Below are 72,089 nucleotides of genomic sequence, written 5' to 3' on the forward strand. Positions count from 1 at the left end.
AAATCTGATTTCCTGTTTCTAAGTCTAAAAGATTACAATAAGGTCACTGGAGGTTCCTGGAATAATACATAGATCTTCTAAAACAGCAACTGGATGAGGTAAGTGTGGTTGACTTGAAAGTACAGATTAATTTCTTCCACACTACTCATGTGTTTCAAAATTAAGAGGGAAAATTTCCAAGAGTGAGACATATTTGGGGTTTTATTGAATCCAAAATATTTTTAAGTACTGCAATAGTTTGAAAATTTTTTTGAAGGTTTTCCACTGCTAAGACAGCTATCTAGTTTCCCTGGAGTAAATTTATGTATGAATCTAGTGTTGAGATCCTCTAAACGGTGGTACATAAATGCATAGCAGCTTTTACAACTTGTGAAAGATAAGTAGGCTGGCATTGGCTGCAAGAGGCTGAACACCCTTTCCTCTCTCCATTTGCCTTACTCAGTCCTTTCTACTTTCTCATCAAACCTAAACTCCTGTCTTATTTCCTGAAGGTCCTTGGACAGAGCTAATTGCTCTTTCCCACTTCTCATAGTACTCCAAGTCTACGTGGTATAGAACTTAACACCATGCCATAATCATAGACTTTCTCATTTTCCACTACTTCTATAAGGTCTTTGAGGGCAGAAGTTACGTCTTCTCGGTGTCCCATTTATTCAACAAATGTTTATTGAGCTTCCACTATAAACCGGGGACTGTAATTACAACGATGGCTAGGGCAGCTTTCAAGTTGCTCACAGTTTTGCAAAGGAGACAAAAGAGTAGACAGTTATATCTGAGTATACATCAGAGGGATATTTAACTTAGGTCTTCCTGGAGGAGATGTCATCTAGAGAAAGTCTTGAAAGATAATTAGCCATCACCCAGCTGAGGAGAAGAGCGTGGTTGGGTGGAGTGGGGCAGAAGAAGATGTAAGCAGAGGAAGCAGTAAATGTGAAGGTACATAGAAGAGAGAGCATATTACATACAAGGAATTCATAACAATTCAGGGTGACTGGAGCAGAGCCTATCTGTTGGAGAGTGACAAGGGATGAGGTTAGAAAGGCAACAGGAGCTAGATTATGAAAGGCCTTGGATGTCATACTAAAAAGTTTAGGCTTTATTCTTAAAGAATAACGGAGTCATTGAAGTATTTTAGCCAGGAGAGTCACTAGCATATTTGCTGTTTACACAGATCATTTTTGCTGTAGTATGAAAATCTACAAGGCTACTGCAGCAAAATAGGCAAGAAATGACAAGACACAGAAACAATTCAGAGGTGGAGGTGGGGGAGGAAGTTGCATCAAGAATTTATTGGCCATGAGGAGTGAATGAGAAGGAGAAGTCTGAGATTAGATTTCCAGATTTCTAAACGGTAGCATTAAGAAGTGGTTCCTTTCCCCAAGATAAGGATATGGTTAGGGTTGGATGTGGTGCTGAGTGCAGGAGATGAGTCATTCTGGGTTGGACGTGTTGAGTTTGAAGTACCTTGGATAGTCTAGAGATCACCTAATTAGATGTTTCTAGCAAGGACGTTGGTATACAAAAGATAAATTGTGCATGTGGTCAGGAAATCCCGTAAAGCTGGCTAACAAAATCCTGGCATATGGGAAGGTTATAGACGAATCTCATAGAACCCAACAGCAGGGGGTAGAGTTGGACCTCCCACATACTGGAAATTTGTCTGTAGTTACTTTCCATTTTTCACTGAGGCAGTATGATTGTTCTGCTTAATTTCTGTTTCATTCTCTAAGTTTCTCTAGCAGGTTTAGTTACTGCTTCACCAGAACATGGATTACATAGATTTAAGGTTGTCAAGAGGGTGACCTTGGCTCAACTCCATATGACTTATATCTCTGCCTACTTGTTTCTACCTCTAAGTCTCCAAGTCTCGGTCACAAATTCCAGGGAGAGAGAATCTGATTGGCTCAGTTTGGGTTAGGTTACCACTCGTGGATGGAGAATGGGCTTATGTGAGTTCTAGGGCTCTCCCTTCTAGGCTGTGGGTTGGGGAGTTCTCTAAGAATGGAACGTGAGCAGAGAGGAAATGATGGGCAGAGAAAACAGGCACCTGGAGTACAGTAAGAAGAGTATTCAGGATATAGATCTGAGCTGGAGATAAGATGGGGGGAAGTAGTTAAAAATAAGGTATTGGTTGATATTACCTGGGGAGAGTGTAGACTCTAAGAAAAGGTCAAGGCTGAAATAAGAACCTTGCGGAACAGCGGTGTTTAAGAAGCAACAAGGGGAAGACAAATCAGTGAAAGAGACAAAGACAAGATGGAAAGAAGGTTAGTGTTGCAAAAACCAAGAAAGAGGGAGAGACCAACAGGGTCAAACCCTACAGAGACTGGGTAAGATGAGAACTGAAGGATGACAAGGAAACTAGTAGTGAGGAAGTATTCAGTGAGAGGTGGAGACAGAAGCTAGATTACAGTGGGGGGACATGATAGTAGAAGAGCAAATAAATGAGAGGTAAAGGAGTAGAGACAACTCTTTTTTAAAAGTTTGGCTTTGAATGGAAGGGGGAGAATAGAACTGAAGATGGATTTATGGTCCAGGAAACATTTATATACTAATCAAAGATTCTGGGGTGGGAGATATCGAGTATAGATCCAAGACAGTCAGTATTTGATGAAGGCAAGTTCAGGAGGGGGTTGAACAAGATGGATCAGAGCTCCAGAGATTGGGACAACTTTTCCACTGAAGTGAGAGGGAGATATGGCATATAAGGGGTATTCAATAACTATTTTTGAATAATAAATGAATAGACTCATGGAGTGATAGTTAAGCCAGTTTGCAGAACTTAGGTTTCCATTTCTCTGGGGTCTCACTTTAAGGCAAGGGGATTGGGTGGTGAGGGAAGGCTGAGGCAGGACTAGGCTTGCCAGCATAAATGCAGAGTAAGACAAGCACAGTGGAAAGGCCTTTCTTCTGCTGTTCTTCTAGATATCCCTATGACAACCCCCTCAGTTACCTCACTTCTTAGGGAAGCCAGAACTTAGGAGAGCAAGGGTGGTGAGGAGTGGGGAATGTGGCTGTGAAAAACAACCTTGGCTCAGGAGTCAGGAAACTTGGATTCTAGTCACTTTCTGAAATTTACTAACCCCATGGTCTTAGACAAATTGTGTAACTATGTATCCAGTTTCTGTATTTGTAACAAGTATGTGATGTGACCTTCTCTGCCTATTTTACAGATCACAGATTTTACAAAATGCTTTTAAATATACATATATATGTATGTGCTGTAAATATTGTAAAGCACAGTCCAGCTGTAAGGCCCCATTAATTTATACTCCAGATATTCTGAGAATGTGGCTTGCCTGCGCAGTGTCCCCTGTGGAGCTAATTCTAACTATACGCACGCATGGCATGGCCCTGGAGGGCTGTGTGCCAGGTTCCTTCTTGGCTACTACACGTGTTGAGAGCTTGGCCTGACTGATAGTGTAGAGCATTCCTGCTGGCACAGAAAGTGCCTGGAGGGAGAAGCATATTAAAATCACAAGCTCATTATTTTCTCAAGACTAAGATATATAAAGTTCAAACAGCTTTATAAACTGCCTCCAGAAATTATAAGGCAAAATTTAACTCTGCCTCCAAATTTTACATCCACATCATAAATGCCACTTCCCTCTCTCTCCTAATTATTTCCGTCGCCATCACCACAAATCAAAGACAACAGAAACACTTGCCTCTGCAGACTTCCCCAGATTTTCTATAGAAATGAATGAAAACTAAAGACATTGGTATATTTATCATCATTTAGCTCAGCTTCCAGATTCCTGTTAGGCCTTCTGACTAATTCCCATCATTGCTTGTAGATTCAGGTCATGTGGAAATAACTGTTTGTTTTCCTGGCTGGCATAATGTGTATAAAGTAAACTAGTAATACCTGACATCTACTTCTCACTGACATTGTAAAGGTTCATGAGATAGTGCCTGAGAATCAATTTGTGTTCCTCATCTTCATCTAAAAGCATTTATCATGCCAACTTGAACCAAACATGGGTGAGGACTGTGCCACCCATACACACATTTCCTTATCAATTGTGTGTTTTGAAATCAGATTTCTGGGTTCTCTGTTTTGTTCCTTCTCTGCAGCTTCATTTCCAAAACAATGACTTCACTGACCTTAAATTGTAAAAGCCAGTAGTGTCACCAGAGGGTTTAGTTCTTCATTTGGCCTTTTCTCCTCTACCATGACTCAAATTGCCAGGTATCATTTAGAGTGAACAAAGAAGGATTAATGGAACTTATAAAGAAATGATAAATGGACCTAAGGGAGAGAAAGGCTCAATATTGATAAAGGTTATAATACAAAAGAGAGTACAGGAAAATGAACTGAGGATTATGTGGTCCCTAACCCATAGGAGATGTACAGCAATAATTATATATAAATTTGTTTCTGTCGAAGTCCAACAGAAATGTGAAAATTCTCTTGGATGGAGGCATGGTTCAAAGAGGATAGCTGTAATCCATTGGAAACCACCTGCATCTCTTAATTCACCCTGTAAATGTTTACAAAAGACTTTAAGATTTGGTTCCTTAAAATGAAATACTTACAAATTATGGCTCATGGAGTCCACAACTAAAGCTGCATGGCCAGAAAGCTTAAAAACATCTATTTCTTATATCAACTGGAGACTCAGAAAAATACGTTTTGTTTTTTTCTCTAATAGCTAATTACTACATGTGTAAGGCAGCCTAATCTGCACTTTTTTTTTTTTTTAAGACAAAGTAAAATTCCAGATGGAAACAAGAGGGCCTCTGTTTTGGTGATGTAGCATTTGTTGACATTCCAAAAACACAAACACATTTGAGTAACTAGCCGCTATTAGGAAAAAGATTTAGGATCAACACTGCTAAGTACAAGATAAGAACAATGGGTATGTAAAGGTTGCTGCATAGAAATTATAGTCTGTCATGGTACACAAAATATTGGACTTACATAGATGATACATATGGAAAACAAAATGTTCTTATTTAACACTTGACTGTTCTGGATCTAAATAATGAGAATCCTAACTTACAAGCTCAGGAATATATATATATCACCCACTAGACTCTAAGTTCTCTGAGAGCAGGGTCACCTTCGTATTTACCTTCACATCCCTCACAGTGGTTTTTTTTTTTTTTTTTTTTTTTGGCAGTATGCGGGCCTCTCACCGTTGTGGCCTCTCCCCTTGCGGAGCACAGGCTCCGGACGCGCAGGCTCAGCGGCCATGGCTCACGGGCCTAGCCGCTCCTCAGCATGTGGGATCTTCCCGGACCGGGGCATGAACCCGTGTCCCCTGCATCGGCAGGCGGACTCTCAACCACTGCGCCACCAGGGAAGCCTGCTCACAGTGTTTTGAACAGAGCAGTTTACACAATTGATGCTCAATACATATTTTTGGATGAAATGATGTACATTTGCTTTCTCACCATTTTCTCGTATAATTGATAGTATGAAGGCACAGACTTATTACATAACATATTTTTTCTTCCTTGAGACTTTCCTGGGCCCTCAACAGTGTACAGTTGAATAAACGAAACCTAGGCAATGCTGGCATCCAAAAGACTTGCTAAGTGTAATGCACAGAAGTTTCACTATAGTCATGTGAGAGGACACAAAACAGTCTGCAGAACTGTCCAAATGTAGCTGACACTTGAGCTGTTGACAATAGCTCAGCTTTGGTGTTTTCTCTTTTACAAAGCAAACAAACAAAGAAAGAGAAGGAAAGGAAGGAAGAGAGAGAGGGAGGGAGGGAAGGAGGGAGGAAGAAAGGAAGGAAGGGAGGGAGGAAGAAGGATTTGGAGCTAATTATTAATATGAGTAACAGGATTTTTTTTTTTGGTATTTTTATTGAATTCTGCACATAACATTTGCAATGAAAACACTTTAAGTCCAATGACAAATTTATAAAAGGAATCAGAGGAAAATATCACATAATCAACTCACAGGTATTTACTGCTGTTTACTTAACAGAAGGCCCAAAATTATCATGTCAAGAACATTACAGAACATGGCATAAGAGCTTATTTTAACTCTACATTAATATGTGATAAATTAACATAATTCAATGTCAAAGGAAGACAAATATAGAAAAATACAAAATATGGTTTGATTTTACACTTTATTCAGAGTTCCATTATTTATTATGTCATTGTTTAAGAATGATTATTATTTCATTCCATACAAAATAACACTTGTTTGACTTATCTGATGAAGAGAACTACATTTAAGGATACAAAATTTTAAATTCTGATATCCTATAGCTTATGTTCGATTTAATTGTTTACAGTAACACTGTGTTGCTAGTCAGTAAAAGTACAGAATGTATCACAGACTATTGATTCACAAGGGAAAGCAATTACAGTGTCTCTCTGTTGTTTGAGAAAAGAATTAAAATGTAGTATTATGTCATGGATTAACACATGAATGTTCTCCATATTCAAACTGAGCGGTCATCAGATTTTAATTTTATCCAGGAAATTACTCAAGTGGATTTTTAAATATGTGCATCAACTTTACCACATATTTGAACTATGGCTAAATGCTAATAATCCTGTTATCTAATACTTGATACCAATTCTTTTTGAATAGTTACAGGAAATAATGAGTTTTCTTAAAATAAAAGCAGTTTTTCTACCCACTCCCCATTCCCTGTCCTCCCCTAATCACAGAACACATGTGATGAAAAACAATAGGCTGAAAAATGGCTAATATGGTGGGTCTCACAGTATGTTTTCTTTGAATGAGAATGTTTGTGGTTTCTTGGGTTGATTATTGCTTCTTTCAACTGTTCAGAAATCAGTCATTGTGATGGACTTTTTTAAAAGGAAATTAGAAAGGAGACCAGTGGAGAAGATAATCTTTCAGTCTAGATTTTTGACATCATACTGATTTAATGCCTATGGTCAGAGTGAGGGGACTTAGTATGTTTTAGATGGAAAATGTTTGGCTCTCTACCTGAGGGAGGACTATATTTTGGAAGTATCTAAAAAGGTCTGACAATAACAGCAACCATGCCTTGTAGCTTAGACCTGAAATTTCCCAACGTATCATTTAGAATTAAATTTTAGTCAAAGTTTTAAAGATCATGGCAGTGGTAGAAAAAAAAAATAACTTGACAGAGAATGAAAAGTGTAAAGAACATGAGATTTAAAGTCATTTGCTGCCATATGATCTTGGGCAAGTCATAATCTTTCTAAATCTTGGTTGTTTAATCTCTAAACTTCAGATAGTATTATTACTTCATAAGGATATTTTAAGATTAAATAAGATATGTTAATGATCTTTGAAAAGTATGAGATAATAAACAAATGCAAGACATCTCTGAAAAAACTGAAGTGTTGTAGTTGTATTTGTTTTTCTGATATGTGCATACTTTCTATCTGCATAAGATTTCAAAAATGGATTCTAAAACATTTAGCATATTACATAGAAATACTACACACACTGCTTGCTTTCCCTCATATGTGTAGAAACTTTTTAACAGAAATTATATCATTTCAAAAATGGTCTATACAGTGTCCTTAATAGGATATTCCTATTTTGTTTATAATCATACACTTTCATGGCATTTAGGAAAAACAGTTTGACAGTTAGTTTTACGTAAACTAAATACTTAATCTCCCCACCCCAAACCTGGTATTAAGAGATCACACCATGGAAACAATTTACCGGAAGAGATACTACTATGTTTTGTTTTCATATGGTCAGTTCACAAATTGTTGTAAGATACACTATTAACACAATATGCTAGAATCACCATTTAGCAAATTTCATCAACTTTAAAAAAAATAGTTAAATTACTTCTTACAAAGATCACTAACACTAATACATTAAGAGACTTAATTACACCTAAAGTGGAAATTCAGATTCACATTACCAAAATTACCAGATTAAATGTTTTAATGAATTGCTCCACTAGTCAAAACATACATTTCCTATTATGATAGAGGTTTTTAAAAACTGCCCCCTTTTCTGAATGGAAGGATATAAGACTATACTTCTGGACAGATAATCTCAGTATGACAAAATATTTCTGTATTATTCAAATGGACTATCATTTTAACAATTTCTCTAGTGTCCATATTTTAGCATCTTTCTATACTAATCTCTTTCTACCATAAACCAGCAACCAGAATATACTCTTCTTTTACAATGGGTATAATTGCCTATGGGCATCTTACCTATGTTGTACAAAACCTATAACCTTTCGTCTTCCCAACTGTCCACTAAAGCCAAACAGAAGTGTTTGGGTTATCCCTGAATTTTGTTTCTCACTCCTGAGCAAAATTAATTACAGTGTGGCTCTATCAAGCCTCTTTTTTATTCACAAAAATTTACAAAATTCTGTGAATATTATTTTAATTCATAGCCATTGTTTCTGGGGCCAAAAAGGTATTAACTTCTAAATGTGACAAAAATGCACCTTACAATCAGCTACAGTTCACTGGGAAACATAATATACTTAATTTTGATTTGCTAAGTGTTTATTCAACTACAACATTTTTAAAAAAGGTTCACTTGAGCAGACGTTTCATTTAGACAATTAACAACATTCAAAGATGAAATGATAAATCATAATTAAACCGTGGTCAAAATAAAAATATTTCCATGTTTTACATCTTGCTGAAGTCAATTAGCAAACATTGGAAACATGAATGTTTGGATTTGCAGTCTGTTCAGTCACGTGAGTAGAGATGTGGCATCTAAGTGACTGGAGGGGAGCAACATGGACATGAACATGTATATTACAACCATCTGAAAACAATACAGAATTTTCAAAGATGTAAAGAAGCATACAGACTACTAAAAGGAATTGGGGCTCAGTGACGTTAAAGGGACTTTCCTAGGGCACATGAGAGTTATTGGTAAAGCCAGCATGAAAGCACAGAGACACCTGCTCTACCAAACTGCGGCTTATGCGGAAATAATCAAGAGATCATAAGGCAAACACTCCTATCCCTCTAACCTCTTCCTACCTTCTCCTACTCCCAGGATTATAATGTTGAGTATGATAAAGCTCTGCTATAGCTTTAGCATTTCATATATGATTTCAGATCACCTTAACATCAAATTAAATTAAAAAAACTAACCTCCCCTCCTTTTCAGGTAATACATTAATCTGTTTCCATTCCGGAGAGTGATTTTTTCTACTTTTTCATGATCCCATTTATAGACCAGTGACAATTCTCAGAGGAGAAAAAAATCCCATATTCTCTCTCACAAGCAATTTGAAGAATGATATATTTATGACACTTTCAAGACTTAAATCTTATTTCAATTTATTCATTCCTTCAGAAATTCATAAAAAATCTGAGTACTTAAGTATGCTTCAAAGCCTTTTCAAATGCATATAATGAGAATTTGGGGGCTGGAAAGGGCTTTGGAGAGTAACCCAGAACATTCATTTTGCCATTAGGAAACTGAAGCCTAGCAGTGGTAAGTGACTTATCTAGGGTCCCACAGGCAGAAAGTAGGTAAGAATTCTGGTTTCCTGATATCTAGAATAATACTATTTTTACTACCCATTTGGTGAACCATACTTGATATGACAAGTTTCTTCATCTGGTACCATACTGTGTTTTATTGCAAAGTCCAGATTTTGTCTTTTTTTTTTTTTGTGGTACGCGGGCCTCTCATCGTCCCTTGCATCGGCAGGCGGACTCTCAACCACTGCGCCACCAGGGAAGCCCCAGATTTTGTCTTTATTTGAAACTGTAGCCTATAATAATAATGTGGATATGATATTAAACATACTATAATGCTTAAGGTTGTGTCATTGGTATTTTATAAAGGTAGCTCTTGTGTCTATTTTGGTAACACCTACTGATCCTTACTAAAACATCTGCATGTTCTAAGACCTCCTATTAGGACAGTTGTTTGGTTTGTTTCAATCATCCCGATAGCTGATGTGACCAGGCTGTGATCATCAGTTATGAGTATTAAGGTGGCTGGAAATGGACTATTCTCTGGGCCAGTGTCTCTACTACACAGGCTAACACAGAGCAAAAACACCGTGGTGGCTATATTTTCACTTTAATCACAAATTATCCAGATTGGAGGTTCACATAGCTCAAATCTGAGACAGCTGTCATTTTTTTTTTACTTCCTTTTTTCCTAGAGTGATCTGGTCTCAAAGTTTTGACCAGAGAAATTACCAGCAGATTGTGCAAAATCCATTGTAGACGTTGCCTCAAAGAAAGCTACCTGGATTGTATCTCCTGTCTGTTTCGCTGCTAGTAGGTATAAGATTGTTTCAGTTACTGATTCTTATATGTTAACAGTGAAATTCATCACCTGCATTTCCTTCTACAGGACATCAAAAAGTGTTATAATTTTGGCTTTCCTACAACAATATTTTGATAGTAATTGAAATTCTACAAGTACTCGTATTATAACTCAGCATTGTTATGCATTTAAATAGCAGGAGGTTGGAGTTTTACACATTTGTTCAGGTATATTTTGAAAATGAAATATGGAAATGAAAAGTCTTCTTTATATTAAATGTTCACAGTTTAACTTTCCATAAGGCTTATTAAATAATATGCAAATAGCTACCATTCTGCTGAAATGTCACAGTAAATACATTAATAATGGCACAGAAGTGAAATGTCCCCAAATGGGAAACCATTTTCATGATCTCCTAAATCTCTTTTACAAATAAAACTTTGCTTTTCTTTTTAACTGAAAAAAGTTCCATTTCTAAAAGAATATAAAAATAGAAAATGCGTCAAGAAAACTTTTACAGATACAATTCTTAAAGAAATTCTTAAAACATTAGATGAAATATTGTATATATCTTTAAGAATGTGCTTTGTCTCACCACACCAAACATCATATGAAAACTAAATTAAATTAGTATATTATATATGAACTGTTGAAAGGTATAACTAAATGTTAAAATTTTAGTTACGATAGACAACTTAAACATATAGTAGGTACTACTATATTTTTTAAAGTTAAGCTCTGCTAAAACCTACCTACAAGACTAATTTGCAAATCTATCATTTTGAATCAAAAAATAAAAGAATGTTTAATCAAGCAAGGCACATTTCTTTTAGGCAAGTCTGTCTTTAATACCATTCATCTGGGCACAGTGTAGACTTCGCTTATTTACATATAAACGGGCTAATTTATGTATGAGAGGCTTTGGTACAAAACACACGTTCACAAATAAAGTTGCACATAACTCAGAACAGAGAAGATAACATTAATATACATCATGATTAAACGTAGTCCAGTAATTAAATGAAAGAAGAAAACAGTGTAATAAGTTGCCTTGTTAGAAACAAACATTTAGGTTTTCTTTATTAGCAGTAGTGATTAGTTTTTGGATGATTAAATATCATCAAAATGTCAAAAGGTTGAAATGATACTTTATTATTTTTAATGTTCTTCTTTATTTCTTGGTCAATATCTTTTATATTGCACACAATTTGAAGAGAATCCTCCAGGTTCAGAGCTGTTTCTTGTATATGAAGCATTTCTTACAGACATGTTATTTAATGTCAACTGAAACAAAAGTATGTGCTGGCAGACAGATCACTGTCCATCAGCAATATAACCAACACTGTATTCTTGATCTAAGCAATTTAAAAAGAGCATCCTACTGGTCAGTGCAGCTCTACAGTTCTTTACGTAGGGCTCTTCAGGTATCTGTTGGACAGAGTAAACACAATAATTTACTGTATATTTAGTTTTTAAAAAATTGTAGACGTTAGGTCAATATTAAATATTCTACTCATTACACTTTTAAAAACTTTATTTTTTTTTTACTGTTACCTTGAGAAGTTTGAGCAACTTAATTTTCTAAATGCATTAACCACATATTGAGGGCTTTTAATTGATAAGTCAGAAACAGTTTCAGAGTATGCTGAAATTATGAACCTTTTTCCCCTTCTTAATAATGAACTCCAAATGTAGTCTAAACCAATGTGATTGTTTTTGGAATAGGAAAATTTATCTTCATCTTTAGAACCATCTGAAAGGTACAGTCTATTGATTTTTAGAAAAATACATGTATCAATTTTCTCAATGTATTTTCAAGGTGTTGTTTCTTTTCTGGCTGTGCATCCCACTGTGGTAATCTAAGAAGAGAACTCCTTTGAAGTGAATAGATAAGTGTTATGGAGAGGAAAAAAAAGGAGAGAGAGAAACAGTCTCAAAATGAGTATTTTGACAACCATGTTCTAGGTACTACAAATGTAGTACCTAGAACTACAGATAATCTGTAATGACAGATTACCCTGTCATTACAAATAACTTTCAAATCTATTGATCCTTTAAAATATGAACTCTGTACAGTTATATACCACTTTAGGGAATAAAAAATTAAGATAACAATAGCCACTTAACCAAGGCCTGTGGAGAACCAAGAAATAAGAGTTCAAGTGTATTGCTTTCCTCTCCCCAACTACAAAAAAATCATCTGGAAATAAGGATAATAAAGTGTTTCTTAAAAATAGCATAAGGCAGCACAACTCTCTTGTTCACTGCTACATTCGGAATATAGAATGGTGTCTGGCACACAGTAGACACTTTATATGCTCAGTGAATGAATAAATCACTATTACTTTGTACAGTGTCTACACATAGGAGCTATGCAGTAAACATACGTTGAATGAATGAATGGATATATAAAAATTAGGTTTATGTACTCTAGAGATTTACTAATTGTGATACTTATACATACAAAAACAGAAAATCCTACACCCAGCTTCAGATTTCAATATGTGAATATAATCCATCATAATACATAGAGAAGACTGTTTCTCATAAATACTCCTGGTCTTAGCAGGTGTCTCAAAACCAGTTGTAAATGCCTAATCATGGCCACCTGGAATTTGACTGTGCTTTTCATGCAAGACTCATTCACTCACTAAACTACATGGTGTATACCTACTATTCTGGGAAATTATCTAGTGAAAAGTCTTCCTTTTTGGTCTGGATTATACTTGCTCATCCTTCATGAAGGAAGTAACTTCTTCTTAACCCTGGTCTTCAGTCAAAAAGCAAGAGTACATTCTTGCATCACAGTACACTTAATGTTCATTATGAAAGTTTTAAAATTACAGTGGTCTACTAGCTATTGATGACAACTAATTATAAGAAATCACAAGTAACATGAATGATATGATAATCTTTTTATTTCCTCAGTGCCTAGCTTCTGCTCAATGCTACTGCAGCTTTGATTACCTTGAGATGGTTCTATTAAGCTATTCTTTTCTTGATGCACCCTTTTTATATAAGGGGCTGGGGCTTTCTTTAACTTCATGTGTCAATACCTGCTTCAAGACTCTTGGGATTATTAAGTCTGGTACAGCTTGGCATCCTAATAGACCGTAGGTGCGGAAGGAGTTGCAATTCAACAGAAACAAAACAAAAAATAAAAGTGATTTTAGATGGTAATCGTATTGTTTCTATTAGTGGCTAAGAAATGGGTTGAAGGGCTTAGAAAAATGAACATTGACTTAAGTATCAAAATTACAGAAGAGAGAAAGAAAGTATAATGGTGACTTATAATTGAAGATATCAATATTTGACCAAATAAATATTCTAACATATAAAGCAAGAAAAAAGGAAAAGAATAGTCAAATTTCAATAGCTATCAAGTCTGTGAAAAAGTAACTGATACCTCTACTCAGGCCTAAATGAAAGAGGTGCAGATATCCAGGTTACCTGTTAGCCTCACTAACTCGTGTCTGATGAGGAAAAAGCTGAAATCATTCTGTGACGCGGTGTTATGGGAACTTTGTCCTCGTGTGTCTATACTTTGACATCTACTAAATAACTTGCAGTTGGCTGCACATCAACAACTTCTACAAATTCTACCAGCTAAATGGTCATGAATTAGCCCCAAGGACTAGAAAGAGTTCTTGCTAAGTTATGTATAATTCTCTGATTGTCCTCTTGGAAATTATGCACTCTTGGGGAGCAGAAAAAGTTTAAACTCACGCAGTAATTAAAACTGGTAATGTGCCAAGATGTGAGCTTTGTCAAAAATCTGAAAGTCATGCGAAAATGAGCTGTGAGGTATAAGCAATACTACTTTAAGCAGTATTTAGGTCTACTAAAAATAAATCTCCTCAATTCACATAGTAATATATTTATAGTAATATAATTTATAGCAATATAAATTGACCTTTCAAAATGAGTTAAAATGTTTGCAGGTAAAAAGTTTACAGAATCTAGGTATAAAGCAACTCAGACACAGTTCTTACTTGGAGAAATTATTTCTCTCTATGGATTTTAGTCGCTTACTACATTTTTAAATCTCACATATAGTCACTCTTGTTTAACTGATTTTAATTACAATTTCTTATAAAAGTAATAGATTAGTGAATTCCTCAAATACACATTGCTCTTCCTCAAATACACCAGGTATTTTGTTTTGTCCTGTAGTCTTACCTGAGGTAAATATAAAATGTAATGGCATGTGAGGCTGCCTCTTAAATATCTAATACCTTGGCTATACCAGGTTACAACAGAATATCTGGAAAAACCCATATTGAGTTAAATAATAAAAATAAACAATGTTACAATTCCTCACCCAAAACCAGAAAAAAAAAAAGAAATGAAAATTATGCATTTTCAATTCTCTAGTCTGTGTCATTTCTTTAAAAAGTCCTAACAATGGGTCCTCAGAAGAGAGAAATGATCTCTGTCGTATGTGGTCTTAATTGTACAAAGTGATAGAAGATGAAAGAGTTTCTAAGTTCCACTGGTCTACAGATGTAACCTCAAGCATATGCAGACATGCATTAGCTTTGATTAATTTGGTGACGTATCTGGTAAGGAAATTGTGCCACTGCATGTGCAGAGGCAACACCCAGGTGAATCTCTGGTCTGGTCTGCCTGAGAAATCCAGGGAAAGGAGAAAATTCAGAAGTGGTGTGGGGAAAGTTCCTTGCTATTCACATCAGGAGAATCCCCATTTCCTACAGAAGAAAGTGCATTTGTTATCATATTGCCTAAAATCATGGCAATATCTGCAGTACTCATTTATATCAATGTTTTAATTAGTTTCAGTAATTCCATACTACACTTTGGCTTTTCGAGGCTGCTAGGAATCTCCCAATACCAACATATGCTACTGGATTGCCTCTCACCTTCCATCTTATTTTATTTAGAAGCAGCTTAAGTTTTGCCATTATAACTGTCATTCTAAGAATCCACCCTTATTTCTCATGGATGGATCTTCTTTCATACATGAACAAATCACTTTTAAAAATAGCCGATTTTTGTGATCCTACCACATAACTTGACAACTACATGAAAAATTAGGTTATGTTGTAAAAGCAATAATTTTATCCAGTAAGGCCTTATGTACAGTAATATAATTCTTTAACGTGATTCATTGATGAGATCTCTAATAATTTATTCAATCAGTTTCCATAGTCCTGAAGCCCCCATGGGTGTTTAAGGACTCACTATTAACTGAAACCAAGACTGAACTTACAGGGAAGTTTCTTGGAATGTCTGCTAGATAGGTAAGTTCCTGGATATATTACTTGCTTGTTCTGATTTTTGCTGTCTGTACTACTTGGGTCAACCAGTCAACAAGTATATACTGAATATCATTTATAAAGAGCATTCTATTAGCTATTAGGTAGGAAACACCGTCTCTGTGAGGCATTCTGACTTCCAGATACCCTTGGCGATTAGGAGCGACATCACATATAATGTTATATTTAACACGCCCCTGCTGGAGCATGTTTTGCCAAATGGAAGGCTTCTCCAGTGAACCAATGACGAGGAATTTCATCCAAAAGAGCATGGTGAGGAGTACAAGCCTCACGGTGATAAAATGAAGCATAGATACACAACACGAACACTTTGTTTGTAGTTTAAAAACGCTCAAACTGGAATGCTATTCCCTTCGCTCCCTCAAATAAATACTCATTAAGCACTAACCTTATTCCAGGTAATATTCTAGGCCTTGGAGGATACAGTCCCAAAGGACAGACAAAAATCTTTGTTCTCATGGAAGTGAAGGGAAGACAGCAATAAACAAAGTAAGTGAAATGTCTAATACTTTAGAGGATAAAACAGATCAGAGGAAGGTATAGGGAGTCCTGTGGAGGTGGCAATTTTAAACAGAGCAGCCAGGAGAGGCTCCACCGAGACAGTGACACCGAAGGAGGTGAAAGAACGAGCCGTGCAGAGAGCAGACGCTACAGCCTTCCAGGCAGGGGAATAGGAAGTACAGAGACCTGAATAGAGCATGCCAGATATATTTGAGGAAAAGCAAGGAGGCCAGTGCAGCTGCAGTTAAGGATGAATCTGAAGAGGAATCAGAAATAAGATCAGAAGGGTAACGGGGGCTAGATGAGGTAGGGCCTTGTAGGCCACTGTAAGGTCTTTAGTTTATACTCTGTGTGAAACGGGGAGCCAAGTGGGGGTTTTGCCGCAAAGAAGTAACATGATCTGACAAGTGTTTTAAAAGGAACACTCTGGCCGTTATGTTGAGAATAGACCCAGGCAGGGGAAAGGATAGGAGGCAGGGGGCCAGTCAGGAAGGTCGAAAATCATCTGTAAAAACCAGATGAGAGATAACGATGGCTTGGATGGTAGCAGAAGTGGTAAGACTCTGGAAACATTTAAAAAGTGGAGCCAATAGGATTTGCAGACAGATTGGATAAGGGGTGTAAGAGAAAGAGAGAAGGACGATTCGAAGGATTTTAGCTTGAGCAACTGGAAAATTGAAGTTGCCAGTAACTGAGATGGGGAAGAAGTCAGGAGGCATAGGCTTGATGGCGGGGGTGGGGGAGGAGAAGGAAGCTCAGTTTTGGATATATTAAGTTGGAGATAGACATTAGCTGTGCAAGTGGAGATGTCAAGTAGACAATCGGAAATTCAATCCAGAGTTCGGGAGAGGGGTCCAAGTGGGAGATATAAATTTACGTATAGATCACCTAAAGCTATGAGAATAAGACTGAATTCAGAAAGAAAAGAGGTCTAAGGACTAAGCCATGGAGCGTGGGTTTCTCCAACATGAAGACCCGGGAGAGGTGAGGAAGAACCAGTAAAAGAGTTTGAGTAGGAAAGGTCAGAGAGGTAGGAAGAAAATCCAGAGTGTGGTATCCTGAAAGTTAAATGAAAAATTTCTTCCCAGAAGTGGGAATGTATTCTACAGTGCCAAATGCTTCTGATAGGTCAAATGAAATGATTACTGAGAAATGGCCCTGGGTATAGCTATAGGAGGTCACCACTGACCCTGAAAAGTACACTTTTGGTGAAGTGGTAGGGGTGAAAGCCTGAACAGATTCCAGAGAGAATGAGAAGGGATTCAACGGTGAACAAAGAGAGATACAGTCCCCTCTCTCACAGAGGAAATAGACGTTAATTATACAACACAAATTAATGTAAAATTACAGCTATGTCAAGATAACATACTATATTCAACTCATTCTAAGATATACTGTTTTAGATTTGAGCAGCTATGAAATTAGGATGTACCTTAAAATCACTGGTACTTTCCCATATAATTGGCAGATTTTCTTTGTTTTTAAAGGCATATAAAATAATGGTGGTTCTAATAATCAAAAGCATTTAAATTTGATGAAATATACCATAATAGAGGAATTGATTAAACCAGTCATGAGCGATATCTTGGAGGAAGTACTGAAGTAAAAATAGAAGTGAATGAGATGAGGAGGGAAGGAAGGGGCCAGTAGTGGGAACATTTGCAAAGATCCCCATTCTTCAAAAGGGAGCTTATTCTGTAATTGGAAGAAGATCAGGGTTGCTGGAGTACAGCAGAATGAGGGAAGGAGCACAGGTATAGGATAAGGCTAGACATGAGGGCTGAGCCAGATCCTATGGGGCCATGAAGGCTATGTTAGGCCTTTGGGTCTCTATACTAATAGACCCAAAGAACAGGAAAAGACCTTGAGAGAATTTTAAGCAGAGGCAGGTGATATAATCAGATTGAGTCTCGAAAAGATCATTCTGGCTAGCAGGTGGAGAAAGGGTCAGGTTGGCCACAGGAAATGTGGGAAGGCCAGTTAAGAGACCTTCACACTTATCCAGCATAGAGGTGATAGGAGTGTAGACTCTGGTAGTGGTAGCGATCTAGAAAAGTGGATTCTTTATAGAGATATTTAGGAGGCGAAATGACAAAACTCAGTTATAGACTGAATGTATTTACTACTTTTTGAATCTAATACATATTACTACATTAATAGATACAATAAAACTGCTTTTTAAGCAAGGTTTTAAAAAATAAAAATGATTTGTAAATGTTTATGCTGCAATATGAATGAAAGCAAATATTTTGGAAATATTCTAATTTTCAGAAAAAGAATTAGAATGTTTAGATCTACAGACAACAAGTAAATACATCTTAGGATAGGAAATAACCTATGAAGAGGTGAAGTGTGTGTGCATGCGTGCGTGTGTGTGTGTGTGTGTGTGTGTGTGTGTGTGTGGGCGTGTGTGTAATAAATTAACCCCACTGGTTTCTCTTCCAAATTAAATTAAAGGCTTTAATTTAAGGAACATGTTTAAATGCAAAAAAATAAGAACCTTAGGATTCTTAAAGAAAAAGAGTTTAAAATAAACTTAGTGGAAAACAAGTGAAACAGCAGTGCTGATTGGCCCATAACACGTAGGCAACAATGCTGATTTTCATTCTAAGGAGTTGGTGGGGATCTCCATAGAGATTCCCCAGAGCCTTTGTGCTCTCAAGGGAGGGGTGAGGGTGAGGTTGGGGGCTCATCAGTAGAGAAAAAGCTCCTCTCCATTCCCTATCACCATGCTGGGGGTTATGATCCCTGGATCTGCAAAGTCAGAGCCCTGCATGCACAGGTTTATTCCTAACATTTTTCAGATAGGAGGAAACATGATTTTTTGTTCATTTAAATGTTATCTTACTAACAATCAGAATCCCAGGATTTACTTTTCAAGCGAGAGTTCCTATTCTGCACTATTTAGATTGCAACAATAATAAAATGGCTCCCAAGAAAATGATGAAGCCTCTTTTCCAGATCTCCTCTTTAATGCATTTGATGGTTTAATGGTGCAAACTCTGAAATGTAAGAAAAAACACATCCAGTACCAAAAAAAAGAAAAAAAAGAGAGAGAAAAAACATGAAAACTTTTTTTGTAAAATGTTTTTTTCTTTACAATGTCAAAGGCAAAATTAGTTCATAGCATCACTGAAAACAAAGACAAATATTTGAAAATTTTCTAACCTGTCTGAATAATTTAAAGAATACTATTATCATGTATACTCTGTGGCAATGGCCATTTTCTGGCAGGAGGTTGGGGGCTGAGTAACAGTGGTAAGGTTTGGGTTCTGCATGGCTTCCCTTCTTCCTGTCTTCTCTGATTTGCCTTCTCTCAAAGATTATCAACCACTTTCAGCAGGTTATAAAAAACAAGTGGTTTCATTTATGTATAAAATTACTACACAAAATGTAGGAAATTAGTAGTATAAAAGCAATAGTCTTATTCTCCTTAGTTTAAAAGGCCAAATACAAAACAGTAAGAAAAAACCCCACCCTAAAATGCAATCCCTCAATATCCTCTTCCCCATTTACCTCTATCTCACAGTGTTTCTGTAAGTCTTCAGACTCAGGGGCACATGTGCTTCTCTGCATTTCTTAGTGGGAGGGGCTATCACTTCTATTCACAGTTGAGAGGTAGAAAGAACTCGTAACTACTGTAGAAAATGTTGACATTTTAAATGTATTGAGAAGTCAGTAAATTACAGTTACGGTTCTCAAAGGAATAGATTATTGGCATATATTATATATATTGGATTTATATATGACCAGCAAAGCAATTACTTGAGTATGTTATATACCAAAGAGGTAAACAATAAGCTTTATGTATATGAACCATAGCTTTGAATTTCTTCATACTGTGTATTTAAAATTTCAATCCCCAAATTTTATTTCAAAGTTGAGAAATAACTGATATAACACTCCTCTTATGTGTAGCCATTTGTGATTATGTCACCTTAGTTGGTGGGTATTTAAATTTGTTATAATATCAGTTTAAAACAATACATAAGAAATAAAACAATAACAATGTTATTGTTTTTATCTCCGGATTCACCAGCTATAGGGTATATACATTTTCCCAGGGTTTTGACAGATGTGTGTTGATCCAATCACACCTCCTCCCATGAATCTCTTGTACACACAGACATACGTATACCTTTCAACATTCAAAACAAGCAATTGAGCTCAGTGAAGTCTGTGGTTTGACAAAGCTAAGTAGCATGTGTAAACTCAGACTCATTAGCATTCTGCTCTAAGCCCAATTCACTACCCATTTTCATTTTCTAAATACCTTAGGACCTCAGGGAAGGGGCTACAACTATCATGTGGGTCACTATTATATTCTAATTGTTTTTTTAAGCACAGTTGCTCTTAAAGATTCATGGTGTGGTTAGGTTAGGCAATAATGTCACAAATTTCAATGAAATGGCAACCTCCTTCTGCTTTCCATGCTATTGTTCTAAGTAATTTCCCCCTTCTTAATAAGGGACAGTCAAAATGTTTATACTATTTTCTGGCATGGTTCTTCAGTAACCTAAGCAAAGTATGAGAAGATGGAAAAATAATAATCTGCATAATAGCAATACTATCATCTCTTGTAGATTAAAACACATGAAAATAGGAAATTAATCTTAAAACTGAAAAAATATCCATTGTCCTAGCAGGTATCACCACCAAGACTAATTATACTTTCTGAGTACTATAATATTAAATCCAGATAAATCAATCGTGTAAGAAAATAATCTTTTGTTACTAGAAAAGTCAGTCTCTTCATCTGATTTAAATACCGTATTTGGTCCCTATGGTTAAATATATCTGACGGTTAAAAAAGGGTTAATTTTTCGGTACGCTGAATGAATTACGTTTCTGGAAATATGTTCTTCACATGAATTCATTAATTAGTAACATGGGCTGAAGTCAAACCTAAAAGCTAAGAAATTTATTTTCTCAATCTCTTTCAAGTCACTCAATAAAGGGAACATGGGTTTTGGGGCCACAATGACCTAGCTTTAAATCACGCTGGATTTCTTGCTAGCTGTGAAGTCTTAGGGAAATCACTTAGCTTTAACCATCTGTTTTTTACCCTCCTAAGATAGGGTTAATACCACTTACCTTGCAGAGTTGAGAAGTGTCCTGGACATGATTGACCCTTAACAAATCGTAATTATTATTGTTATTATAGAAAGTAAATAGGAAGACACTGATAATTGATGTATTTCATGCCATTCACAAGGCTTGATATTAATTATACAGTGCCTGTAATGATCACAATCATAATGTAATCCCTTAGCAAATAATGTAATGTAATCTCTTGGCAAAATCTCTGATGCAATATACCTGCATTAACATTTACCCTATGAGGGTAACACAACAACCCTATGAGGTACTATTTATTATCCTCATTTTACAAATAAGGAAACTGAAGCACAGAGAGATTAAGTAATTTGCTCAAGGTCATACAGTATTCAAACCCTGGCAATATGACTGCAGAACTTTTGCTTTAAATCACTTCATTAAAAGCCTGAAAATAACACTAATGTAAGATAATAGCCATTCACTCATCAAATGTATTGAATACAAACAAGGTGCTACATTTGGTGCTGGGCACTAGAATCCAAAACTTTGTCAAGACCTGTACAGAACCTATAACCTTCAAGGAGCTTACAATATGGCGACCAGAAGGAATAATACTGCCTCAAAGTTATGACTCAAAAGTCATATTTTTCTGGGTTAAAAAAGTCTCCTTTGTATTACTGTTATTTTAAAACCATACAATTCCAAAAATTATGGCACAACCATAATTTACTTATAGAACTAATCAGGGTTTCTACATCTTCTGAATAACTGTGAATAAAACTGTTACTGCACTTTGTTCATCTTTATGCTAACATCTTTTAAGAACAGATACAAAAATTATTCTTATGTAATTACTAGAGTGTATCTACATATCACCACTAAAATGGGTCCTAAAAACAACTTCTGGTCATTAAGAATACCAAAAGTTTGGTCAAAAGGTGGATCAATGTTAAAGGCTCAAACAAGTAGCAAAGGGAACTAGATAAAGGAGTTCTATTTCGAAGACCATATATAAGAACAATGACTCTATGACCAGGTACACAGATTTCTTGCTTCTGTTTGTTTTTTGTTTTTGTTTTTTCTCCTCTTCCCCCTTATATAGTTGTAATCATTATTTTTCACTGTCTCAAATGCACAAATAATAAAGTAAGTAGGCTTCTGACTACCTGAAAATATTTTATGAGCTTTAAAAATAGTGTTACTCTCATTTACTCTAGGATAAAATAGTTAAACCTATCAAACCAAAAAGCAATTGTGGATAGTGTATAATTTATACTTTATATAATGTATATTCAATAAATGGAATATGCTAAAATAAAATGTTACCCTTATTGCAATTTTAACCATCTTTGTTTTGAAGAATTGTACAATTGCACACTACTAAATAATTATGTAAATGAAATCAGACCAATAATCTAACAGCAGGTCTGCCTTTTATCCTTTTTTCAGGGGAAACACGTTGTTCAGAAGCCAAGGAGGTTAGTAAAAGGAATGGAATCATTTTCAGCTCAGTTTGGGTGAAGGTTATTCTGAAGAGAAATGACCCTTTTCCCACTTTTTTTGCAATAAACAATGGAAACCAAAGAATAGTTGGCAACCTGGACATCAAACAGAAAAGGTGTTATAAATGATCTTTAAAAGGCACCTAGCATATAATGAATATAAAACTATTGATTTTGCAAGTTAGCACAAATCTAGATATGAATGGTACCCCCCTGGTTCCCTGTACAAAAAGAGAGTGTTCTCAGTAGCTCCCACAGTGCTCACCTGATGCTGTCTTCTGGCCATCCCTGGCACATGGCTGAAACTTGCAAGTACTTCCCCAAGGTTTGGTTACTTCCTGTTCCTCCTTCTTATTGATTGTCTGCAATTCCCTCAGTTAAAAGTGTGCATCCTTTATATTTTTCAAGTATATTTAGTTTTTCAAGGGCTGTGATGGTGACACTGTTGTTGTGGGATCTGGATAATGTTTTTAAAGAGGAAGTCTGAAGGTCCCTTGTAGTAAGGTTTCAGGTATATTGACTGAATCTTTCACTTGCTTATGTGCAGAACACTTTGACATTTGCTTTTTAACTTCATTTTTTGGCTTCTTGGGAAAAGAAAACAGTAGAGAAGCATCTTTTAAAATGATTGCCTAATTACTGGCATTTCATTCAAATCATGGCTTACTGTAGTGTATATTTAACATTCCAATGACGATATTTTCCTTTTCAATTCAGTCAATATGGGATGACATCAGTGATTTTCTGTAGTAAAAATATGCATTTTGTGATTCATTTCACCACTTTGGATTCTCAGACTTTACTTGTGCGGTTTATTCAAACAGTGGTTTTCCTTGTGAAATCATGTAAGTAGGAACCATCTGGAAAGGTTACTGTGGAAACAGCAGGGGCTAGGGGGTGGGGCTAGAGAGCAAGAGATGCCATGACAACCTTTTCGGGTTTCCCGGGAAACATGGGTTGCTATGGGAACTGCATCAGTCAGGTCCGAATTAGTAACTTCTGCTGGAAGGAGTGTCTGCCACTTTAATCTTCTTGTGATACTGCAGAAGCTTATCTCTCAGATGCATTAGGAAATTTTTTTGTTTCTCTCAGCAGCACTGAAAACATCTGTTTCTAGACTTTGATAGATGTTAGCTAGAATGAATACAGAATTTCATAGGAATCTCTTAGTCTAATACTTTCGAAATGCTTAACAAGCCCCAAAGAGTTAAACTAATTAGTCAGATCGGGACATCTTGGGCATTTCCCTTAGTTCAAAGTTGTAGAGATCCTTAAAATTCCGGGAGGGGGGCTTCCAAATAGAAATTCCAGTTGAAAACAAATAAACTTACGGTGGGTTTACAAGTCATTGTTCTAAATAGACTTTTCATCCACCTATCCACAGTGTTGGCAATTGAACTAAATATTCAATAATGTTGATGGGTCCATCAAACCGAAGCATCCTTTAAGTATGTGCCTGCTTTACTTAGTAAAGAAACAGCTGCCTTTGGATTCTGAGGTTAGACAGTTACTCTGTTCTTTAGTTTCATTTCCTTCCAGGATGTAGTTTTTTTTGTTTGGTTTTCTTTTTTTGTCTTTTTTTTTTTTTTTTTTTTTTTACAGAGCATGTGCTAAAAATCAAGTTTAAGTAAGTTTGTTGTTCGAAATATTAAGAGAGGGAGAGAGAGAAAAAAAGGAGAGCTGAGAGAATGCAGCCCACTTGCAAAACAGACACCTGTTTCAGTATGAAGCAGTAGGGAGAGAGAGAATGAAGTGTGCTTTCCACTTCTCCATGTCCTTTCCTTGATGAATGGTCTGGAAATGTATAAAACAAGGGCATACACAGACCAAGGGGGCACGTTCCACACAATACTGGGCACAGCATGTCACTTGTTTCATATATTAAACATCGGTAAATATCTTTTTGATGTTGACACAGGAGTTGGGATTATTGTTCGTGGTGCAGGTGGCCGTGGAATTGCCCGTTTTGAAGGGGGTCTGGGGGAAAGTGCTATGGTTCATATCCCCCTCTTCGATCACCATATACTCCGACTTACTTAGAGTCGAGTTACTCCTCGCTTTCCGGAGCTCCTCGGCTGAAGGGGAGAGGTGCTGGCAACTTCCCACGTGCAGGTACTGGGCTTGCTCTTCCCCTTCTGTCTCCCGGTGGTAGAAGTAATTGAAGTTGGAAACAATCACAGGGACTGGCAAAGCAATGGTCAAGACACCAGCGATGGCACAGAGTGACCCCACAATCTTGCCCCCTATGGTCACTGGGTGCATGTCACCGTAACCTACGGTCGTCATGGTTACCACAGCCCACCAGAAGGCATCAGGGATACTGCTAAAACCTGAAGTGGGGTCGTCTGCCTCCGCAAAATAAACCGCGCTGGAGAAAAGGATGACCCCAATAAAAAGGAAAAAAATGAGCAGCCCCAGCTCCCGCATGGAAGCCTTCAGCGTCTGCCCCAGGATCTGCAGCCCCTTGGAGTGGCGGGAGAGCTTGAAGATGCGGAAGACCCTCACCAGGCGGATGACTCTCAGGATGGCCAGGGACATGGCTTGCTGTCCATTGCCTTGTCGCTCAGCCAGCTCGGTGCCCAGAGTGATGAAATAAGGGATGATGGCCACAATGTCTATCAGGTTCATGATATTTCGCGAGAAGGTGGCTTTGCTGGGGCAAGCGAAGAACCGCACCAGCAGCTCAAAGGAGAACCAGATGATGCACAGAGTCTCCACCACGAAGAAGGGATCCGAGAAGCTGGAGGCTCCCGCGGGAGCCCCCGACGTGCTGTTGCTGGCCGTCTCGAACAGCTCCTGCGACGGCGAGGCGGTGTAGTACTTCTCATCGCGGAACTCGGGCAGCGTCTCCAGGCAGAAGATGACGATGGAGATGAGGATGACGAGCACGGACACGATGGCGATGCCCCGGGCCGGGCCGGAGCTCTCCGGGTACTCGAAGAGCAGCCACACCTGGCGCTGGAAATCTCGGCGGGGCAGGGGCCGCTCCTCCTCCCGCAGGAAGCCCTCGTCCTCGCGGAACTTCTCCATGGCCTCCTCGCCCAGCTGGTAGAAGCGGATCTCCTCGGAGAAGATGTCGATGGGCACATTGACGGGCCGGCGGATTCGGCCCCCGGACTGATAGTAGTAGAGGATGGCGTCGAAGCTGGGCCGGTTGCGGTCGAAAAAGTACTCATTGCGGAGCGGGTCGAAGTACCTCATGCGCCGCTTGGGGTCGCCCAGCAGAGTCTCCGGGAACTGGCAGAGGGTCTTGAGCTGCGTCTCGAAGCGCAGCCCCGAGATGTTGATGACCACGCGCTCCCCGCAGCAGTCCTGCTCGCCGGCGGCGGGCAGCGCGGGCGGCAGCGGCTCGTAGCGGTCGCAGCCGCCGCCGCCACCGCAGCCGCCCTGAGGCGGGTCACCCCCGCCGTCGGTCGCCTCCGGCTCCAGCAGGTGGTCCCCGGGCACCACCGTCATGTCCGGCGGCAGCTCGGGGCCCGCGGCGGGCTCTGCGTAGCCGGGGTTCACCAGCGTGTGGGCGCCGCCGCCGCCGCCGCCGTCGCCGCTCGCGGGGTGCTGCGGCGGGTGGGCGCGGTGGCGGGCGGAGGGCGGCGGCGGCGGCGAGCGCAGGAGGCTGAGGTGCTCGTCCATGCGGCGGGGAACAGGCGGCGGCGCGGGGCCGGCTCCCTCCTCCTCGATCTCCCCGCCCCTTCGCCGCCTCCGCCTCCCGCCGAGCCCGCCGCCTGTTGCTGTTGCTGTCGCTGCCGCGAGGCTCGGTCTGGGTCTGGCGCTGTCCGCCGGGCTCCTCCAAAGAGACGCCTCCTCAGCCCTCCTCCTCCCTCCTCCGCGGGGCGCGCTCCCGCCCCTCCGCGTCCCCTCCGGATTCCGGCCCACCGCGCGGGCGCGCGCCCCGCTCCCTGGGAGCCGCCGGGCCCAGCTCTTCCCCGCCGCCCTCCTCGTCTCTCTGGGCCACCCGAACGCCCATATTTTGCACTTCGGCGTCCCCACGGAGCCCTCGCCCAGCCCAGTCGGCCCCTTCTCCGGCCCCCCGAGGCCGCGTCGCCGTCGCGCGGCTTCCAGATTGGCCCTGGGCCGCACCGCAGCCGGCGGGCGCCGGCCTCCTCGCCTCGCAAGATCCACCTGGGCCCCCCGGGGAGGCTGGCTCCGCGGAGCCGAGGTGGCCGAAGGCGGAGGCGGGCTGGGAGGGAGGATGGGGGCTTGCTGTGGGGCCGCCGCGGTGTCGAGGCAGGGAGTGGCAGGCCAGGTGGGCGCCTTGGGCAAGAGGCAAGCCGGGTGCCTGCATCCTGAGCCCACTCGAGGGTGAAAGACCGCCAGGCCGGGAGGGCTGTAGATAATTTCGCTCCTGTTTGGATGAGAAGCCCAGCGGAGTAATGGGTACTGAGGAGTTTCGCACCCGGAGTCTGAAGAAAATGGTCATTAAAGACATTCAGGGACTTCACTTCTGCCGTGGATAGTTCACACTACCTTTCGTAGCTGAGATTTCAGCCATTAGGAAGAGTCCAGGACCCAGTTTCTGGTTAGGTTTGGCGAGGGCAGCCTGGCCTTTTCAGTACAGTGAGTTTCCTATCGGTGCAAAAATTAGAGGAAAATGAAAAAGGAAATTCACATCTCAAGTCCGTGGTGGGAGGGACGGGAGCCAGACCAGTACCTAGGCCGTGCCTGATGTTCCACCGCTGGCCTTGCCAAAGGGAATTGGTCACGCTCTAGTTGTTAAACTGAGAGAACAGTCGTTCTGCAACTTGTATCTCTGTTGCTTGATTTTGGCATGGTGATAATAACTAACAATTGTCCCCTTTGAACCTAAACTATTTCTTTAAATTGTTGTGGGCACACTGAACACAATTTCTGTTTCCAGACATTTTGGCAACTCCAATTTAGAGTCAACCCTAGGCTTAAAAATGTGTTTTCGATGGTATCATTCAAATCATTTACAAAAGAGGAACTGTTGTGTAGACAATTCCCTCACCCTTCATACCTTAGCTGACAATTTGACTTGAAGTAAGAGTGATTTGTGGTCATTGCTTTCCATACCACTCTCAACTGTGAGCTTCTCTAGGGCAGAGCCAGATCTTATCCAATTTATATTCCTAACAACTACCAAAGTGCCTGATCAATAGTAGGCACTCAGTATACGTTTGTTGAATTGAATTCCCCAGCAAGTGATGTTTTGTATTTCTATCTGCTCTGGAGTGTCAACATTTATTTCTTCTGAGCGCAGGACCACTGAGATTCCTGGGATGAGTGGTGGGGAGAAACTGAGCTCGCAGTACAGCATGTTACTCAGTTATGTCATAGGGTTTCCATCTTTGCCTTTTCTGGGTACAGCAAGCACCCATGTTCTTTACTGTCCTTTATCTTCCACATCGCCTCCAGGTCAGTGCCAGGCACTGAAGGCAGTAACATGTTGTAAGATGGTAAAAGTGGACAGCCATGTAAAGTACTCTCTCACAAAGCTAGAACAGTGTACTTGAGCTGGTAATTAGGGTAGCAGTATAATCAATCATTCATATATTTAAATCTAAGTATAAGACAGATGGCTCACTGCAAGGATGGCTGGTAGAAAGGCAAAGACCCTATTTTTAAAGACCGAATGTTTCATGCACTTCTATGTCTGACTTAGAAAGTGATTAATTTCTCCATTTGCAGGAATTAGTACTGAAATTAATATTAATCAATGGCAAGGAAGAGCAGAACAGAGGATGGTCCTGTGATGGATGGTCACAGCTCCTCCCTTCTGTGATCTCTCTCCTTCAGAAATGACTATTTCCATTCCTTTCATGCATTTGTTTTGTTTGGAAGACTGCTTATGAGCTTCTTAGGATGGTCCTGACTTTATATTTGAGGCCCAGAAAAGTTTGTTTCTTCAAGCCTACACAGCACGTTTGTGGCAGAGTTGGGCTTAAAATCTTGGATTACTTCCAAATCCAATGTTCACTTTACTGTATCACACTGTGAAACTCTTATGTCGATCACTGTGAGTGCTTTGTAAATACTAGATTTCTAACAGCACCCAATTTTCTTCTCATTGCTGACTAGTTCACTTCAATTCATATTTATTTTAAGTGAAAACCACTTTCTTCTGATGGCTAGTCTATTGTTTATAAGAAATGAGTTGGTGGGCAAATTCCAGCCCTGTTGGACAGCAGAACCCATCACAACAAATCAGTGTCAAAAATGACACTTCAGGAGCAAGTATACCATTTATTTAGTGCCCCCAGTGGAGTAGCTCAAAGTGATTTGAAAATGTCTCATTAATCCTCATGACACCCCTGTGGGATAATAATAATATTATTATAATGTTTAAGCGTAGAACTGTGGCGAAGCCGACAGCTTCTCTGAGCATGTGCAGAATTTCCTTATATTTCTGTCTTTAATGTTAGAGCCTAAGTGAAACCATCAGATTTGCAAACAGCAAAGGTAAATGTTGGTGTTTGGGCTTTCTATGTTGCTCTGGATGTAGCTTGAGTTTCTTACTGATCACAACAGTACTAGAGATAGCTTATCAGTGGTTTACTGGATGTTTAGCAACCTCTGGAATTAGCCCTGAATTGTTTGAGAGTGGGACAAGGCAGGCCTAGAAATTACCACTAATTACAATTATACATAAATGAATGGAGAAAGAACACCTACTATGTGCAAAGCATTGTTCTAGATACTGTGGGAGTATGAAGTTGGAACATAGATCTTGACCTCAGTAGGCTCACATGGAGCTGGGAAGATGGGATATAAATCCAGGAAAAATCTTAACAGCAGCATTTAGTTAACAAGACAATAGTACCAGAAGTGTCACAAGATACCCTGTGATTATTTGGTCTATTCTAGCCAACCTGGCTGCCTTGTTGTTTCTCAATTATGCCAAGCTGGTTCCTACCTCAGGGTCTTCATACTTGCTCTCCCCTCTGCCTGAAACATTGTTCCTCCGGATTTTCATATGACTTTCTCCATTACTTTAGGCCTCCATTTAAAATGTCACTTCATCAGAAATGACTCCGCTGATGACAACCACTCAATTTCAAAGAGTTCCCCTTCCTCTCGCATCTTGGTAACTTTCTTACCTGCTTTATTTTTTCCTTATTGCATTTATTTACTTGAAATTTTATCTTTATTTGGTTACTTGCTTATTGACTGTCTCCTGCACTAAAACATAAACTCTCTGATGGCAGGGTTTTGACTTTTTCACTTCTGTGTCACCAAAGTCTAGAACAGTACCTGGCACAATAATAGATGCTCAATCAGTATACATTGAATGGAGGAAAGAAAAGAGGCAGAGTGAACACACAACACATATGAAGGTACAATGAGTGAACCAGTTTTGCTGGTGTAGAGAGGTTATTTTGGAGAAGTATCTGTCCAGTTCTGGTTCTATTTCATAGAACCTGCTGGGCTGTACATATATATAAGGCTTGTTTTTTAAAGTGTCACTTCCTCCCTGTTTCTCTACTTTCCCTTCTCCCTACCATAATGGATGGGTCTATCTTGCACTCCAGAATTACATTCTCAACTCCCTGCTTGGGTATTCTTCCTGCAGATACCCCAAACTTAATATTTATAGCACCGAACTCATTATCTCTCTTTCCAAACTTGCTTCTCTTCCTGTTTTTCTTATTTCATGTGGGAACGTGAAGTCATCCCTGAATCGTTCCTCTACCCCCACACCCAGTCAGTCACTAAGTGCTTTCTACTCTCTCTCCAGGTCCCTCTGTATTCTGTCCTCACCTCTCCATTCTCACCGCCATGATCATTTCATAACAGGCTCCCTGCTTTCAGTCTCTCTTTTATGTATTTCATCTTCCAGGAAGCAGCCAAGTTATTTTTGTAAAATGTAGATTTGATCACATTGCTCTCTAGTGCTGCTGTGATGATTGGCCCTGACCTGTCTTTCTGGCAGCCTCTTCTGTGTTCCTTCCATACCACTTGCCGGTCCCTGGACATGCCAGCCAGTTACACACTGCCAAGCCTTTGCTCATGCTCCAGCTCCCTGGACATCCTGTCCACCTTTTCCCCACTAGTGAATTCAGTCTTTAAGGCCCAGCTTAGAGGTCACCTCTTGTGAGACCCTGAGCCTTGCTGTCAGCCATGATTACTGCTGCGAAAAAAGCTCAAAATAAAACTGATTATAAATGAACTCATGATTCTCTTTCTCATCAGAGCTTCTATGGCATTTTGTTCAGAGCTCCATTAGAGGGCTTTACTGAACTATATTTAGTGTGTATGATATGATCTGTCTCCCTATGAGAATGTGAACTCCATAATACTGATAGTTAACATAGTGAGCAGTGAATACACTGTGCTAAGCCAGGACTGTGTATGCACCTTATATGCAGTAACCTTCAACAACCCTGTGGGTGGTTAATAGTACTACTAGTTCACACGTGGAGAAACTGAGTGCAGACTGGTAACATCACTCCTTGCAAGAATACACAGCCAGGAAATGATAGAACCAGGATTCAAACTGAGAAGTCCACAATCTCAAGCCCTACCTTAGACCACCTCTGTGAGGATTAGAGGGCTTTTCTCATTCATCTTCGTATTTCCAGTGTTCAGTATTGTGCTGATATATGAAAAATGTTTTTTGAATAGTATAATAGAAGAAAAGCGATTATGAAGCATGAATACTTATTCATTAAAAAACTGATAGACCATAATAAAGCTATTAGTCCTGTTCCCCAAGGCAAAGGTTAAAAAAGTGCTCTTCTGAATTTGTACCATTTTTTAAAAAGAAGAACGATGCCCTATACAAGGAGGAAGTGACTCCAGAAGTAATGGGTTGGCCAAAAAGTTCGTTCGGGTTTTCTGTAGCATCTTAAGGAAAACCCCAAGTGAACTTTTTTGGCCAACACAATAAACGCAGACTCCTGGGGTTTGGGGTCCTGACTGGGGTTAGGATGGCTCTCTGATGTTGCTCTGTCCCTCAGAATCACCCAACAGTCTGTGTTCCCACATGGCAGGGTGATTCTCAGAAAAAAATTTCTATCCTGAGAAGACTGAATTCTGTCAGCAAATATGCCAGCGAAAGAGTTAAAAGTATTACGTTAGGGCAAGCATTTAAATAAGTCCTGTGTTTCTTCTTGAGCCTCTGTGTATAAGAGGATGCAATCAGACACTGAAACACCTGCGTGGATTTTTCTGCTTCTGGTTAATTTATTGAAAAATCAGGCACAGCCATACCTCTAATCATAGACAAAATGTGCGATTAATGATGAGACAAGCAGTAAACTCCCTGGTATGTACAAATTATTTGTTTGCAGATGGGAATCTTAACATTTGTAGAAGCAATTGAATGGCTTTAGAACACTACCAAACATATTCACTTTCCTCTAGTGAGATGTACATTACAAATAATACTTTCACCATGGTTTTCCTCAAAGTGAGTTTGACCAAGAATGTTTTAAAATATCTAGGAAATTCCTTTTATTTGTTTCTTCATGGTCCTCTGTGACACACTTTATTGTGAGGCTATGAGTGAGCCACAATAAAATTAATTTCAAGAGCTAAAAGGGATTATTTTAGTTATATGATTGAGTTGATAGTAATGTGAACTTTGAGCATACACTGACACAAGATTGTAAAGCTTTAGCAGACATTTATAGAAATTTATTGAAATACTGTAAAGTCAAGAGTAAATTTTGATTGAGATTTTTTTTGTATTGACATTCTGGTGAAAACTAAAACATAGTTTATTAATCTACAGACATAATGTTACAGTGTTATTACTTTGTCATTACATTTTGCAATGATGTTGACAAAGCAATTCAAGAACAGCATTACCATTTTATTGAGTTTTCATGGCAATGGTAATAATGTTAATGAAAGTGTATAAAGGCCCAGAATGATCCAATAAATACTGAGTATTATAATGACAAAAGAATATGAATGCAATTCTTTGGGAACTTCATCATACCTGAGATAAAATGCAAAGGATACATCAGCTGGTTATAAAATGGATGCAAATAAAACTAAACCACATTGTGATATGTTAGTCCCGATCCAGACTCAGCTACAAGTATTGAAAATCTTCATGTATAGTCTTCACTCAGGACAACTCCATTCATGAGCCAATTCTAAGCAAACTTGTCAGAATATATTGGAAATCTCATTCTTACCCTCACCCATGATGATGGGTCTAGAATCTATCTTGTTGCCCTAATTCCAGTGTGCCTGGGATGGGACCCCCATCGCCTATAAAGCTTCAGCCTTGTGCTGAACCCCTGCCATATTTTGCATGGCAGTAGGACCAGACCTCTACCTTAGCTTGCTACTGTCTCTCCAGTTTGCCCATTGAAACGAAAACCCTATCCTGAAACCTCAACTGGCTTGTTGAGATCCCATTTCTCCTTTTTGCCCTTAGTAGGTCCCCCAAAGGCTGAATCCTGCCATAGGCTGGAGTTCTTATTTATGCCAGGTGGGCCTCTTGGAGCTACATAGCTTCTACCACTCACCTGACTACTAGGATTGCCATTGTCTTTGCCCATCCTTTGGCCTTACATCTGCCACTGGTCTGGACCCCAGTCTGGACCTCATGGATAATGAGACTTTCCCAGCTTGCACCCAGATTTTATTCTCCCTCCTAGGATTTTATGACTTGAGAAGTTGGCCACTCTCCTTGGGGACCTGTCCTAAAGGTGAATTTATTCTCCTAGCCTGTACTCTCACCATTCCCGCCTTCCCTCCATATCCTTACCATCCGACGGAAGTCCTAGAATGCCTCATGACTGAATTACATGGGTTGATACGCACAGCTAGAAATGCTAAACCAATTTAAACTGAAGTCCATTGTTTATATAGTCATCCAAATTAACTGATATATATATATATAAAATCAAATATATATAATCAAATATGTATCAGTTCATTTAAATATATATCAGTTATATGTATATATACTATATATATGCATCAATTCATGTAAAATGGGGATATATATATCCCCATATGTATATGTTTTATAAAGGATAAATTGTCCTGATTTCCCACCCCCATAAAACTCCACTTGAATTTAGGAATCCACCTGCAAGATGCCAGTCTCAACGTGCACGTGAACAGAACTCTCTGCCAAATGTTTTTATGTCAAAGATTAGTTTTCAGAAAAAGCCTATTTGAGCATGTTTATCCAGTATGTCATTATCCAGAACAAGCTAAGTTAAGCTGTGCTGGGACTTCCCTGGTTGTCCAGTGGTTAAGACTTGGCCTTCCAATGCAGGGGGTGCAGGTTCAATCACTGGTCAGGGAGCTAGCATCCCTCATGCCTCATGACCAAAAAACCAGAACATAAAAAAAAAACAGGAGTGGGACTTCCCTGGTGGTCCAGTGGTAAAGAATCCGTCTTGCAATGCAGGGGACGCGGGTTTGATCCCTGGTCGGGGAACTAAGATCCCACATGCCATGGGGCAACTAAGCCCGTGCGCCACAACTACTGAGACCACTCCTCAATTAGAGAGCCTGTGTGCTGCAACCTACAGAGCCCATGTGCTCTGGAGCTCGCGCTCCACAACTAGAGAAGATAAAGCACGCATGCCACGAGAGAGAAGCCCACGTGCCGCAGCGAAATATCCCTCATGCTGCAACAAAGATTCCACGTGCCTCAACTAAGACCCAACAGCCAAAAAAAAAAAAATTAAAACGAACAAATAAACAAACAAAAAAACCAGTAGCAATATTGTAACAAATTCAATAAAGACTTTTAAAATGCTCCACATCAAAAAACATCTTAAAAAAAAAACGATGTGCTGTAACGTAGCAGAAAGTGTCCTATCATTGGATTAAAACTATCTGAAGTTAAAGTGACCTTGACAAATCCATATTACCTCTCTATCTCAGTTTTTCATCTATAAAATGAACAAAATTATATCTAAGCTGCATGATATGAAAATTAAATGAGATTATGTATGTGAAAGTACTCAGTTCCTCATCTTGCATACACTAGGTGCTCAGTTGTTGTTAGTTCACTCATACTTTCCATACAACATAAATGCATGGAGGGGGGGGAGTGAGGAGAGGGTGAGATGATTGTGAAATCACAATCATACTTCTGATTGTGAAAGGCCACGTGCAATGCTTTATCTGTTGTGTCTCAAAGAAGGACAGGCCTCTCACTTCTGGCTTTAATCAGCTTGTGGCCCAGGAGCACCCACACTGAGCAGGGCTTACAAAACTTGTCAGAGAACAAAGGGCATCCTTGAGAAGCAGACTCTGGAACTTCCTGTACTCTCATCTCAGTCTCTTCAAAGCTCAGTGCTTTGCAGTTAGTAGGCATGCAAAAAATATTTGTTGAAGTAAACTTGTTAAAAAAGACAATCTAGTCTAACACATTCATTTTACAGATGGAGTAATTATGGTCTTAAGATGTAAGTAACTTCTATCCAAGGTCCAGCATTTAGTTAGTGACAGAGTCAGGATAGAATCTACTATTACTAATTTCCAGCCAGGTTCTTTTAACTTTTATCCCTACTTTTCTTCTTTATTAATTTACTCATTTATTCAGAGACCTTCTTCCCTCTGTTCCTCCTTTCTTTCCTTTTCATGACACCTACACTTGCTAAACACCTGGAATTAAAGATGGTTGAGACACATGCCTGAGACATCCTGCCTTAACTGACCTCCCTGGGCCCGCCCTCAGTCCTGTCTGTATCTGCAGCACCAGCCGGGCTCTTTTTGCATTAGCTGACTTCTCTGCCTAGATCTCCGATTACCTTCCTTTTCTTTTTAGCCTTTTTTACTCCTACAGACTTTCTGCAGCTTCCAAACTTAGCCATCAACGCATAGGGCAGGATTTCTTCTGTAGAGCTCCTCTCCTTTGGGCCCGTAAATCCTGGCGCAGCTAGAGGCCTAGGCAGAGCTGAGATTCTGCCCGTTTGGTGACTCTACTGGTGCCCCCTGCTGGGGAGAGCATGACAACCTCTGGCTTCAAGCACCACACTGAAGAGCCTACGCTTGACAAGATCAGCACTACATGATTCTTGAACCCATTCCAACTGGGGCAGCAACCTCAGCAATGGCAGCTGAATGGGGCCTGGAGTAGGTCATAAACCCTCATTCTGACATGCTGATGCAAACCTTAAGGTATCTGCATGTCTACCAAGTTGCTGTCTGCCCTACCTCCTGTCCTGCTCACCCAGTTCTTAAGACTTGAGTTCTGCCTCATTTTCCCTTTGTTAAAACTGGACTACCTCCCTAACAGCTCCTACCAGGCTCCTCCTTGGGAGACTGGCCCTGCTACCCGAGCCACCATCTGTTGATTGAATCCTGTTCTCCAAGGGCTACCCTCCTAGTCAGTATCAAGCTGTCTGGACCTCCACTGCTACACCAACCCCAGTGTGGACATGATTGCACATAGTTCTTCACACGATGGATGTGGCTGATTCACCTTTCTCTGCCTCCATGATGAGGAGATGCCCTGGCAGGTTAGGCCCTAGCAAGATGACAGGTTTCAGAGATGGGCACAGGGGAGTCACTTTCTTTCACTCAGGAGGATAAAACAGCAAAATCTTGGAGCGATTCAACCCCTAAATGTCAAGAGATGTAGAAACTGACTGTGCTGTGGCGATACATATTATTAATGAATAGAAGTGCACCTCTGTGCCCAGAAAACACTGGCTGCATAGCTTTGGAAGATAATGCATTGCTAAGTACTTCTGACACCCCATCCTGAGGTTGATTTTTAAACAAATGGGCTGAAACTCAATTACCCCTAATTCTGAAGCACAAGGGCTCTGGGCCCACGTCAGCATGAAGAATGGAATCAAGGGTGCCAACTAGAGAGAATATTACAATGCTCACATTCAAATATGTAAGCTGAGAGTGTTTCAAGTGCATCTGAGTACGTTAGTGCTTCATGAATGGTCTAGCTACATTATCAAGCCCGGGTATTGAGAAACTAATAAGCGAACCACTCTTACTTATTAAAATACTGTGTGCCTGAGTCAGAGGAAAAGCTGAAGATGATTAGATTATTGGAATATTCCTTTTTGGTCAGCGGTTACTGAATCCAGATTGACTTTGGAGGTCAAAAAATCTCAACTATGTGCCACATAAAATATATTGTAAATGTGGTATTCTGAGTTTATTTTCCTAAGATAATAAACATGGTAACAGAAAATTGATAGCAAGACCAAGAAACATGTAACATTCAGTTTGCCAGTTTTTCTTAATTCACCTGGTGAATGATCTCCTGTTTCAATAAAGGAGCATGTTTAGGAAACTCAAAGATAGGTTGGTTTCATAATCTCTCTGTTTAGATTATAGGAGCCAGGGCCATGTCTTCGTCAACATTTCCCTCCTCAGTGCCTGATAGAGTGCTTTTCTACATAGTAGGGCTCCATAGATATTAATAGAATGCTTAATGAATTATTCATTTCCTATGCTGACCAAAAGAGCCAGCTCACAGATAAATTTCAACATATTCTTTTGCTGCCTGAATGCAGTCTTGGTCATAGTCTGCAACCACTTATGTAATTTCCTCCCATTTTAACATATTTAGAAATTTACATTATGCACCAGGTCTATAAAATCTCTGAGACAGAGTGTGAAGTGCAAGGTCAATGCTACTTTTGCACCCGAATATAACCCTCAGGAGAATAAGGTAATGGATTTCAAACTGTACATTTCAATATGACAATAATATAAAGACAGATTAATATATGTTTTTAATCATTTTTCTTACAGCTTTATCACCACTCACCCCTCCCCAAAGCCTCATAGCAAGCTTTAGTAAGATGTTTACTTATTTAGATACACCTTACACATAGTATGGAGTTTGTATAAATGCAATAAAAATCCGTAACACTCCTGTATAATATAGAGCAGGGAAAAGCAGGGCCCTTTGTCTCTGGGGCTAGAATATAAAGCAGTTTCAGTTGCTAAGACAGGTTAATTCTTGAGAGTCAGAAAACAGTCTTCAATCCCAGTTGGTCCAATTTCTGCCAAATAACCAGGATGATAAATGCATCATTCCTCAAGGCCAGAAGACATGTTGGAAATCAGGTAACTGAATTTCAAATATGAAATATATCTAATTGATTTGCAGTGCTGTCCCTGGTATACTGCCCACTGAGGATGAAAAATTCTAAGGATTCTGAACCTGTGACACCAGATTAAAAAAACACCAGCTGCCACTCCTGCTTAGGAGACAAGAAGACAGAAAAAGCATGAAGGAGAGTGATGCATGACCCGTAACTCCTGTGGGCTGCTGCACTTTATCAACCAGAGACTAGTAGCAAGAAAACATATTATGGGGCCAATTTTGTTGTCAGCTGTACCTTCAACTAGTGTATGTCAAATAGCCTGGCTTTTAATGGGAAACTTCACATACAGAGGCAGAATTTAGATGAGCAGGCCAAAGAAACCATCTACGGCAGGAGATAAACGTGTCTTTTAGCCTATCTTTATCTGGCTTATGAAATAATATTACCAAGCAGTGATTTCTCTTCTTTTTGTGGTCTGACGTTAGTCATTTTTTTCACCCTTAGAACTGCATTAAACTGAAGGAATGGGACTTCAGTTAATATTATAATAATCCCCATTGCTGATAGTCATTTTTAAGCTCATTGCCATCAAATTTCTGCATAATGTTTTAAAAGATGCTCAAGAGATTAAAAATCCTGATTAAATATTTCCAGTTCTTTCTAATATAAATCTGTACAGCTTAAAAGTATTAATATGATACATGCTGAGAATAGCCACATCCACAATCAATATGTTGGACCATTATAAATTGCTATATTTATCTGATTTATTTTCCCGAATGTTGCCTTGGGCTCCAAAAACAGATTAATGGAGAGTTCTGCCTGGTATAAAAGGCTGTCAGAAATAATCCTGGCTAGCTACATGAGGACCAATTTATATGTCGATTACACATCTGCCAAGCATTTAGCATAACAAATCAACATAGAATGTGAGAAAAGATATTGTTACAAAAGTAAAAACCAAGACCATAGTTAAATTAATGGCTGTTTAAAATATAATGTTTGTTATATCTCCTGAAAATTGGGCCATCAGCAAAAAGTACTAATACATTTTGGCATTTACATTTTTTTTTCCATTTAAAAGGTGTGATAATGGCTTATGTGGATATTTGCTTTTTTTTTTTTTTTTTTTTTTGCGGTACGCGGGCCTCTCACTGTTGTGGCCTCTCCCGTTGCAGAGCACAGGCTCCGGACGCGCAGGCTCAGCGGCCATGGCTCATGGGCCCAGCCGCTCCACAGCATGTGGGATCTTCCCGGACCGGGGCTCGAACCTGTGTCGCCTGCATCGGCAGGCGGACTCTCAACCACCGCACCACCAGGGAAGCCCTGGATATTTGCTTTTTAAGACAGGTTGAGGGTCAATCCTATGAATGGGGAAACGGACCTAAACATTAGAGCTACCTTTTGAAGAGGCTGGTTTAATCAAATTCTTAAACTAGCTGTTTTTAAATTTTTATTTTATTTTTTAAATTAAAGTACAGTTGATTTACAATGTTGGGCCAGTTTCTGGTATACAGCAGAGTGCTTGTGAATATTGAATATAGTTCCCTATTATATATAATAGGTCCTATCTGCTAATCCAAAACTCCTTTTATCCCTCCCCCACCCCCTTTTTCCTTTGGTAACCATAAGTTTGTTTTCTTTCTATGTGTGTGAGTCTGTTTCTGCTTTGTAAATAAGTACATTTGTGTCATATTTTAGCTTCCACATATAATTGATATCATATGGTGTTTGTCTTTCTCTTTCTGACTTACTTCACTTAGTATGGTAATCTCTAGGTCTACCTATGTTGCCGCAAATGGCATTATTTCATATTTTTATGGCTGAGTAGTATTCCATTGTGTGTGTGTGTGTGTGTGTGTGTGTGTGTGTGTGTGTGTGTGTTGAATATATATGCTGGGGATTTCTTGTACAATCAACTCCATTTCATTATTTTTTATGAAGTGACATAGAGTCTGGACTGATGGGCACATTTGCATGTGTTCTGGTTCATCTCCTTATGGCTAAGTTCTAAAACATTCTCAGACCTATCTTTATATGATAACATTATTAATTCATCCTCAAATATGCACTGGAGATTATGTGCTAGGGTTTTATTTTAACATCATCACCCCCAATATACATATTGGGTTTTTTTTTTTTACAATTCCAAATTCATTAGGCAATTTTGAAATCCTCGTCTTCTCTGGTAAGAGTCTTTTAAAAATTACTGAAAACTGTAAATAAAAGTATCTAAAATCTTCACTGGTAATTTCCATAACATACTCTAATTTTACCAAATAACAAAAATTGCTTAAAACAAAAAGTAGAATTTTATCTTCACAACCTTGCCTAATATGCTGGAGTAAGATACTCTATTCATCTTTTAGTTAATGCTTATGTTCTTGCTGTTGGCTTGTTTACAGATTATTTCATTAGGTTGCCCTCTAATTCCAAGCTTTTATAGTCTAAACTCTGCCCAGTGTATGTGCACGTAGAAGTCTAGAGGAGCTTCAGGGTAATAGGAAGAACTCAAGACTCTAAGTGCAGAGATAGGGTTTAAATCCTAACTCCCTGGGTTCCTAAATCTCTCTGAGCCTTCAATTTCTTCATCTGTTATTAGGGGATGATAACAACCAGTTTACAAGGTGATTGTGAGGAGTAAATGAAATAAGATACAAAGAGTACCTAGCACAGTGGCAGTTATATATTTGATGTGATACGCTCTAAAAGTGTTTGCATATTTTTGCTGGAAGTCAAATGTCAGCACAGCATTGTCTCTCTCTTGAGTGGAAGAACTGGCCATTGGACAGAGACAGCTGTGTATCAACAGATGGCCCTGGGTCAGTTAAATTCAATTTGAGTGAATGAATAATAAGTGCCCACACAGCACTTTGTCCATTACTAAGACCTTCATACTGGTCTGGATTAACTTCTGTAGCACATCCCTGGCTGCTGAGTCTCCTGGATTTGCTGAACTAGACAATTTCATCCACACCCACTTCTACCTGGGTTTGAAGAACCATCTAAAGGGATGAAATGATTGGGGAAAATTTTCATCCCATCTCAGGTCTGCTTTACATAAAGGATGCCGGCTGCTGAGCAGTAACCCATCAGGAGAAGAGCAAGTAAAACAATATGACACGTAGGGCCTGCCTTGAGAGATGAGATTCACAAATTCTTCAGCAAACCAGATGAAGAAAATCCTTCAGCACAGAAATAAGATCTGAGCACTCTGGAGCTCAACTAACTCATCTCTGGCAGCCCAGGCTGTTCCCTACAACTTGCCCATTTCAGCTGGTTAGCCCTATCTTCCCAAAAGACTGTGGGTTACACATAATCCACAGCTGGGAAATAAAAACAATGTCTGCTTTGCCTTCTTATCCCCTTGTAATCAAAGCTTATGGCCTCCAAAAATATGACAAGCAGGGCAGGAGAGAGGCAAATGAGAAATCAAAGAGGTCTAGGGAAGGCAGCTAATGGGGCTTGGGAAATGCAACAAATACCAGTTTCAAACCAGGTTGAATCATTGCCAAGGAACCCAAGTGGACAAATGTGAGACACTGTTGAGGTTCCTAGTGACAATTGTTGTCAGTTTAGCAAAAGAGCAGTGCTTTTGAAGCCAGATTTGGAGAGCAGATTCTGTGAAAAATATATAATTCTGCTGCTTCCCAGGACTTGGTTCTAATTTTGGTTTTGGGCTGTCCTCAAAGCTCCCACCTCTCACATATTCATTCTATTTGGGGGCTTACTGTGGAGGAAGACAGCTAATGCTACGTCCAGAAAGAGAAAAAATAAGTCCAAATATTTGTTTTTCTTCTTTTTTTTATGTTTTTCTTCTTGAAACAGAAACACAAATTCAAAAGTATCTGGGCTTTATGTTTACAGCTGTCCTTCATCACCAGCAGAGCTCATTAGTCTGCTCATCTCAGCCTACTGTGAGCAGATATTTCACTGACATTTTGTTTGCTCACTTGTAAATCTCTCTGCAGCTCAGCACTGGTTCCCCACCTTTCTCCCTCCTGACTCTGCTCTAATCCCCATGCCTTCCCAGGCTTCCTGGGGCTAATGTTAGGAGAAAGGAGGGATCCAGGAGTCTAACAAGAGGCAGTCTTCTGATATCCACTGATGTGGATCAGTGTGGGGGACAGCAATGGGGGGCCAGCAGTAGGGCAGCGTGACTATGCTCCCTGCAGACATGGCTTCTCCCTTGAGTTTGGCGACCATCCCCCATGAGCTTGTGCTGGGAGTTTCAGGTGCCTATCTCTTATTCTCAGAACCTCCTCTGCTGCCAAGACTCCTGAGACCCTAAGGAGTGAGGTCTGAGGCAAGGGTGAGCCTGAAGGACTCAAGGTGGCAGGTGAGATTTTGTCCTGATTTGGTCCTGGGGAGGAGCATGCTGTACAGGACGATAGGTTGATTCCCCCACCCCAAGTCTTTGGGTGCTCTGGTTCCTTCAGTATATGGGTATGTGCTGGGTTAGGGTCCCAGGATCTGCTACCTACCCGCTGGAATGTGTAAAGTGGTCCTAGTTCCATCTTAATGCTAAGGAAGACCTTGCCTTCATATGCCTATATGATGACTGAAGGAATTGTCTGAGATGGCATTTTCCAGACCATTTGATTGATCTATGAGTTATAGTAACAAAGCAGATTAAAGATAGGTCTGCTCTGTGGATCTAAAGTGATGCGCATTACTTCTCTCTAATCACTGAATTGCTGCCCAACACCTCTTTTCCTCTTTGAACTCTTCGTCTTTTCAAGGGTCTGGGGACCACTTTCCTGATCAAGACACAATCTAGGAATTTATTCTGAACTTCCTGTCTTTATCTCTAGTGCTCTGAGCATCTTAGCTTGGAGTTGGACTTGTGGCTGGGCATTGGGCTTTGACTGGGCTTTTCCCATTGTCAGCAGAGTGCAGCTGGCTTTGGCTGGGTTTGGAGATTCTCCAGCTAAGTCCCACCCTCAGAGAGGGTGCCATGGCTGCAGCCATTAGAGAAGTTCTCAGGAGTTACGGTAATAGCAGCTTTCTCAGAATCCACGGGAGACTGAGGGGACAAAACAGAGAAAATGAAAAGCTTCTAGAGAGTTGGGATTTTCTTCTTTTCCAACAAGAGGTTTCATCATCACATTTCCCCCAATGTTGCTGCACTGCTGCTTTATAAGCTCCACATCTAATTCTGGCTCATTTGGAAAAAGGTCTGCTAGAATCATTTCCCACTGCATTCTCTTCATATTGCTTCTCATAACAGGCTAGGCCTAGAGTCGTGATAACGATTAAAGCTCTGACTAAAATAATATTACTACTCATAATACCTATGAGCCACCTAAAGGACAGGAACTTTTGGTAAGTAAAAAAAATTGTAAGGAATTGTAAATATTTGACCTGTAGGTTGTTATCTCCATTTTGGACATGGGGAAACTGAGCCTTAGGACTCATAAATATGTTGTGGGAATAGAATAAGCTAATGTCTGAAAAGTGCTCAGGACATAGTAACAACTTGATAAAAATTATTGTTATTATTCTTGGTTTTATCTATTGCTGTTTGAGGATGACAAAGAGGGAATAAAAGGCCAACATTTAGAATCTTTTGGAGAGGGACAGCTGGTATCTCAGACAGCCCTTGAAGAATAAGGACCCTGGTTGACCTATCAGAGTAGGCCCATGGTTCTCAACCTTTGGCTTACATCAGAATTAGCTGTGGAGTCTTAAGAACTAGCAATTCCTAAGACCTAACCTAGACTTCCCCAGTCAAAATCTCCAAAGATAGATCTTAGAAGCCCATATTTAAAAAACAGCAACACTTGGTCAGATGATACTGTTGGGCACAGAGTCTGGGGGCTGACCTCTATTTTGGGTCTTGGAAAATTTTTGTTGGAGGTGATAAGTTTCAGGAGATAGACTCACATTAACACGATTATCACAAGTGTCTAATGCATGGATCAGAGTGACAATTGACAGTGAGAACTGTAACAGAGCCTCAGGTTCTTTTCATGCCTTCCCAGCAGGCTGAATATGGCCAGGTAAGCCAGGGACCTAGAGGCAGGGGTCATGATTGGGTGATCTTGAGATTCAGGGCCATCAAACATCATGCACTTGAGGCATTCATCTCCATTAGAAGAAGGTACCTGCTGCGGAAACAGAATAATCATGTTCATGAGCCCAGATGCACTGCCAGATTTGATATCTGGCCGTCTCCTGTACTGGTGCTACCATCCTGAAAATACATTACTTTTAGATTAAAAAATACAATGTAGTTGGTTAGCTTTGTCCTTTTCTAGTTAAAACCCAATCCAAATGCTTATAGTTAGCAAGAGTTTAGAGATACAGATACAGACATTCTTATACTTGGCTTATTACTGGGAAATAAGCACAATCTTTCTGGAGACCTTTTAGCGCAAAGTGTCAGTAGCTACAAGGATGTTTCTTGGCACTACTAGTAATGCAAAAAATTGGAAGCAAACTTGGTGTTCAATATATTCATTATTTTATATATATACATAATGGGATGATATATAGTATTGGTTTAGAATAAAATTTAATTACATTAAAATATTCACAACATATTGTTAAGTGAAAAAACATGCTTCAAAACAATATGACTAAATTACTGTGTTTGTGAAAAAAAGATACACCAAAATGTTAACATAAATTTCTCTGGGTGATTGGATTATGAATGATTTTATTTTCCTTTTTTACATATCTATCTGTACATTTAAAAAAACTTTTATCATAAGAATATATATTAATTTTATTATTAGAAAAATCAAATAAACATTATCATAAAAGCCACAGTCCAGGTAAGTCTTTCTGAAGTTATATCTGGGTCATCATACCTATATTTTGGGTGGTCTTCAAATACAGATTTTAAGGCTGTGTTATTTCTATAAATGGTGACTATCATTCATTACTGTTTAATCTGTACTGACCCAATTCACAGGAGATAATCCTAATTTCAGTTTTGGTGTTCATAGCTGTCGACCCCTGGTGTTGTGCACACAATTTAGCCACTGTGATGGGGACATTCATCCAATAAACATTTATTTATTTATTTATTAACATCTTCATTGTAGTATAATTCTTTTACAATGGTGTGCTAGTTTCTGCTCTATAACAAAGTAAATCAGCTATACATATACATATATCCCCATATCTCCTCCCTCTTCTGGCTCGCTCCCACCCTCTATATCCCACCCCTCTAGGTGGACACAGAGCACCAAGCTGATCTCCCTGTGCTATGCAGCTGCTTCCCACTAGCTATCTATTTTACATTTGGTAGTGTATGTACATCCATACAACTCTCTCATTTCATCCCAGCTTACCCTTCCCCCTCCCCATGTCCTCAAGTCCATTCTCTACGTCTGTGTCTTTATTCTTGTCCTGCCCCTACGTTCTCAGAACCATTTTTTGTTTTTTTTCTGGATTCCATATATATGTATTAGCAGACAGTATTTGTTTTTCTCTTTCTGACTTTCTTCACTCTGTATGACAGTCTCTAGGTCCGTCCACCTCACTAAAAATAACTCAATTTCGTTTCCTTTATGGCTGAGTAATATTCCACTGTATATATGTGCCACATCTTCTTTATCCATTCATCTGTCGATGGATACTTGGGTTGCTTCCATGTCCTGGCTATTGTAAATAGAGCTGCAATGAACATTGTGGTACATGACTCTTTTTGAATTATGGTTTTCTCAGGGTACATGCCCAGTAGTAGAATTGCTGGGTCATATGGTAGTTCTATTTTTAGTTTTTTAAGGAACCTCCATACTGTTCTCCATAGTGGCTGTATCAATTTACATTCCCACCAACAGTGCAAGAGGGTTCCCTTTTCTCCACACCCTCTCCAGCATTTATTGTTTGTAGAATTTTTGATGATGGCCATTCTGACCAGTGTGAGGTGATACCTCATTGTAGATTTGATTTGCATTTCTCTAATGATTAGTGATGTTGAGCATCCTTTCATGTGTTTGTTGGCAATCTATATATCTTCTTTGGAGAAATGTCTATTTAGGTCTTCTGCCCAATTTTGAATTGGGTTGTTAGTTTTTTTGATATTGAGCTGCACGAGCTGCTTGTTAATTTTGGAGATTAATCCTTCATCAGTTCCTTAGTTTGCAAATATTTTCTCCCATTCTGAGGGTTGTCTTTTCATCTTGTTTATGGTTTCCTATGCTCTGCAAAAGATTTTAAGTTTCATTAGGTCCCATTTGTTTATTTTTGTTTTTATTTCCCTTTCTCTAGGAGGTGGGTCTAAAAGGATCTTTCTGTGATTTACATCATAAAAAGTTCTACCTATATTTTCCTCTAAGAGTTTGATAGTGTTTGTCCTTACATTTAGGTCTTTAATCCATTTTGAGTTTATTTTTGTGTGTGGTATTAGGGAGTGTTCTAATTTCATTCTTTTACATGTAGCTGTCCAGTTTTCCCAGCACCGCTTATTGCAGAGGCTGTCTTTCCTCCATTGTGTATTCTTGTCTCCTTCATCAAAGATAAGGTGACCATATGTGTATGTGTTTATCTCTGGGCTTTCTATCCAGTTCCATTCATCTATATTTCTGTTTTTGTGCCAACACCATACTGTCTTGATTACTGTAGCTTTGTAGTATAGTCTGAAGTCAAGAGGCCTGATTCCTCCAGCTCCATTTTTCTTTCTCAAGATTGCTTTGGCTATTCAGGGTCTTCTGTGTTTCCATACAAATTGTGAAATTTTTTGTTCTAGTCCTGTGAAAAATGCCTTTGGTAGTTTGATAGGGATCTGTAGATTGTTGTGGGTAGTATAGTCATTTTCACAATGTTGATTCTTCCAATCCAAGAACATGGTATATCTCTCCATCTATTTGTGTCATCTTTAATTTCTTTCATCAGTGTCTTATAATTTTCTGCATACAGGTCTTTTGTCTCCTTAGGTAGGTTTATTCCTAGATACTTTATTCTTTTTGTTGCAGTGGTAAATGGGAGTGTTTCCTTAATTTCTCTTTCAGATTTTTCGTTGTTAGTGTATAGGAATGCAAGAGATTTCTGTGCATTAATTAATAATTAATCCTGCTACTTTACCAAATGCATTGATTAGCTGTAGTAATTTTCTGGTAGCATCTTTAGGACTTTCTATGTATAGTATCATGTCATCTGCAGACAGTGACACTTTTACTTCTTCTTTTCTGATTTGGATTCCTTTTATTTCTTTTTCTTCTCTGATTGCTGTGGCTAACACTTTCGAAAATATATTGAATAACAGTGGTGAGAGTGGGCCATCTTGTCTTGTTCCTGATCTTAGTTGAAATGGTTTCAGTTTTTCACCATTGAGAATGATGTTGGCTGTGAGTTTGTCATATGTGGCATTTATTATGTTGAGTTAAGTTTCCTCTATGCCTACTTTCTGGAGGGTTTTTATCATAAATCGGTGCTGAATTTTGTCAAAAGTTTTTCTGCATCTATTGAGATTATCATATGGTTTTTATCGTTCAGTTTAATATGGTGTATCACATTGATTGATTTGTGTATATTGAAGAATCCTTGCATTCCTGGGATAATCCCCACTTGATCATGGTGTATGATTCTTTTAATGTGTTGCTGGATTCTGTTTGCTAGTATTTTGTTGAGGATTTTTGCATCTCTGTTCATCAGTGATATTGGCCTGTAGTTTTCCTTTCTGTGATATCTTTGTCTCTTTTGGTATCAGGGTGATGGTTGCCTCATAGATTTAGTTTGGGACTGTTCCTCTCTCTGCTTTATTTTGGAAGAGTTTGAAAAAGACAGTTGTTAGTTCTTCTCTGAATGCTTGATACAATTCACTTGTGAAGCCACCTTGTCCTGGGCTTTTGTTTGTTGGAAGATTTTTAATCACAGTTTCAATTTAAGTGCTTGTGATTGGTCTGTTTATATTTAGTATTTCTTCCTGGTTCAGTCTCAGAAGGTTGTGCTTTTCTAAGAATTTGTCCATTTCTTCCAGGTTGTCCATTTTATGGCATATAGTTACTTGTAGTAATCTCTCATTATCCTTTGTATTTCTGCAGTATCAGTTGTTACTTCTCCTTTTTCATTTCTAATTCTGTTAATCTGTGTCTTTTCCCTTTTTTCTTGATGAGTCTGGCTAATGGTTTATGAATTTTGTTTATCTTCTCAAAGAACCGGCTTTTAGTTTTACTGATCTTTGCTATCGTTTCCTTCATTTCCTTTTCATTTATTTCTTGTCTGATCTTTATGATTTCTTTCCTTCTGCCAACTTTCGTGTTTTTGTTGTTGTTGTTGTTCTTTCTCTAATTACATTAAGTGTAAGTTTAGGTTTTTGATTTGAGTGTTTCTTGAGATAGGATTTTATTGCTATAAAATTCCCTCTTAGAACTGCTTTTGCTGCATCCCATAGGTTTTGGGTTGTCATGTTTTCATTGTCATTTGTTTCTAGGTATCTTTTGATTTCCTCAATGATCTCTTGGTTCTTTAGTAGTTCATTGTTTACCTCCATGTGTTTTTATTTTTTAGTTTTTTTTCCTGTAATTGATATCTAGTCTCATAGCATTGTGGTCGGAAAAGATGCTTGATATACTTTCAATTTTCTTGAATTTACCAAGGCTTTATTTGTGATCCAAGATATGATCTATCCTGGAGAATGTTCCATGAACACTTGAGAGGAAAGTGTAATCTGCTGTTTTTGGATGGAATGTCCTATAAATATCAATTACGTCCATCTTGTTTAATGTGTCATTTAAAGTTTGTGTTTTTTATTTATTTTCATTTTGGATGATCTGTCCATTGGTGGAACTGGGGTGTTAAAAGTCCCCTACTATGATTGTGTTACTGTCAATTTCCCCTTTTATGGCTGTTAGCATTTGCCTTATGTATTGAGATGCTCCTATGTTGGGCTCATAAATATTTACAGTTGTTATATCTTCTTCTTGGATTGATCCCTTGATCATTATGTAGTGTCCTTCTTTGTTTCTTGTAATAGTCTTTATTTCAAAGTCTATTTTGTCGGATATGAGAATTGCTACTCCAGCTTTCTTTTGATTTCCATTTGCATGGAATATCTTTTTCCATGCCCTCACTTTCAGTCTGTATGTGTCCCTAAGTCTGAAGTGGGTCTCTTGTAGACAGCATATATACAGTTCTTCTTTTTGTATCCATTCAGCCAGTCTATGACTTTTGGTTGGAGCATTTAATCCATTTACATTTAAGGTAATTATTGATATGTATATTCCTATTACCATTTTCTTAATTGTTTTTGGTTTGTTTTTATAGGTTTTTTCCTTCTCTTGTGTTTCCTGCCTAGAGAAGTTCCTTTGTCTTAGAAGTTCCTTTGTTGTAAAGCTGGTTTGGTTGTGCTATGGTCTCTTAGCTTTTGCTTGTCTGTAAAAGTTTTAATTTATCTTTCAAATCTGAATGAGGTCCTTGTTGGGTAGAGTAATCTTGGTTGTAGGTTTTTCCCTTTCATCACTTAAATATGTCCTGCCACTCCCTTCTGGCTTGCAGAGTTTCTGCGGAGAGATCTGTTAACCTTATTGGGATTCCCTGTATGTTATTTGTTGCTTTTCCCTTGCTGTTTTTAATATTTTTTCTTTGTATTTAATTTTTGATAGCCTGATTAATATGTGTCTTGGTCTGTTTCTCCTTAGATTTATCTTATATGGGACTTTCTGTGCTTCCTGGACTTGACTGTTTTCTTTTCCATATTAGGGAAGTTTTCAACTATAATCTCTTCAAATATTTTCTCAGTCCCTTCCTTTTTCTCTTCCTCTTCTGGGACCCCTGTAATTCAAATGATGGTGCATTTAATGTTGTCCCAGAGGTCTCTGAGACGGTCCTCAAGTCTTTTCATTCCTTTTTCTTTATTCTGTTCCGCAGTAGTTATTTCCACTATTTTATTTTCCAGGTCACTTATCTGTTCTCTGCCTCAGTTATTCTGCTATTGATTCCTTCTAGAGAATTTTACATTTTATTTATTGTGTTGTTCATCATTGTTTGTTTGCTCTTTAGTTCTTCTAGGTCCTTGTTAAATGTTTCTTGTATTTTCTCCATTCTGTTTCCAAGATTTTGGATCATCTTTACTATCATTACTCTGAATTCTTTTTCAGATAGACTGCCTGTTTCCTCTTCATTTGTTTGGTCTGGTGGGTTTTTATTTTGCTCCTTTTTCTGCTGTGTATTTCTCTGTCTTCTTATTTTGCTTACCTTACTGTGTTTGGGGTCTCCTTTTTGCAGGCCGCAGGTTCATAGTTACTGTTGTTTTTGGTGTCTGCCCCCAGTGGGTAAGTGGGTTGTGTAGGCTTCTTGATGGAGGGGACTGGTACCTGTGTTCTGGTGGATGAGGCTAGATCTTGTTTTTCTCTTGGGCAGGACTGCATCCGGTGGTGTGTTTTGAGGTGTCTGTGAACTTATTATGATTTTATGTATCCTCTCTGCTAATAGGTGGGGTTCCTGTCTTGCTAGTTGTTTGGTATGGGGTATCCAGCACTGTAGGTTGCTGGTGATTGAGTATTACAGGGTCTTAGAGTTGAGATGGAGATCTCTGGGAGAGCTTTTGCCGTTTGATAGTACGTGGGGCCGGGAGTTCTCTGGTGGTCCAATGTCCTGAACTTGGTTCTCCCACCTCATAGGCTCAGGCCTGACACCCAGCTGGAGCACCAAGACCCTGTCAGCCACACGGTTCTGAAGAAAAGGGAGAAAAAAAGAAAGAAAGAATGAATGAAAGATAGACAGAAAGAAAGAAAATAAAGTTATTAAAATAAAAAATATTTTTTAAAATAAAATTAATTAAAAAGTAATTTAAAAAAGAGAGAAAAGAGTAACCAAACTAAAAAACAAATCTACCAATGATAACAATTGCTAAAAAGTATACTAAAAATAATAAATAAATTAATTAAAAAATAAAAAATGGACAGGCAGAACCCTTGGACAAATGTTAAAAACGAAGCTATACCAACAAAATCACAGAAAGAAGCATACACATCCACACTCACAGAAAGAGAAAAAGGATAAAAATATTAAAAAATTTAAAAAAAAGGAAGACTGCAACCAAATCAGTAAACAAATCTACCAATGGTGATAAGCTCTAAATACTAAACTAATATAAACATAAAACCAGAAACAAATTAGATGCAGAAAGCAAACCCCAAGTCTACAGTTGCTCCCAAAGAAGTCCACTGCCTCAATATTGGGATGATTCATTGTTTATTCAGGTATTCCACAGATGCAGGGTACATCAAGTTGATTGTGGAGATTTAATCCACTGCTCCTGAGGCTGCTGGGAGCGATTTCCCTTTCTCCTCTTTGTTCGCACAGCTCCTGGGGTTCAGCTTTGGATTTGGCCCTGTCTCTGCGTGTAGGTCACCTGAGGTCGCCTGTTCCCTTTTGGGAAGTCTGAGGTCTTCTGCCAGCATTCAGTAGGTTTTCTGTAGGAGTTGTTCCACATGTAGATGTATTTTTGATGTATTTGTGGGGAGAAGGGTGATCTCTACATCTTACTCTTCTGCTATCTTGAAGGTCCCTTCCCAGTAAACATTTATTGAGGACTTTCTCTGGGCCAGACTTTGAAGATACATACTTGAATAATATATAGTTACTGCCCTAAAGAGTCAGGTGGGATAGAACAAAATGTAAAACAAATTATAAGTGATTTAATAGAGGTGAGGATATGAGAACCTAGAGCCTTGAGGGAGCATCTAATTTTTGCTGGAGAAGTCAGGAAATGCTTAATAGAAGAGATAACTTCTAATCTTGGTCTTAAAGGTAGAAGTTTTTCAGGTGTAGAGGGAGGCAAGGTCATTTCTAGGCAGACTGGGCTCATACATAGACACAGACCAGTGAAATGCCACGATGGGGAATGCTGAGAATTTCAGTGTGGCTAGAGCATGGGGTATTGGGGAGAAAGGAAGGAGAATGGGCATGGAGTGACAAATTAATACCTAATAGTAAAGAGTCTTGTGTGCCATGGTACAGAACTTTAATTTGACCTTTTGGGCAATGGAAATTGATAGATGTTTATAAACAAGAAAGTGATATAACAGAACTATTTTTAAGGACAAAACTCTGGTGACTATGTGGAGAATGGGCAAGTTTTGGGAAGAGTTTGGCAGTAGGAGATACTTGAGAAGTTATTGCAATATTAAAGATGAGGGCTAATAAGTGTTTGGTCTAAGTCAGCAGCCCTGGGAATAGAAAGAAAAGGCTTGATTTGAGAGGCCTCTAGTCAATAGGGAGAAAATTTCCCCATTCCCCGTGCTGTGTATTTTCCATGCATTTTAAAGATGTAAACCTCCATATTGAACATTACTCTGCCAACCCAAACTTGAATCAGTGCATAAGCGCCTGTGTTTGACAAAGCCCAATGGATTCAAATCCAGTTTACATTGAGTTTTTCCCAAAAAATGAGTAACTGCTGAAGTGTACAAAACAAAACCACCCCCAACTCACATGTGTTTCTGTGATTCCTTAAGATGCCGAAAGAAGATGAAAACAGTTACCACTGTTGGTTTTTAAGAAAATGTCAGATCCAAAACATTCAACCATATTCTCCCTCTGACTCAACATGCCTGGAATATTTAGTGAGGTACCTTTAGAAATGATATAATCCTTTCAGTTGAGAACTTGTTGACTCATGAAAAGGATGTAAGCTTTGGTTCCAGACAGACCTGGATCTGTAATAACTGTGACCTTAGGTAAGTTACTTAATTTCTTAGTTTGCTCATTTGTAAAATGGCAATAATTATAACTACCTTTCAGAGCTGTTGTGAGAATTGCAATACATATAAAGCATCTTGTACATTTTTGGTCTACAAAAAAATATTCAGGCAATCACTTTTTTTTTTTTTGGCTGCATTGGGTCTTTGTTTCTGCACACTGGCTTTCTCTAGTTGCGGCCAGCAGGGGCTACTCTTCATTGCGGTGTGTGAACTTCTCATTGCGGTGGATCTCTTGTGGAGTACAGGCTCTAGGTGTGCGGGCTTCAGTAGTTGCAGCACATGGGCTCAGTAGTTGTGCCTTGTGGGCTTTAGAGTGCAGGCTCAGTAGTTGTGGTGCAGGGGCTTAGTTGCTCTGTGGCACATAGGATCTTCCCAGACCAGGGGTCGAATCCATGTCCCCTGCATTAGTAGGCAGATTCTTAACCACTCCACCACCAGGGAAGTCCCAGGAAATAGCTTTTTACTTAAGGCCAACTTACTCTTCCATAAGCCTATTCTAGACTAACTATATCTGAAGGGTTATGTTCATTTTTGTTTATGGCAGTTTAAGGGAGATAATGGTAAGCTAGAGTGCTTTTAGAGAAAGATGATGAGAATGGCTAAGAGTCTAGAAACAAGGTTCTGTAAGCATTCTCTTTCTGATATTGAGAGATATGTATACTCATCCTATTTTCCTTTTTGTCTTGGCTGTCAGGAAACTCAGAGCCAAATTTGATATTCAAATCCAACAACCCTTTGGATTGGTATATTTGCTTCATTCTTTTGTTTGCCTCCTTAAATTTTCCTGGGAAAGAATAGTGCATAAAGAAATTCAGGAAATAAAATAAAATGCTATATGAAGACTTGCAGAAAAAAATTGCACAGGTTTAACATGCAAAACAGAAGTCTAAAAGGGGGAGCTAATAATTGTCTTCAAGTATTGAAAACCTGCCATGTGGAAAGAAAATAGACTTAACTGCATTATCCCAAACATCAAACACCGGAACAATAAATGGAAGATGTAAGAGAATTATTTAAATTAAATAAAAGAAGGGAATGTTTTATAACTACACTAATGGGATGGGATTTCTACTGGGAAAATGAGTCCCTCATCACTGCAAGAATTAAGCTTACTATATATAGTCACTAAATTAGATGGCCTCTAAAAATGTATCTAACCCCAAATCCCACAGTTACATTTCCAAGCAGCTGTTTTAGGACAGTTTGAAAAGATCACCATCCATTGGTGGCCTAGGAAACTCTCCATCAGGACTATTCTGAACCTGTTGATCAGCGTTTTGGTGACCGGTCACAGAAAATTAGTGTTATTAGTGTTAAATCTAATGTGCTTCAGAGGAGGAGACCCAGTTTTTATCTCTGGCAACCACATTTGGTTACTTGGCAATATCTGTTGTGTCCCACGTAGTTGGGCACTGTGCAGGAGCTGTGGGGTTCTCAAAAGAAAGAATACCCCCCTTGCAGCTCCATCACAGTAGCATAGGAGACTCTTCCACAGTGATGAGCACACCTCACGTTTAATAAATGTCATTTGTATTGGGTGGCTCCTGCACCCAAGAGATGACAAGTTTACTTATGTAATAATAACTTATTATTTTGAAACAATTTCAACTCTGAGATTTCATTTCATGTTCTTTTAATATGGTTCAATATATTGGGGCTGGATAAGAAAGCTGGGTCACAGAAAGACTGTCTGTCTTAGTTATTAGTATTGCCTGCAACAGACAAACTGCAATATTCCGGTGACTTAACACAATAAAAGTTTATTTTTCATGTCACCATTAGATGTGACCACTGTGGCATAGTTTTCTCCATCTTGTAGCTATGCCATTTGGAACAGGCAGCCTCCAAGGTCACAGCAGAGAGAGAGAGTGAGGATGCACACTGGTTCTTAACTACCTCAGCCTGAAAGGGACAGAGGCCACTTCTGCTCATACTTCATTGGCAAATGCTTAGTCACATGGTTCTAACCCAACTAAAGGGGGATGGGGAAGCTAGAGAGCCCATGGTATTTGGTGAGGACTACTTGGACATGGTGACTAAGGCCACTTAGTTTATGACTTAACTAGAACTAGAAATCAGATTTCCTGATTTCCAATCTTTCATTTTCTTCTGTGAACTGTGCTGTCTGATCTTCCTGTTCAAATAAAATATGGTGTTTAGGGATCAATCCAGAGTGCTTTTGGGGCCAGGGAATTTGGAACCAAAGATTTGGGCACAGAGCCTGGGGACCATGCTGTAGCAGCTCATGGAGTTTTCAGATATGTCTTATTATAGCCTGATTGGATCAAAATCACCAAACCGAGAAGAGGGGACATGTGTAAGCAGTCATGAACAACCAGAACCATGAAGATCCACCGTGGAGGAAGGTGTTGAATGGGAGGTGGGGAAGGAAAATAGATGTAGAAAACGCCCCACCTTGAGTTGTACTCAGGGCCAACTAGACTGCAGGCTAACAATCTGGCTATTCTTCAAGCCCATATTTGTTAAATATTTGCTTATCAATTGTTTACAGTAAAAGATGAATGCTCTGTGGAGAAAGGCAAAAAATAGAGGACAGCTGGCAGAGAGCACACATTCTCAATTGTCCTGAACAATTTAGCTTTGGCCCAAATGGGCTCTTTTGTCTTGCAGAACAAAATCCCTGCAGTTAAATGGACTCACCCCTTAGAAGGCAGTTAGTAAACTTGACCTGAAGTATGCTTTCTCTGGAGACCAGCTTCGGATCCCCAGATGCATTAGTGGAATGATCTGGGCATGGGCATCCATTGCCTTCTTCCATTTGGGACACGCATGTCCAGTCTCTCTGACTTGGTGTGTATAATTTACAGAAGGAGTCAGCTTTGACCTTTGTTTATTTCCTCTTGACCTTCTAAATTCTGTGCCTTCAACTACTATTTCTGCAATGCTTCGAGACACTTTGTTCTCAGCCAGAGCCACACAGAGACATCCAGGAAATGAAACACAGGAACCTGCAATGATGAGGCTCAGAGTGGGAAATGTTTATGCAAGAAGAGAAGTTAATGTAGTTAGGAGAACTTTGATTTTTGCATTTCTTTACTTACTTAAAGAACCCTACTCAGCAATACATTGTCATAATTTTATATGGAAGGCGTTTACACACACACACTGATAGATTTCTGTCTTGGTTACTGGAAGAGAAAGCAAGATGGAATGATGGAATGTTGTCTTTCATTTGTGCGTGTCAAAGAATATGAAGCAAGAATATGTGTATTTAGTGGATTCTTTTCTGATATAGACTCTGCAATTGGAATTTGGTTTACTCAGGAAAAAATCAGCTACTTGTTTTTAATGTCACACAGCTGTGAGAAAATGAGCCTACTAAACTATACAAAATGATTGAGAACATTTGTTTCTCAGCATTTCAGACTGGCTGGTGGCAACACAGAGTGATATGGCCTTTAGGCAGTACTTTTCCAAGCCTTCCTCTTGCTTATGAAGTCCTAGGTAGAAGCTGTAAATGTTTGAGATGCACTTATTTGACTTATTCACAGAATAATGAATTTACAGAGATGTGCTAGAAAAAAATAGTAAAATATGCCATTAGATAGAGAACAGGGCACCTGCCCCACCACAGGACAGAACCATACCTCATAAATAGATGAGTTTTTAATTCCCTTATTAATTTAATTAATTAGCTCATGAATTCCCTCCTTCATTATTCAAATAGATGATGAATTTCTACAACATGTTCTACCGTTGCTTGGCTTTTTATTCTTAATACCCAATAGTAAAAAATGGGGAGATTCTACAGCTCACATTTTTTTCTTCTCTGTGAGCATGCTATCCAGTGTAAAACTGCATGCAGTGGGTTCAAGGACACACCTAATCCCTGATGTGTGAGTGTGTGCTTGTGAAAGGGGTGGGGGGGATTCAAAAGCACCTGCAATCAGTTATGGGAAGTGGCAAAGGAGCCTTCACATTACCCAAGGATCTGGTCACAGGTTTGCAGTATGAAACAGTTCCTTTCAGGGGTCATTCCCTTTCTTTGGCCCATTGGCCCATTTTCAGGGCCCTGGGGAAATTTTGGCATCCCATGCTATTTTCACCCTCCTATTGAAGGTTGGATTATTGTTTTTCTTTCTTATCATTTTTCCCACTCCACCAAATCTAGATGTCTCTTTGTCTCCTGCCTTACTCTCCCCAGACCACCCATCTCTCTTCTTGTGCACCATATTGTGTATCTGTTTCCCTATCCCTAATCTTCATCAGAGCCCTGGCTATCAGGTTTCTTGGACTCAAGAAGCCACAATAAGCTGCCCTGGAAATGAACTCAAAGAAACATTTTCCCAATGCAAATGCCTTACCTGACAGGAAGAAGAGGCAGGCTGGAGAAAGAGAAAGGTGCAAGCATCAGCAATTATCTAAGTGCCATTCACCAATAGTCACCCTCTGAGAGAGTCAAGACCATTGGAATCTTTGAGATGCTCTGGCATAGCCGTTTTGTTTCACAGAAAAAGATACTGAAGACCACAGAACTGGGAGACTGACCAAAGTCCTCATAGCTAGCAAGCACCTAAACAGCCCCCATCTCTTGACTCCTGGCCCAGTGCTCCTCTGCCACTCATAGCTGCCTCTACAGCCAATTACCATCTTGCTGCCCCAAACTGAGGCTTAACGAGCGCTCTCCTATTTCCACCAGGAACAAAGCAGGCGTAAGTTTCTAGTCTGATCAGCTGGCTCTAAGGCCAGTTTATCATCTGTGTAAATCTTTGAAGATGAATGCAAGCCCCCCAAAGTCAGGGAATCTGGAGGGGTCGGCATCAGCTTCACTAAGCAGCACTTAGAGGGCTCCTCTGACCCCCCTGAGTTATTGACCTGGCATTCCCAAGAATGCCAGTAAGTCCTCAACATTTTCAGAAGCTTGTTTTTTGGATTTATACCTACTGATTAAATAATTGAAAGAAGCTACTGGAGCACAAACATAATCTCACCCCATGTTAGTCATTCCTGGATGCGGAAGAGGGAATCATGTTAATGTTGGCAATTTCTATTCTGTCCATGTCTCCGGAGCCCATTGTGCTGGCACACAGAGCATGAGCTCATGAGCTCATGGTTTAATTGGGTTAGAAATTAAATGAATGCTGTTTTTCTTCTAAAGGAGAGGAGAGCCACCCCATACCAAGACTAGCAATTAAAACTGCAAGAAGATACTGGGCAGGAGTGTCAACATCGAGGCACGCACTCAGTGGAGAGGGACAAAACCTCTCCCCTCCAGAAAGAGCCAGAAAGTTTGAGAGAAGGAAATCCTCCATGTTGGTAAGTGTTGTGGCTGTGATGGAGTTACAACAATCTAGATAAACTCAAAGACATACATATGAGAGAAAAGAGAGACTAAATTATGCTGTACTCATGGTTTTGTTCTTCCATGAAGATGAAAGAAACTTCTAAGTGGAATGACTAGTTAGTTGAGATGATTCTAAAACTCCTTCCAAATCTCAATTCTGTGGAGTCACATGAAACTAAACCTAGCCTCAAGAGCCCTTTGATACTGATGGAGTTACACACTCTTGCAAAGTGCCCCCATTATTTCTGGGAGTTCCCAAATAAATGTCTCCTGTGTGCCCCCAACACAGTCTGTCAGCTACAGCCACTGTGAGGTGCCTTATACTTGCCCAAGAGCCCCTTGAAGAAGCATCACTGCTGGCACTGCTCACTCTTAAATGTAAGTGTCATCCCGGGGGTCTACCTCTTAAAGTTTCCAAAGCTGCCAGGCAAAGGAGGGGAGAAATTTCTGCTTAGAATCTCAGAAAGCTCCCAAGAAAAAAATTCTAACTTCAGGTCTTCATCTTTCCAGCCCTAAATATTCAGACTCAGATCAAGGGGACACATGAACAGCTCAATGAACCAATCTTTATTGATTGCCTAGTATGTGCCTGGCACTTCTGGAAGCTGGAGTTATAGTAATGAACCCAGAGACTTGGTCCCTGCCTTTATCATTGTCCTCCTCTTATCCCTCCTCTGCCCCTAGCTCCCATCCCTCCAAATCCTATTATCCCACCTTCCCTAGTTGCAAAACAAAAGTTCTCATGGATATTGATAGACGAAAAATATCTTGGAAGAAGATGGTATTGAGGAGAAAGGAACTCTTCATAGGGGCAGTGTTGGAACTTCAGGCAGCCAGGAAAGATGCCCTGTACATCTGAAAAATCCACATACCTAAACTGCAGAGACAATCACATTCTATGCAACAGATCAATGTGAACTTAATCTACCAGATAGTGTTAGTATGTGGACAGAAGGAAGGAGTTTGGAAAAACAGTTCAATAATTACAGTGAATAATTTAGTCTTATACATTTTGTGTATCTGCAAAATATGGTATATTTGTAACAAAATATTTCTCCTCCTCTCACATTGATTTATTCATTCAGAAAATATTTATTGGTCACCTACTATATGACAAACATTGGTCTAGTCAATTGGGATGTAACAAAGGACAAGATGGACAAAAATGCTGTCTTTTGGAGAGTCTGCATCATAAGATACAGTCAATATAAACTATAAATAAGTAAAAATAAATAGTATGTTAGTTAAATGTGCTCAGGAGAAACATAGAACAAGAAGAGGCATAGGAAATGTTGAGGGAGGGGATGGCAGGTGATCTGGGAAGACGTCCCTCAGAAGGTGACATTTGACCCTTGAAAGTGACAAGGGAGCAAGCCATACAGATATCCCAAAAAGAATATTCCAAGCTTCAAGAACAGCAAATTCAAAGACCCTAAGGGGAAATTTTGCCTGGAATATCCATGGAAGGACAGTGTGGCCATGGATCAGAGTGAGGGAGCAGAGAGCACAAGAGAATAAGGTCAGAGACGGGGGGCCGGATCCTGTAGGACTTTGTGGATCCTTGAAAGGACATTGACATTTATTCTGGGATGGAAAGTCATTGAAGGTTTTGAGCAGAGAGTGACCTGATCTGACTCTTGTTTTCACAGGATTAACTCTAGCCTCTCATTGAAGAGTAGACTGAACGGTCAAGGGTGGAAGCAGGAGTCTAATTAGCAGAGTATTGAGATAATGGAAGTGGGAGGTGATGGAGGTTTGGGTTGGGGGGGATTGGGAGGGCTGTTAGCAGAGGAAATGAGAAGCATGTGTCATATTTTTTCATAATTCAGAATGTTAATTTCATTACACCATATTATAACATTTGGTTTCTCCAACTATATAAAAGTTCATTTTTTTGATGATGAAATGAGTTAATACATATAAAATACATGCAAAAATGGCCCCTGGCCTATGGCAAGCATGTGATTAGTGCCAGTTATTGCTTATTTTCTATATTTTCTACCATAGCTATTTCTAAAAGGGATTTGCTACAGTTAATAACCAAAACTGTGTATCCATATACATAATTGCTGAAAATGAAAATAAAGATCAGAAATCATGTTTAGGAGGAAAGGATCATAATTGGGCCAGAAATTAGATTATTACTGTAATTAAGCACTAATTCAATTTCTGTGCTTCCTGACAGTCAAGACAAGAAATGAAATCCCATAATTTATAAGGTTATGTCTGGTAGAGGAAACAGCAGTTTTTAGGATATCCAGAATTGTTCTTGGCCCTGAAATACCATGGATTCTTAATATAAAGGACTCTCATTATTAGTATATAATGTCCTCAACGGCAATTTGGCAGGTAATACATAGACGTTGTCTGTTTGGCTATTTCTTTTATTGATTCACAATAGAATTTTTAAATAGTAACTCAGTGGAGCCATCAGGGAGACAGCCTGGTGTAGTGAAAAAGCACTAGATAAGTTCTCGGAAGAACTGAGCTTCAGTTCCTGTGCCCCTGTGCGAGCTTTAGCACACTTAACCTTTTTGAACTTTCAGTTTCAACATCTATAAAATGGGTCCTACGCTAAGTCCTTCTCTGTCTACCTGGCAAAATTGTGAGGAGTGAATAAGATGATCCATTTAAATGACACCTTCATCATTCAACCAACAAATATGTACTGAGAGACCTTTATGTGCCAGTCGCTGTTAGAAGTGCTGAGTGAAGAAAAAACAAAAAACAAACTCCAGGCCCACCCTCCCGAAGCTTTTGTTCTAGTAGAGGAAGGCAAACACATAAAAAACACATTTACTTTCTCTGTCTGGCTTACTTCATTTAGGATGATAATCTCTATGTCCATCCATGAGAGAGAGAGGGAGAGAAATATAGTATGATATCGCTTATATGCAGAATCAAAAAAAAAGACACAAATGAACTCATTTACAAAACAGACCCGCAGACATAGAAAACAAACTTATGGTTACCAAAGGGGAAAGGGGGAGGGGAGGGATAAATTAGGAGGGTAGGATTAACAGATACACACTACTATATACAAAATAGATAACCAACAAGGACCTACTCTATATCACAGGGAACTATACTCAATATTTTGTAATAAGGTCTAAGGGAAAACAATCTGAAAAAGAATATATATATATATATATATATATATATACACATATATATAACTGATCACACACCTGAATTTGCTGCACACCTGAAACTAGCACAACATTGTAAATCAACTATACTTCAATTAAAACAACAGCAACAAACACATTTACTAAAGTTAGGTGACGACAAGGGGCAGGAAAAAAATTATAGGAGGGTAAGGGGGTAAGGGAGTGAATCTAGAGAAAAAGAGTTAACGTGTGCCGTGGCTGCCCTGCCAAAAATCACTTGCCATCTGCACTTTTGACTGGGGTCTACTTCATGCATTTATTCATTATTTCAATGAACATTTACAGAGCTACACCAACGGGCTAGAGTCTGGGCAGGAAGTTGAATAATTGCCAGGTTATTAACAAGTTGATCCACTCACATCTCCTGACTTGCCCTCTTGAGACTCACTGTCCAAGTTGCCTAGGCACGATACCCAGCTTTTAAAGCCTCGACATGCAGCTGGCCTCCAGTACTGCCGCCTCTCCTTCCTGAAGCTGGATGGGTAACTCATGGCCTGAGTTGAGGTTGCACGAATGGGGTTTGTGTGAAATCCAGCGCAGAAAGGAGGATCATCTGAACCTTTTTTTTTTAATGCCCAAACCATGCTTGTTAGAAAATAATGGTTTTCTAACCATGCCGTTGCATGTGCATATGCTCATCTGCCATCTGGCGTCTGCCTAGGCTGATGGTTGGATTAGCAGACATCTTTCAAAAGCAGGTCAGTGCTGTGACTAACAGCCATGGTCTCTGAGTCAGCCTGCCTGGGTTAAAGGCTCAGCTCTGCCACTTACTAGTTTTGTGGTAAGCTTTGACTTATCCTGTCTGTAAAATGGGATGAATAATAACACCTTTCTCAGAGGATTATTATGAGAATTTGATGTGTTAGTATGTGAAAAGAACTTAGAATGGAGCTTAGAACATATTAGCTATTTACTAAGTGATAGGTATTATTATTTTCTGTACCTTTGTGACAAACTCTTCGATTCTAGCTCATGACTTATAAAAGACCAGCCCCTATCTTTTTTATGCCTCTGATCCAACCCCACAAGGTGGTCTTCCCTTGCTTAGCAAGGAGGTTTTACCAAAATGCTTTTCTCTAAGGCAGTGAGTAAGCTTTAAAGGGAAAAATGATAACTTTGGATTGGCCAAATTTTTCCATTTCTCTCCATTTCCTGGGCTCCTATCCTAGTGCAAGCCACCTTCATCTTTAGTCTGGATCCTTACTAGGTTCATGGGTCCTCTGTAATTTGCCCCCTTGAATTCTGTTCTCTATTCAATAGGCAAAAGTATCTCTTTAAAATGCAAATTTGATCAAGTTACTTCTCTGAAGAAAATGTTCTTTCTGTTACACTTAAGGTAAAATCCAAAGGCCTCGGGCTTCCCTGGTGGCGCAGTGGTTGAGAGTCCGCCTGCCGATGCAGGGGACATGGGTTCGTGCCCTGGTCCGGGAAGATTCCACATGCCGCGGAGTGGCTGGGCCTGTGAGCCATGGCCGCTGAGCCTGCGTGTCCGGAGCCTGTGCTCTGCAACGGGAGAGGCCACAACAGTGAGAGGCCCGCATACTGCAAAACAAAACAAAACAAAACAAACAAACAAACAAAAAAAACCCAAAGACCTTCCTCTAGCCTGCAAGGCCCTGCGTAATCTGGCTTGACATTCTTTCTAATACTCAAACATGCCAAGCACAAGTCCCACTTCACTCTGTATGACAGAGGTCCATCCACCTCACTACTAATAACTCAATTTCGTTTCTTTTTATGGCTGAGTAATATTCCATTGTATATATGTGCTACATCTTCTTTATCCATTCATCTGTCAATGGACATTTAGGTTGCTTCCATGTCCTGGCTATTATAAATAGAGCTGCAATATGCTAACGCATATATATGGAATCTTAAAAAAAAAATGGTTCTGCAGAACCTAGGGGCAGGACAGGATTAAAGATGCAGAAATAGAGGATGGACTTGAGGACACGGGGAGGGGGAAGGGTAAGCTGGGACGAAGTGAGAGAGTGGCGTGGACATATATATGCTACCAAATGTAAAATAGATAGCTAGTGGGAAGCAGCCACATAACACAGGGAGATCAGCTCGGTGCCTTGTGACCACCTAGAGGCGTGGGATAGAGAGGGTGGGAGGGAGGGAGATGCAAGAGGGAGGGGATATGGGGATATATGTATATATATAGCTGATTCACTTTATTATAAAGCAGAAACTATCACACCATTGTAAAGCAATTATACTCCAGTAAAGATGTTAAAAACAAAAACGAAAAACAAGTCCCACTTCAGTGTTTGGCCCTGCTCTCCCTTCTATTTGAGTACTCTTTCCAGATCTTTACAAAGATGATGACTTATATTCAGATCTCAGCTCAAACAGAGGCAGTGGAGGGGAATGGTCACAAGCAAGACTTTAGAGCCAAACAGCCTGGATCTACATCTTGGGATTTACTACTTCCTAGCTGTGTGACCTTGGAAAAGTTACTCAGCCTCTCTGTGCCCCAGTTTCTTCATCTGTGATAGGTGTGATAATAACACCTATATCATAAGATTTTTGGAGGTTTAAGTGCATTAGCATTTGTTTAAAAAAAAATCCCTTTGATTGGCACATAGTAAACAGGATTTAAGTGTTTGTTTAAACAGTTAACAGTTAAAATTTTATTTCCTCGAAAAATCATTCTTTGACCCATTCCAAGTTATTACCTTCTCCATGACAGTCACTTAACATGAAAGTGTCTTATTTTTATCTCCTTCATGGCACTTGCCATTTTCAGTGATCACTTATTTGTGTATTGATTGGCTGTCCCACTAGATTTTGTTCATGGCAACAAAAACCTTGTCTGCCTTATTCCTTAAGGATTACAGGTCCTTAAGGTCTCTCAGAACAGTGTTTATTTCTCAATAAGCATTCATCAAATGAAAGAACCAGAGTTCAAATTGCTACCAGTGCAGTGGCTTTTTATCTATATACTTGTCCTCACACATAATAATACCTACACCTTCCTGTTTTTTGATATATAAGCCAAATGTTAATGATGATTATCTTTGGGAGATGGGATTACAGGGGATTTATTTTTTTCATTTTGCTCATTTGTACTACTCTTAAAATGATGAGCATGGATTTTTTGTAATTAATATAACTTTAAAAAATAATATTTGTGAAGGACTTAACACAGTGCCTGATTCATAGTGGGTATTTAATAGCCAGTCTTAATACTACTAAGCTTTTTTTCTTTTTACATCTTTATTGGAGTATAATTACTTTACAATGGTGTGTTAATTTCTGCTTTATAACAAAGTGAATCAGTTATACATATACATATGTTCCCATATCTCTTCCCTCTTGCGTCTCCCTCCCTCCCACCCTCCCTATCCCACCACTCCAGGTGGTCACAAAGCACCAAGCTGATCTCCCTGTGCTATGTGGCTGCTTCCCACTAGCTATCTATTTTACGTTTGGTAGTCTATATATGTCCATGCCACTCTCTCACTTTGTCACAGCTTACCCTTCCCCCTCCCCATATCCTCAAGTCCATTCTCTAGTAGATCTGTGTCTTTATTCCTGTGGGAATGTGAATTGGTCCAGCCACTATGGAGAACAGTATGGAGGTTCCTTAAAAAACTACAAATAGAACTACCATTTGACCCAGCAATCCCACTACTGAGCATATACCCTGAGAAAACCATAATTCAAAAAGAGTCATGTACCAAAATGTTCATTGCAGCTCTATTTACAATAGCCCGGAGATAACCTAAGTGTCCATCATCGGATGAATGGATAAAGAAGGTGTGGCACTACTAAGATTTTCAATAAGCCTGAAAGGGCCTCCTCCCTCTGTGGCAATGGGCTGTTGACTCCTACCCCAGTCTGAGTCTCGGGGAACTCAGTCACTACCAGACCCCAGCAGGAAGACAAGCCCCACCCATAGGCCAGTTTCAGAAATTAGAATGATGGGAGAAGGTTGGGTGGCTGTTAGCTGAGGGGCTGTCTCTTTTAGACCAGCTCCTCGTCACCCTTCGGAGCCCAAGTTCACCTCCAGGTTCTGGTTGGATGAGCTTTCAACAGTGCTTAGCATGCATCCCACACACTGCAGGCTGCAGAGAATATCAATACAGCAAAGTCCATTGTTTATTTCCCTCCCAAATCATTTTCAGTGGTGAGGAAAGAGATTGTGCCCAGCTGCTGGAATGTAATCAGGAGCAGATCTGCACAGCCCTGGGAGATGGGGCTGATACAAAGCTGTGGTTCTCCAGCTAGTGAATTTCCAGCGCAAGGGCTTGACGCACCCTCCCCAACGTGGTGGGTGGACCAAATGCTTATTCCTTGTGGGCTAGGGGAGGGGAGTGGGACATCCCTGGCGCAGGGCCATGCTCAGCACAGCCGCTGATGATGCAGGAGGCAGGGGAGCTGGGGTGAGTCCTCATCCTTCACCGGGAATCCTATGGCTTCTGCTGTTGTCAGGCTATCTGTCAGGGCAGCCGGCTCTAGCCAGGGCTTCTGGGTCCTAATGACCTGCTTTCTATCTGGCCCCCTCAGACTGTCGGTGATTATGTCTTTGAAGATTAGCTTGAAAGAACTTGAAAGTCACTATTCTGTTCCCAGAGAGCAAAGGAGAAACATAGTCTCTCGGAGCAGGTTAAGGGTTCTGTGGCTTTCTCAGAAATGGTGGCACATTGGAAATGAGAGAAGAAATCCAGGAACCTGCAATTTGAAAGACTCCATGATTGCTATGTGGATTCTCAGTCTAAAGCTGGTGTCATTATAAAACTCCATGTGACAGGCCAGCAGGCATAACCCGGCGTTCTGGGGCCGTTACCTCTGTGCTCGTGAACCCGACCAGGGGTGGATTCCAGGGCAGACCCACAGTCCAAGGACACTCTAAGCCAAAGTATTGCTTTCATCATCTAAAATAAAGCCTGGAAAAGGACTTATCTCACCATAGATATCTACTCTTGGAGTCCAGAGCCGGTGGGGGAGATTCTAGGGATGAATTCTAGATTCTGTCCTACAGCAGCCTCGTTCATTCATCCAGCAAACAAAGCAATTTTTTAAGAGGCTGCTGCATGTACGGTATGTCTTACAAAGCAGCAAGTGTAGTGTATGAGCACAAGAGCCCTAGGGTCACATTCTCTGGGTTCAAAGCCTGATTAGCTGTGTGTCCAAGGGCAAATCTCCGCACCTCAGTTGATGCCTCTGTAAAACAGGACTGGGATTCTGCCTCACAGGGTTCTGTGAGGAGAAAAGGAGCCAGTCTATGTTCATTGCTTAGCATACTGTTTGGCACATCATAAATAGTCCATAAATGGTAGCTATTATCATTATTTTGACAGAAGACACAGAGAAGTTAAACTCTTGGTCCCTGACCTTGAGATGCTTGTATGAACGTGCACGGCTGGACCCATGGCACGGATCACCAGCTGGGTTATCGTATTCTGGGGTAAGTGGACCTTCCTTGCCACCTCGGCTCTACACTCGTAGAACTGAAGGCTGCTGCTGGTGGTGAGCTGACCCGTCTGTTCTGGTGGGCACTCACTTCCCATACAACCTAGGATGTTTGCTTTCTGCCACTTCCAACACTTTTTTTCTAAAACCTCCTCCTCTTCTTCAGACTGGGACAAAATTAAAATGTATTACCTGAAACTGAGGTTGACAAATAGCCCAATCACGGTTGTTTGAAAACAAATTCCTTGGCCGATGGCCCTTGTGATTCCCCTTTACCACGGGGCCTTCCTGGAGCAGAGAAAAATGAGCGAATTTGGCTCTTATCTTATGTTTGCACCAAATTACTATAGGGAATTCTGAATTATAATTTGTTTGTATGATGATTAATTCATCTAATCACAAATTCCTCACAAACCATGGCGTTGAAGAGAAATTATTAACCAACCCATTATGTTTAATGTGCAGCTCTTTAAAAAAAGGTAGCTAATAATTCATCTGAGGGGCCAGTGGAAGTGCTGATAGTAATAATGGCTAACGTTTATTGAGTACCCTCCTTGTGCCAATCACTCTTCTAAATATTACGCATGTATGAAACTCATTTCATCCTCACATCTGCCCTATGAGATAGGTGCTATTATTATCCCATCTTACAGATGAAGAAATTTCTTAAGAAAGGTTAAGAAATTGCCCAGTGTCACACAGTCAATACATGGCAGGACCAGCATTCAAATCCAAGCAGATTGGTTCCAGAGTTGATGTTCTTAGCTTCCTAGTTACTCATTCATCAGGTGTTTGTTGAGAATCCCCTTGGTGCCAGGTACTGTGATGGGTACAGGGGGTTCAAAGAAGAACAGGATGTAGTCCTTTCCTTTTAGGGGCTCAGAGTCTGGCTTGCAAGTTGAACATATAAACAAATAGAGCTTAGATTTGAACCCAAGCGCTCCGGCTCCAGGGAAGGGTACTGAGTGATGAGTAGGAATTTGCCTATCAGAAAAAAGGCATGAAGGGGAAGGGTTTTCCAGGAGAACCCTGAGAGAAGCCAGACCAGGCAGGGGTGTCTCCACATTGCTTTGCACTGTTCTCCTTTCTTCCACAAAATCCTGGCAAGGCTTCCCATTCCTATACACTCTAAACCCACACTGATCCACTCAGTGATAAAACCAAAACCACCCAAAAGAGGTACAATAAACCACATCTTTTTTGAGCAGGTCCTTACCTGACCTGAGCACTACAGTATCCTTGAGGCTCAGATGCCGTTCGATCCCCTTGACATGTGGTTCCCTCCGGAGGGATTTGGGTTTTAATCTGTTTGGTTTCTTCTTTTCCCTGAAAATTAAAATCCTCTCCCTCTTGCTCTTGAAATCTCAGATTACTCAGAGATGTGATCTGTGACTCGCAACATTTCAGCTGGAGAAGGGGAGGAAGTGGCTGTTGCCTGGTGCCTGACGGCATCAGGACCGCACCTCCCCCTTCCTTCAGGGAGAATGGCAGGAGATCAGGTCACACTCAGGGTGTCCATTTTACTCTGAGGTTTCTCAGGAAGCTGGCTTTGCCCTTCCTTAAATTAACTGGCCAGATAAGTAGATTGCTCGAGAAGAATCCCCTTTTTAATCCTGGGAGGCCCAAATGGAACATCTCACCCTGCCCAGGCCTCCCCCTCAAGCAATGATGCCAGTCTATAGTATTGGTGTGGCTCATATCTCGAGGTGAAGAGCAAAAGGGGAGAGATTGGTGGGTGAAAAAATGATCTCTAGAGATTTGGGGGAGCCTGAAGTTATCAACTTGGGAACCACATAACATGGAAATCTTTCCTATTCCTCTTGCTGAGTACCAGGCCGGGTTAATTTTTTTTTTTTTTTTCCTGTATGCAGGCCTCTCACTGTCGTGGCCCTTCCCGCTGCGGAGCACAGGCTCCAGACGCGCAGGCTCAGCGGCCATGACTCATGGGCCCAGCTGCTCCGCGGCATGTGGGATCTTCCCCGACAGGGCCACGAACCCGCGTCCCCTGCATCAGCAGGCGGACTCTCAACCACTGCGCCACCAGGGAAGCCCCCGGGTTAATTTTTTATCCCTACTATCCCTTCAGGAAACTCATAGCATCAGCCATCCCCTCTAAGACTAGTAAATCTTTTGCTTTAGTCCTGTCCTCTTACCCTAGGGTCCAGTGCCTGGTGTGAACATCTACTTAGGTATCTCACTGTCCATCTAAACCCAGCATGAAAGATGAACCAAATTCAGTCAATCCAGTTATGGACCTCAAAGCCTGTGAGTTATCTTAGAAACCACTGTTCCAAAGTGTTTAGCTGTCTTAAACATCCAGCAGTCTCCTCACAACAGAGGTTTTCTTCCCACACCCACCTTCCTGTCCATACCCTGGCATGCGCTCCCTCACCATTTGGCTGGATTTCTGAACTGCCTTCCTAAGGGTCCTTCCGTCTCTGCCTTCTCCACCTCCACCCCCTGCAGTCTACCCAGTAGTCCAAAAGACTTTCCAGGCCATGGAAAGCAGACTGCTTCCAACCAAGGCAACCCCTGGTGTCTACTCTGGGCTTGAGGCAAGCATATTCACCAGTCTTCTCCTTGTCATTCATCGTCCATGGAGTCTCTTCTTGTTGAGATGACCAGGACTGATTACTTTAGGGAAATTGAGTGAACAGGAGGGGGAACTCAATAGAGACAGCAGGAAGGACACACAGGCACCTCCTTTCCTTCAGAGCCTCTCTCCTCACCTTGCCTGTTCAGATTATTCCCAGGCAGTGTGTTTCAAGTGGACCTGAAATCCTATCCCATTTATTCTTGTTCCGTATTAGCACGGGTGATCTCTTTATCACGGGCTGACAAGTTAGTGTCAACCAAAGGAGGCTGAGCACATTCATCACTGCAGCTGGGACGTGCCCCAGCCTGGAAAGACTATGCCGACCACTTGTCATTTCCTGGCAGCTCCCCCCATCCTTGCATCCAGCCTCCTCATAATTGAAAACCTCCAACTTCTGTGACCTTTAATTGACTGGACAAGTTCAGCTTCACATGGAAACTGAGTGCTGAGGCTTTGTCAGAGCCAGGCTGGGACGGCTGACCCTCAAGAGTTCTGGGGAGGAGAAGAAATCAGAGAATTTTGAGGTCTTGTCACTCTCCTTACTTTAGAGGTCAGTAGAGTGTGGCTGGAGATGGTAGGGAAGGCACCAGTTCTAGAACTTCCATGGGGAAATCTGAGGGTGACACTTTGATTGGAAGAAGGAGCTAGCAGACTTGTTTTAATGATGAAATGGCACAGAAAGCATTTTTTTAAATTAGATTGTTTATTGGGGTGGCTTATGGGAGCTGGTGGAGATAATGGACGTAGGCAAGCAACAGCCCTGTACTGGGTGTTGATACTTACCGTCCAATGTCTTTCCCCTGCTCAGCTCTGTACCACAGGGGCCAACCCTGAAAATGACATGTCCTGGGCTCCTTTGTCTTCTGACTTCTGAGTGAGTGAGAAGCACTGTCAAGAGATTGGAGACCAGGAGAATTGGCGAGGCCTGGTTGCTGTTCTGAGCAGCAACTCAGGGAGAGTCTGCATCTCTTCTGTGACCCCAACTGCCACTGGCAGTGCTCCTTTAGTTCCAGCTCCTTAGCTCCCACAGGGTGGTCTTGCCTCCGGGATAAGGTGACACCACACCCTCCCTCTTTCTCCAGCCCAGGGTTGGTAAGCACTTCCTGTAGGTTGCTTCACTCTCCTGTATGACCCCTTAGCTCTCCTACAGCCTATAGTACTGACTCCTCTCTTCAGGTTTCTTCTGTTGACCTTTGTGACATGGATGTGTTTTCCTGACTGGACCTTCTCTCCTTAACGGTGCCTTGATACAATCACTAAGCAGGAACGGATCTGAAGGCAGCCATCCAGTGAAAGCGGAGCTTAGAATCACTGCCCTAACCAACAATCTACAAAGTCTTTTCATGCTACCGCACGACCTTCCGAAAAAGAGGCACCTGGGTCACAAAGAAGAAGGGTTCCTGTTACCCCAGGGATCCTGTTAATCATGTACCACGCTGCACAGCACAGGCTCTTCTTCCCAAACTATGCTCAGACTGTCAGTGCTGCCAGGGTCTTGGTGAGGGACTAAGGGGAAGGAGGAGAAAGAGATGCTGCTCACTTGGGGAAGAGACCTGAAATCAGGCAAAAGACAACAGAGCATATATTGATGAATGCTTGCTCCCAGGCTCAGATTCTCTACCTTGCAACCCAACACCATGCCTCCACTGCCTGGGCTGGTCAGCACGTACTTGGGAAGTGGAAACTTCCCTAACCTCAGAAAACCCCTGCCTGAGGTGGGAAGCTCCCCAAACACAGCCCTCCCATGCCAACATAATAACACCACACCTGCAGCCTTCTTTTTTTTTTTTTTGCGGTATGCGGGCCTCTCATTGTTGTGGCCTCTCCCGTTGCGGAGCACAGGCTCTGGACGCGCAGGCTCAGCGGCCATGGCTCACGGGCCCAGCTGCTCCGCGGAATGTGGGATCTTTCCGGACCGGAGCACGAACCCCTGTCCCCTGCATCGGCAGGCGGACTCTCAACCACTGCACCACCAGGGAAGCCCTGCAGCCTTCTTTTTGATTCCATGAATATTTACTGAGCTCCTGGAATGTGCCCTCTTGGGGATTTCAAAGAAGTATGAATCATGGTCCCTACCTTCAAAAGGCCTCCATCTGACTGCAGAAATGAAGCAGACCTACCTGAACCATCTGAAGAGCCATACAAGGCAGACCTCCATTTAGTGTCAAGATGAGGACCTGGAAGGACAGGTAAAGGGAGGGCTTTTTTTTTTTTTTTCTGTGACATCATTTAATTTTTTATTTTAGAAATTTTTTTCATCTGACTTCAAGTATGTTATACATATGTGTGTGTGTATATATGTGTACAATTGCGTGTAGATATATACACATTTACATATCATAAATTATACTGCATTGAATTTTCATACCCATGCAACAAGTGCCCAGATTGAGAAATAGGATATTATCCTCATTCCCACAAACCCCCTTGTGCTCCTGACTTCTTTTTTTTTTCTTTTATTTATTTTTCATTTTTTTAAACATCTTTACTGGAGTATAATTGCTTTACAATGGTGTGTTAGTTTTTGCTGTATAACAAAGTGAATCAGCTATATGTATACATATACCCCCATATCCCTTCCCTCTTGTGTCTCCCTCCCTCCCACCCTCCCTATCCCACCCCTCTAGGCGGTCACAAAGCACCGAGCTGATCTCCCTGTGCTATGCGGCTGCTTCCCACTAGCTATCTATTTTACGTTTGGTAGTGTAGATATGTCTGTCACTCTCTCACTTTGTCCCAGCTTACCCTTCCCCCTCCCCATGTCCTTAAGCCCATTCTCTATGTCTGCATCTTCATTCCTGTCCTGTCCTTAGGTTCCTCAGAACCTTTTTTTTTTTTTTTTAGATTCCATATATATGTGTTAGCATACGGTATTTGTTTTTCTCTTGTGACTTACTTCACTCTGTATGACAGACCCTAGGTCCACCCACCTCATTACAAATAACTCAATTTCATTTCTTTTTTATGGCTGAGTAATATTCCATTGTATATATGTGCCACATCTTTATCCATTCATCTGTCGATGGACACTTAGGTTGCTTCCATGTCCTGGCTATTGTAAATTGCACTAAATATTTTATGTATATAATTCCATTTAATTATTCCCCAGATCCTGAGAATTGTACACCATTATTTCCATTTAACAGAAACCTGAGACTCCAAGAGGTTAAGTATTCCAGAGTCATAGGGCTAGCCAGTGGTAGAGCTGGAATCACTACCTTGTTTGTCTGGTTCCAAACTCATGCTTCTCCCACCATTTCACTCACTCTATTCCTACTATAGCCAGTGGCAAGAGACTGAACTCAGTCCTGGGTACCCTGGGGAGCCAACTGGTGAAGATGCTGGACCTAGGGTGGGACATCAGGTGAGTGATATCTGAGGAAGATCATTCTGCCTGTGGTCTGCAGGATGGGTCCAAGAAGAG

The 72,089-nt window shown here is 40.3% G+C and overlaps 1 protein-coding gene across 1 annotated transcript; it reads right to left on the reverse strand.

Moving 5' to 3' along the window:
- Positions 1–7,352: 7,352 nt before the first annotated feature.
- Positions 7,353–26,316, reverse strand: KCNA3 (potassium voltage-gated channel subfamily A member 3). The gene is made up of 2 exons (XM_027096235.1): positions 22,822–26,316; positions 7,353–11,626 (listed from the first exon to the last, which is right to left on the reverse strand). Exon 1 carries the CDS (start codon positions 26,184–26,186, stop codon positions 24,438–24,440), a length of 1,749 nt encoding a protein of 582 aa, XP_026952036.1. The 5' UTR covers positions 26,187–26,316; the 3' UTR covers positions 7,353–11,626; positions 22,822–24,437.
- Between the last annotated feature and the right edge of the window lie 45,773 nt (positions 26,317–72,089).

This window comes from Aethalodelphis obliquidens, unplaced genomic scaffold (genome assembly GCF_003676395.1).
Source record: "Aethalodelphis obliquidens isolate GAN/ISIS:26980383/991018 unplaced genomic scaffold, ASM367639v1 scaffold100, whole genome shotgun sequence".
NCBI lineage: Eukaryota > Metazoa > Chordata > Mammalia > Artiodactyla > Delphinidae > Aethalodelphis > Aethalodelphis obliquidens.

Coding starts and splice junctions, on each gene's coding strand:
- KCNA3 (XM_027096235.1), bottom strand. CDS start 26,186: ATGGACGAGCACCTCAGCCTCCTGCGCTCGCCGCCGCCGCCGCCCTCC.